At 40.2% G+C, this 60948-nt stretch overlaps 3 protein-coding genes across 4 annotated transcripts; all 3 read left to right on the top strand.

The window, feature by feature from the left end:
• Positions 1 to 3201: 3201 nt before the first annotated feature.
• LOC103714616 (katanin p80 WD40 repeat-containing subunit B1 homolog KTN80.3-like) lies at positions 3202 to 15786 on the top strand. 2 transcript variants are annotated; one of them, XM_008801924.6, is made up of 17 exons: positions 3202 to 3548; positions 5134 to 5264; positions 5680 to 5797; positions 6147 to 6373; positions 6467 to 6569; positions 7955 to 8025; positions 10443 to 10517; positions 10605 to 10748; positions 10825 to 11695; positions 11884 to 11940; positions 12031 to 12167; positions 12957 to 13082; positions 13615 to 13689; positions 13813 to 13925; positions 14675 to 14791; positions 14873 to 14941; positions 15317 to 15786. In XM_008801924.6, exons 1-17 carry the CDS (start codon positions 3524 to 3526, stop codon positions 15375 to 15377), a joined length of 2520 nt encoding a protein of 839 aa, XP_008800146.4. In that variant the 5' UTR covers positions 3202 to 3523; the 3' UTR covers positions 15378 to 15786. The 2 variants fall into 2 exon arrangements, 1 of the variants encoding a protein (XP_008800146.4); XR_605253.6 differs by having other exon boundaries at positions 3206 to 3548; positions 13615 to 13693.
• A 4062-nt stretch (positions 15787 to 19848) lies between these two features.
• LOC103714618 (uncharacterized) lies at positions 19849 to 26239 on the top strand. The gene is made up of 4 exons (XM_088704492.2): positions 19849 to 20117; positions 21361 to 21410; positions 23827 to 23904; positions 24543 to 26239. The coding sequence occupies exons 1-4, from the start codon at positions 19977 to 19979 to the stop codon at positions 24925 to 24927; spliced, it is 654 nt and encodes a 217-aa protein (XP_088560618.2). The 5' UTR covers positions 19849 to 19976; the 3' UTR covers positions 24928 to 26239.
• A 2287-nt stretch (positions 26240 to 28526) lies between these two features.
• Positions 28527 to 40300, top strand: LOC103714619 (secretory carrier-associated membrane protein 1-like). The gene is made up of 13 exons (XM_008801930.5): positions 28527 to 28942; positions 31452 to 31517; positions 31614 to 31730; positions 31978 to 32040; positions 34001 to 34034; positions 34215 to 34337; positions 36385 to 36447; positions 36562 to 36655; positions 36778 to 36823; positions 37132 to 37199; positions 38879 to 38927; positions 39485 to 39550; positions 39857 to 40300. The coding sequence occupies exons 1-13, from the start codon at positions 28886 to 28888 to the stop codon at positions 39941 to 39943; spliced, it is 933 nt and encodes a 310-aa protein (XP_008800152.1). The 5' UTR covers positions 28527 to 28885; the 3' UTR covers positions 39944 to 40300.
• The last annotated feature ends 20648 nt before the right edge of the window (positions 40301 to 60948 follow it).

Raw genomic sequence — 60948 nt, 5'->3', positions numbered from 1 at the left:
ATTTACCAAGCATGAAAATAGACTCTATCAGAATCTCATCTCCAAATTACCTAGAGTGGGAAGCTAGGCGAGACTTTTTTTTTAAGGTATCTCAAAATTGACATGGAAACCATTTTAAGCCAAATTCTGGTTTTGATGCGATGCATTCATAGGCATTCCTTTTCTTTGGTTACCCTGTCAACTATCAAGGCCACATCATAATAATGGAGGAGTAATATATATCCTAAAGCACCACATGGTGCTGGATGGAATGATGTGGATAGGTTAGATTTATACGTGCAACCTAACAAGCTTTTACATGATATGGACTTAATGCAGAACCAATTAAAGCCTAACTTGCGTTAGGCTTCCTGCATACTAGCCTAGCAAGGTTTGAGCATAACTTATAGTTCTAGAATTAATGAATGCTCCTTGGTGGAATTGCAAACCCTTGCAAAGCCTTAGCCAAGACAATTCCATGCATTAGAAAGTGCAATTACAGCCGGGCAATGAAGTGAAGAGTATTACTCAACTACTTAGTCAGCTTTTTTTTTTTTTTGGCTGTACTCATCTTGGTTTAGTGTGAGATGCCAATATACCACCCCAAAAAAAAAGAAAAAAAAGTAAGAACTATTTGAACCTCCCCTATGAAGTTAATTCAATTACTATTCATGCAATGGTATAAGTAATTTTGACTGAATACTTGTTGAGTTGGTCCTCATTAAGGTCATACATAGGCATCAGAGTCCAACGAGAAGAGCCCTATCAAGTCGTTGCCGTTGGAGCTGTCCTCGCATGGTTAACCTTATTAGATCTCCGCAATATGCCATTTGGTAACCCGTCGCCACGTTCGTGAGGCTGGAAGACGTGCCACGTCGGATAGAAGGACTGGCCGCATGCCTTAGATTCTCGGGTGTGAGAAATGGGTGGGACTTGGTCGGCGTGGGGTCCCCGCGAGCCGGCCTTCCGGGCGGCGCACGGCCACCAAACGCTTGTATCGGCTGGCGTCCACACGTGTGGGGCCCAGCTCAGCTCGATGAATCTACCGGTCGTTCATGCTGGACCCGTGCAGGAGAGACGGGAACGAAGGGAACACGTGGAAGATGAGAGTTCAAGTTTGAACGGGTCCCGGGTCCCGGGGACCGAGGGTTATGCCCGGTCGTGCCCTTCCCCATATATATGAACAGGAGATTTTGGGTTCAAGTTTTGGATAATGTATTTTTAAAGATTTTAGGCGTAAATAATTGTAATATATGTGGAGTTTCCTTTCCTTTGTTTGAACTAATCTCGGTATTCCAATTGCAGGATGGAGCTAATTCAAAATTGAATGAGAGACTTAGGAAAGTTTTATACTCTTGTGGAGCACAATCAAGAGTTCAGTGTTCAAGAATAATTTGCTGGAGATAAAGATATGGATTTTGAAAAACCAAAGAATTTTCTGAAATAGTTTATTATAATTGAGTTTACGAGAGGCAATAATAACAAACAATAACAGAAAATATTCTTGCCATCAACAATATATGATATCATTAGTTTTTAATGCATAAATTTTCTCAAACTAGTCAAAAATTACTTGTGAATAAATTATTAAATTATGTATGATTTAGAAATTGTGAAGTTGGGTTTGTATGGGGTTTGACCCAAATCAACCCAACCTGCGAGCTGGATGCATGCTTCGCGCATGCTTGATGATAGTCGAACTCTTGATGATTCCATGTGGGGGTCGGAATTCTGAAGCTATCGAAGTATATGGAAATCCTAATTTTCCATCTTTTTAAAGGCATTCCCTTCCCCTTGATTCACCACCATCGCCGATCACAACGTCTCTCTCTCCCCCCCTTCTCTCTCTCTCTTTTTTTTTCCTCTCTTAGAGATTTCTTTACCGTGCGATAGCCTAAACCTCAACGAAGCTAAGGTATCAACCTTCCACCTCCTTAACTTCCTCTCTCGTTACTCATCTTTATATACAGTCATCGTTGTTGACTTGGTTTGTAGCTAAAACTATCAAGTTTCACTACTCAAAAACCTCCTTTATTCCCTGAGTATCTCCACTTATTTTAGTTTGTTAACCATGTTTCAAAGTTGAGGACCTTGTCGGACCTCTAGCTGAACCCTCTCGATGCCTCTATGACCTGTCATTAGAGCCTTAATTGCTGGCATCTAAGTCAAGGCTCGAAAGGGCACCATGCCTCTTCAATCCTATGTTTTGTTGGTGCTCTGTTTCCTCTTCTAATTTCTTTTTCATCAACTGCTCACTGCTGACCATCACCACCACTAACTGCCATTCTTCGTCCCTCGCTCACCATCATTGCCAATAGTCGCAACTCACCCCTCCACTATTGGCCATAACTATCCCATGCTTACATTCTCTATTCTCACTCCTCTCTATTCTCTTTGTTTTCTCTCTCTCTCTCTCTCTCTCTCTCTATATATATATATATATATGAGTGAACCCTAGCAGAGGGTCCCTCCTCTTTTATTCTTCTTTGTGCACTCTTGTTGAGGAAACTAAATTAGTGATTGTCCATTGTATCAATATCCGCCCCAACCTTCACCAAACATCACTAAATTCTACTATTGAGAACTCTTATCATACCATTTTTGCCCTAATCAATTTTTTGCTTTATGATCCGACTAATTAAGTCACTTACATTAGACTAATTCAGGTCATTGAATGCAGCACCCAACAACCCTTCTCTCTCTCTCTCTCTCTCTCTCTCTCTCTCTTATATTGCAACTACTTACCATATTCACTTTACAATTTTCTTTGACTATTAGTTTCATTTTTGTAGGGGTGCATTTATCTGAATGAGAAAAAATTCAAATTTTACATTCTAATCCTCAAATCGAGATAAAATCTTGGGTTAGAAATAGTTTGAGCATCAAAATTTAGAATTAGAAGATTAGTAAATAGCTAATTAAATTAATATTTCATATGGTTCTTTATAGGCAATTTGATTTTTTTGATTATGTCAATTGTTGATTTTCAAATTAATTGAATATGTTAGGTGTACTCCTGGGGAGTTATCTGTAAAAAGCCTTACATCACTTAGTCCCGGCAGGCGCCCTGCCGGAACTAGTTCAAATTGGATATGAGGGTGGCACGAGCGGTGCAATTAGACCTCACTGCTTACGTGTTCGTCAGCGAGTGGAATTGCACGAGTTTCTTGGAATCGACGGTCACACCGATAACCACAAGGAACCACCCTCTCGGGTCTGTGGCTGGGCAGAGGTTCTAGACTCCTCACCGACCTCTTTCTTCTGGTCAAAGGAGACGTCGAAGCAACCTCAGCCGCTGCACGCATACCCTCCATCTCCACCCATCGCTCTCTCCTCCTCCTCCTCCTCCTCCTCCTCCTCTTTCTTCTCCACTCCCTCCCCCCACCTCCCATGGCCGAGCTCTGAGAGAGAAAGAGAGCTCCAACGACTTAAATCAAACAGGGAAGCTTCCGATTGCTCGCTGCGGGTCGCATCACGCCGATCTGCCTTCTCTCGGAAAATTGATGCGAAGATCAGGAGGCGAATTGCGTTGATTCCGCTGATAATGGCGAAGCGCGGTTACAAGCTCCGTATCCTTTACTTAAAGAGGCTCGAACTTTTCCTCCTTTTGGCCCGATCTCGTCTTCTCGATTTCTCCTGGATTCTTTTTTAGCTTCAATGTTGCTCTGGATCTTGTTCTGCGTGCGATGATTCGATTTTTCTTGGATTGGGAGCGTGTAGAGGTCTTTTTGTTGAAAACGAGCTGTGGATTTGGTTAAGGAGCTTGACTTGGATTGGATTTAAATGTCTCCATTGGATTCAAAGAGCTATTAAATATGATTGAAGGGCTGGCCTTTTACTTAAATCTGGATGTCAAAGCTCATTTGGATTGAGGGCTGAAGCTAGATTTTTTGAGTGATATATATGGCAAGAATGTGGTTGGCGTCTAGAAGTCTATAAGATGTGAACCAGCTGGGACTTTGGTCCTTAGTGACACTGATCGCTGGCAATCGATCATGTTGAAAAGATATTATTCTAATATCCAGTTGGACGATGCTATTACTTGAGGGCTTGCGATCACTTTATTCTGGAGCTATATTTGGTTGGAGACTTGGAGTAGATTTAGAAAGATAAGTACCCGAAGCCTTTCTGGGAGGGAGTTATCTGATCTTGCCAGTAATGTGTTCGTGTGGTTTCTTTAACTTTGTGTTCAAGTTCTACATAAATTTCAATTGCTCTCTTCTTATTCCGTTGTGTGATTGATTCACCAGGCTGAGTTGTTTAAATGATTTTTTTATTTAAGTGCATGTCTCTAAGTGCGTAGCTCTTTTCTGAATGTTGAGGTTTTCCTCGATAAAATTGATCCTAATAAATTTAGATGCACGATAGCTCAAGTCCTGTTGACAAATCATTTGGAAGGTATCTAACTAAGTTCATAAATCCTATAAATTTTCTAGAATTGGTTGAGTTGAGGGTTGAGAATTGTAGCTTCATTGCTTGGAAATAGAGGATATATAGATTGCTGGATGAGAATGTATGGAAAATTAAAGAAAACTACCAGACATTCTAAGGATGGTGCTTTCTGTGGATTAAAATGTTGAGGGAAAATGGGTTCTCAAAAGGATCAAAGTGCTGAAAAAGGATATGGAAAAGCTAGCATTTCCATGGCATGTATTCCTTGACAAGGATAACCCGTGAAGGACTCAAAAGGGAAATCAAGAAGAAATGGACTGCAAGTCATTGTTATAATTTCTAGCTAATATATCATTATATGACATTCTTGCTTTGCTCTTTGCTGCTGACTCCAGCAATTTCAGCAATTGAGCAAATGTGACTCATGGGGTGTTCAGATTTTAAAGCAAAATCAGATGTGCTCTTTTGCATGCTTCATGCTTATCTATAGCTTACATCAGGACCACTCCTTGTGAAAGTTTCCCAAATAAGATGGGTGCACAAACTTTTGAACCAGAGATGCTTTCTGTTTCAATAAGTTTTTGTGTTCCCTTCCCTTTAATAATTAACATATTCTCTTTACTGATCTGGAGAAAATGATTGTCTTACTTCATCATTTACCCTGCAAGAACTTTTTTAAATGCAAGTCTAGTTTTGCTCTTTGTATCCAATATTGCTGTTATTTTCCCTTGTTTCTTGTTTTTTCTTGACGTGGATGTTTAGAGGAATTCATAGCGCATACATCTGATGTCAAATGTTTAAATATTGGAAAGAAATCTAGCAGAGTTTTTGTTACTGGTGGTGAAGATCGCAAGGTGAATCTATGGGCAATTGGCAAACCAACTCCATTACTGGTTAGTCCTAAGCCCTAACTTATATTCTCCTTATTCCTTGTGTGGTTTGGTTCTTGCTGTTACTCTATCTTTGAAAGCCAACCTCCGCTACTTAGTTGCTATGGAAATTTGAAACTGTTAGCTCAAGGAGTGTGCTATCAGGATAAAAATAACATGTATATCTGCGTTGACATATAGGCAAATACATATGTATATATGTGTCATATTCCTTTTAAATCCCCTTTGTTTGCACATGAATCCTCACAGGATGTTGTATTTTGTTGGAAACACCATGGTTGTAGATGTAACAGTTTATGGTATACAATTGCTTCATCATTTTGTTTTCTGTATAATTGCTTAAAGCTATGATACGCTGTTATGATTCAGAAATCATAAGTACGTGTCTCATTGTCAATTGTCTTTTGTAAAATTGCAGAGCCTATGTGGTCACACAAGTGCAGTTGAATCTGTAGCGTTTGATTCAGCGGAGGTCTTGGTTCTTGCAGGATCTTCTAGTGGTACGATTAAGCTTTGGGATTTGGAAGAGGCAAAGAGTAAGTTATATACACCTAAATTACTGGAAACAATTAACTATAGTTCTAAGACTTATGCTTTGCTGGTTCAGAACTTCATAACTTGCCTTTTTTGACTTCTTGCAATGTGTGGTATTAAACTACCAAAACTCACAACTCCTCCAATATGGCATATTAAGCCATTTGGTATGAGTTATTTTGCTGAACTTCTGTACTTTTTTTGGACCCATTTGTTCATGTTGTCTAGTAGACTCCAGTTTCAAAACTTCATCTTTAAACATTATATTAGCTCATTTAGTTGTCACACTAATGTCGGTAGGTAAGAAGGCGTATATCTGCTGATGTGTCTGTTCTTGATGTTGAAGTGTAGTTGTACGCACTCTTAGCGGGCACAGATTCAATTGTACCTCTGTTGAATTCCATCCATTTGGTGAGTTCTTTGCATCTGGTTCTTCGGACACCGATCTCAAGATCTGGGATATTAGGAAAAAGGGATGCATCCACACCTACAAGGGCCACACGCGTGGAATTCGAACAATCAAATTTACTCCAGATGGGCGGTGGGTTGTTACTGGTGGAGAAGATAATGTAGTGAAGGTGATTCTTGATGTTAATGCTGCTTGAACTAATGCTACTTGTCTTCTTCCACTGGGAAGAACAACTAAAACCCTTTTTGAACTGCCTGTACAGCTATGGGATTTGACTGCAGGGAAACTTCTACATGACTTTAAGTTCCATAAAGGACAAATCCGATGCATAGATTTTCATCCTCATGAGTTTTTACTTGCAACAGGTATGCTTTTTCTTTTTCAAATTTCTAAAATTGGTTCGCAGTATCATCTGCTTTTTTATTTTGTGCTTTGTAGCTTGCATATTATGTTTCTGTAACCTCATGCTAGTGCTTATGTATCAATGCCATGTATTATTATATATTGGCCATAATGTTATCAACAAGGCTTTAATGTGTCTACTTTGAGGACCAAGTATTATGCATTTAAATTCAAGGTCATTTTGTGACTGGCTTTTGGCCTTGCATCAATGGACAAGAATGGTGCTCGGGTATGGAATCTGCATACTTGTTAGCAGGTAGGACACCTGCCATCTAAGCTATATAGTTTTGGCTCATACAATTAGGGAATGAACTTCTAAAATTTCCTTGCCTTGGAATGAGTTTTGACAATGAGGAAAAAGGCAAGATTTTTTTTTTAGGGAACTGCATCTATCTTCAAGATACATTATAAGCCAAAGAGCCCAATTTAGTTGAAGTCTCAAAATGCCACCTATTGCTGTCCAGGTTAATAGGTATTGCTGAACTAAACCAAACAAGGTTTGCCGAACTGGTATGAGTCATACTGGCCGGAGACTAGTATAGTATGGTACTTGTATGTACCATACCGAACCATGACATAACAGAACTGGGGGGAGGGAAAGGGAGAGGGGGAAGAGGAAGGAGGCAACAGAGAGAGGCCGAGGCCTTCGGACTCACCTGAGAGAGACCGGATGTGGAGAGAGAGGGGTGTTCGATGACGGCTTTGCGAGGGGATAGAGGTTGGAGAGGCGGAAGAGGGAAAAGAGAGGTGAAGCAAGGGCTTCGAGAGCTTTGAGCCATCCGACGACTCCAGATATGGTTACGAGGACCGAGAGAGAGGACCATTTTGCCAGGATGACATCATCATCATCAAGGACTGAGGGCTTCGAAAAACGCGCCAAGAGAGCTGGAGGACTTCGAACTTTTGATTTTCAAGGGCTAATAATTCTTATTTCGATTTTCTGAATTGTGCATGTAACCTACTGGTCCGATTTGGTATGATTGGAACCGACCAGTTCGGTATAGTTCAGCTTACCTTGAAACCAAACTCTCCTTGTCCCACCCACAGTTTTGAGAGTCATGTTAAGCTTAAGAAGATGTGCATAGCTTGTATTCCATCTGAATAAAAAACAAGATGCTCGTAATTTGCACGTCCACTTGAATTTAAATCCCATCACTTTAAGTATATATCATGCAGTTACATAATAATTGTAGATTCTCGTAGTGGTCTACTGGGCCTGCTATATTATGTTTCATATTGCATTATTTAATGTAATACTCTTCATTGAAGATCTTAAAATTTGTTGATGTGCACTTCCTGCATCTTGTGCAAAAACAATTAATGAGGCTAGCATGTGAACAATTTCCAGGTTCAGCTGATCGAACTGTAAAGTTTTGGGACCTAGAAACATTTGAACTAATAGGGTCTGCAGGGCCAGAGGTATGTAACCTGTCTCTCCTGTTGGAAGAAGAAACATGGACTTTGTTACACTTGTTCCGATGCTTCAAATCTTGCAACTTTGGTGATTTACTTTTCTTTTATATGAGCATTCAATACTTAAATTACGATGGTTGGAGAAGGTTCTCTCTGTCTTTCATTCACTTTAAGGGCTTCAGCTTAATATTATAGCTTGCTTTCAATTTTCCTTTTTGGGAGTGCAGCTCATGCAGCATTACCTCTTTTGCAAGTCCCAAGTGCATGGATTTGAATAATTGCTTAGATATTCTCTTCATCTTCTGCCACAAGTCTAACAGTTCAAGGAAAATTTAGTACAGTCATATGTTATGGTCTCCTATCTCATTTTGAGCTCACAGGATGCGAAATATCTAATGTGAGTTATTGATGCTTGGCATATTTCCTTGAAGATATTTAGATACCTTCAATTGCATAAATATTTAATGAGGTTGTGTTGACTTCAATTTTAATGAGCTTCATTGTATTTTGAAAGCAAGTAGAGATGCAAACATTAATCCAAAGCATTGAGAAACATACTATACTTACAAGCACATCATTGTTATCAGGACTCTCTGAGTTTAGTTTCTTTATGTGGCTCTAGTGAGATGGACAATGACACTTCATAGGACCTCATGATATCAGAGCAATATGGCATTAACTATTCCTGTTAGCATTTTGTACCTCTAGATCTTTTTGGTATTGTTGAGCCGTGGCCATCTAGCCCAATGCTTATATATTATATTCAACATATATCAAGACAAGCATGAAAACTGTGTGGACATGGTTCAGTGTTAGGGTTTCTGAAGTTTTTTATGTCAGATATTTTGACTTCATGCTTGTATCGTGCACCTACATATGCTAAAGTGTATTAGCAAAATAAAGGTTCCTTCTTGCACTTTACTAACCCCTCACTCAACTTACAGCTCATAACATATATTACATTGTTACGCTTAAATTTTCTCTAAGTCAAAACTTTATCTATAGCATGAACTGTCTTACTACAGTGAATACCTGAGCAGCGGCCATCGCAACAAACAATTAATAATGTTGCGGACTTGCATGACTAACCCTATATATTTGATGTTCTTCTGTTAATTCAAATAACATCCTGCGGCCCAGTTTTCATTAAAGAAAATGGAATTTTGATGATTTTTGTAAGGTCTAACATGCTTATTTACAAACTTGTAGCTTTTATTGAAATCTATTTGAAGATTCCTTGTCTAAGCCATAAATAGCATGCTAAAGAATTATTTAAAACTTTTTTTGTGTGCATCTTCTTCATTACTCTTCTCCTGTTGGGCATGCACCTTATGCTTATCATCACCTTTGTACCTGTCTTATTTCTTTATTTTAAATTTTCATATTTCTTAAACATTTATGGAGAAGAAAATTAGGCAAAATTAGGCATAAATACGGTAAAATTATATTCAGATTATGGTGGATTTGGTGAAACAAACAGTAAAGGTCAGCACCAAGAAGTTTCTGAACATCCTGCATAAAAATCAAGAACCAACACTTGAACTAACACATGGTATGCAAGACAAAGATGCATTTAAGGAACAAATGATTTTTTGGATATCAATAATCCGAACCCTGCAACCCAATTCACATCACTTTCATTCTGTAAGGAAACTGGATGGTTTTTCAACCTGCTGTATTGCCTTGCTGACTACCTAGGCTGTCCCTGATCCTCCCTGCATGCCTTGTTGTTGAAACAGAAGTGGTTGAGTAGATAAATAATGGTTTTCTCCTTCCTCACCTTCAGTTAAAATGCCAGCCCCACTTTACAAGGTTTTGCACAGATAAGGAGCTTCCCAAAGATAATTAACTGGGCAGAGGTGTTTCCTTTGCGATCCAAATCAAACACATATTGGCCTTGCATCACTGCCATTACAGTATTCAACATTACCAGTAGGTCAGCAAGCGTCATAAATTTATTTTTTCCTAATTTGATTTTTTTTTTTGATACACCTATATCTCTCTATGAGATATTAGAACTAGAGGCATACACCTATATCTCTCTATGAGATATTAGAACTAGAGGCATACACCTATATCTCTCTATGAGATATTAGAACTAGAGGCCCCGATTTTCCTAATATCTTTCAGTCATAATTCAAATGATAAGTCTATATACTCTATACTCATATATCGTCTTTGGTGTTTTTTTGTTGCATTTGCTCTGAAAGAGAAAATTCATCAATGCTTTCATAGTTGTCATATGCTTGTAGCTGTATCTTCTTCTTAAGGGCTTCTATTTTCTGCTCATGTTTCCATAGTTTCATGATAAATTAGTTGCTAGAATGAAATTTATAATAAGAAAATCTAAAATTAGACAATGGAAAACACCCATATACAATTTTCTTTCAAATCTGCAAAATGCTGAATCTGTACCACCTCAGGTTACTGGGGTACGCTCCATGATCTTTCATCCCGATGGACGAACTCTATTTTGTGGGTTGGATGTAACCTTAAAGGTATATATATATATTTTTGTATTTTAATTGTGGGTGATATTTATGTGTAGAAACTGTTGTTGCTTGATTTATTGGTTTACTTGCTAGGTTTTCTCCTGGGAGCCTATAAGATGTCATGATGTTGTTGACATGGGGTGGTCTACTTTGGGTGATCTCAGTGTTTATGAAGGAAAACTTTTGGGATGCTCCTATCATGAAAGTCGTGTTGGAGTTTGGGTTGCTGATATATCAGTAAATACTTCACTTTATTTTGAATTATTCCTTTTCTTGTCTCTCTGTATTGATGTAAATAGCTTCCCGATTTCAGCTAATTGGACCATATGCTGTTGGTGCGGTGTCAAAAACATATGATCTTATGGAGCCTGTATATAGTAATGGGGAAGATCATTCTACCAAGCTAATGGAAAGCAACATAAAATCTAGTACTACACTGATTACAGGACATCATGACTGGGGAGGTAAACCAAAAGAAAATGTCCTACAAGGGATCAAGTCTACTTATGCTTCAAACATGGCTCCAATGAATTCAACTGACATCAAAAGGAATAAAAGCACCATAAGCCATAGTACTCCACAAGGATTTGATTCGAAGTCTTCTTCCAAAGCATCTGCTGTGAATTCTACCACATTCAGGGTTGTTAAAGCTACAGAGAGCCCTTCTAATACTCCGAACAGAATGGAATCAGGTTTTGCATCAAGGGCGATCTCGTCATGTTCAACTATAATCGGTACGAATAATTCACTAACCTCGAGGAAAGGCTCCATGATGGAGGCAAACGCAGTGATGGATGCCCAGACAATTGCTAATCCTGTTTCCATGCCTGTCATTGTACCTAGAGACGGTTTAAACCAGGACACTCCTGGTAGCTCTAGAAAAGTAACTGCAGACACTGAAGCAACAACTCAGGGTTCGATACTCTGCAAACCAACTCAGATGCGGAAGCCATCTTTTCTTGGTGGTTGTAGTGAGAGCGAATTGATTGCATCTGGATCTGGGCCTTTGAGTGGCATGAGTAGTAATTTAGGTCATTTGGACCCAAAGTTACTTTCCAGGACAGCGGTGAGCCATGAAGCTGCAGAAGCTGGCGAAGGAAACCATACAAGGACCAAAAGTATTGCAGAAAATTTTGAAAAAATAATGTCATTGGAGCAGCCATTACAAGTATACAGTGACAAACGTAAAAATTTGCCCTGTACTTTGTGGAAGTTGAAGCTTCATTTGAAAATTTCCAATCATTTATTGTCTACTGAGAGGCTGATTTATATGTTCTTATTGCTTTTGCGCTAATGACAAAATTATGAGGAAACAATATTTCTGCTATATTAGGACATGATTATCTGAAACACAATTTATTTTTCCCTGCAGATGCTGAAGCACCATGCTCGAACAGTGAAACAAATTCAGTCAAATATGTCAGAGGAGGTGTGTGGAAGAGGGGTTTTCTGGAGATATCTGATTTAGTCTTTTGAGAATGTCATACATATTTGATAATGTTTGTGTTTCTATTGGTAGTGGCTGTTCCACTTGGAAAGACACGATCTCTAGTTGAAAGATGGGAAAAAAGAGAGAGATTTAACAGCGGTTGCTCAGCAACAATTAGTTCTTCCTCTGACCCATCCCACAGAGACGACAATTCGGCATCTTTGCTTGTATGTTTTTTAAATCTGAACTTGTTTTATTTAATTTCTATATTTCCCTCAATCCACATGTAGGATGGTTTGACACTCGAGCTATGTCTGTAAATGGTATTTTTCAGTTTCTATGTCAGAGTGAAAGCTGACAAGGTTAATCTATATATTTAGTTAATAACTTTTCGACTCTCATAAGCTGATCATAAATAGATGATAAGCTTCATTAAATATTACAGAGGCAGTATAATCATGTAAATCTCTGTACTCAATTATAACCTGTTATTCATGAACCCATTCTTCAAGAAGCATTTGTGGACACTGCTTATACACATTCAAGTAACTTTACTTTTGGCATCCAAAAATGTATGAGAGAAGTCCATTTTGGCACATTCACACAATTTCCCATCTCCCAACAGCCCTTTGGCACTTATAAAATATACACGAACTGTCAGCTAAGTAGGATTTTATGGGCAATCGAACGTTATTAAGAAATAGTCAGGTACCATTACGGAAGCTTAGTGTGCACATACTGCTAAATGTTTCGAATGTTTCTTGAAATCAAACGGCCATTGGTATTCCTTGTTCTCAACTTAATCAATGCTTGCTAGTTCCAACAGTCACTTTTAGGTCTTGTTCTGTGTCAAAAGTGATTTGTGAATTTTAGCAGAGACAGGAATAGGTTGTATAAGGATTTTTACGAATGTTAGCCATTACTCAACTAGTATGAACTTTTCACATGATTTTAGTACGATGCTTCTTGTCAAGTTAGAAGTAATCGCTATGTTCATGGTGCTTTATGATGCACAGAAATCACCAGGGAAAACCTCTGAAAGGGATGCGATGTCAGTGGATGATGATTTCGTTCCAGATATACTATTGCAAAACCATGATGTGTTCATTAATGCTGTAAAATCTCGGCTAACAAAGTTACAGGTAACTTCTAATTACTAAACTTGATATCTTGATGCTTAAGTGATTTGCATAATGATATGCATCAGATGAAAGCATTAATTCTATGCACTCAAATTCAAGCATTATGTTATCACAGAGCATGTTTGTGCTAGTCAAAGGCTGGCATGATACAATACTATACCATGCCAAGCCAGTCATGTGCTTGGTCATATGCCTGGGCACATGCCAAAATAAATGGGTCTGTGCAAGTATCTGCTGGTGTGCCTAGACCGTAATGCACAAGCCTGGACAAATACAGACTAGCATTCACTATATAGAGGTACATGCCTTTGTGTACCCTTATCTGCCTGGCATGGTATATACCATATTTTGCAGATCTGCATGGGTGGGATATACGGCCCAATTTTTCCCCTTTGTTGCTGTTCATTCTTTAAGAAGTAGAAATTCTTCATGTAGAGCTCAATCAAGAATGTGTGCAGATACATATATTATCTTAGCCACAAGCATTTAGCATTTATAATAGAAGAAAAGGGGTACTGACTTAGATTTGCAGGCGGTGAGGCACTTTTGGGAACAAAATGGTATCAAAGGTGCAATCAATGCAGTGGCAAAGTTGCCTGACCATTCTGTAGGTATTCCTTTCAGGCCATTCATTTGCAACTTGTGTTTAGCTTTCTTAGTTTTTGGACGAATCAGCTGTCCATTTCATTCTATATTTTCATCAATTTATTTTTTAATATGCAAATTGCAGGTTCAGGTTGATCTTATCAGCATTCTCAAGGAGAAAATTGACCGTTTTACTCTTGAACTTTTCTCGTGCTTGCTTCCACTTCTTGTGGGTTTATCGAACAGCAGGACTGAAAGGTAGAATAGAGGAAGTTGGCCTCTTTGATCGATCTTATTGGATGACCACTAGATACAAATACGAAATCATCTGCTAGGATCTAGGTCACCCCTTGAATTTCATATTCATGCCTGCTTTAGATCATTGGGTAATCTTAGCTTTCAGTTGCCTACTTTGCTGTATGTTGCTTCTTATGTATGTAATTTCAAATTTGGACAGCAAAATTAGTTTCTTTATTTTCAACAATATAATGGCCTAGCAGCTTTTATTTTTGAGTCAGGCCCTTACTAGCATTCTTATTTCAAAATTCAACAGCATATTTACAAGTCATTTTTTGAGGAAAAAAAATGGTCACTCATATATCCCGAGATTCATGTAATAAGGTTGATAGGCAAACAAGTATAAATATTTTCTATACAGAATATTTGCGGAATTGTTGTAGTAGTGGAATTTGCCTTTTAACTGGCTCTTCTCTCTTTCCTTCAAAAAACTTACCCTTCATTCCTTAACAGCAAGCATGTATGGAAACATAGATGTTTAAGAATATTTCTAAACAGTGTTCTCATATATTGCAAAAAGAATACTCTCTTGTCCTCCCCTCTCCCTTCCACCACTCCTTTTTCCCCTTCTGTAGCTGTTATTTTGCCTGTTCTATCACTAGATTCATTTGTGATATTCACTGTGGTTTGCATTCTTCTTTTATCGATTAATTGTGTTTATACACATAAATGGTAACTTGCTGCAATTTACTCATGCTATAATTGTACAGGCACCTTATTATCTCTCTAGAAATGCTATTGGAGCTTGTGAAGATCTTTGGACCAGTTATCCATTTAACAATGTCAGCATCTTCACTAGTAGGGGTTGATCTTCAGGCTGAGCAGAGGTCCATATATTGATTTTTTTCCCTGTTGGTTTTAAAATATCAAATTTTCAGTCTATTGATATTTTGAACGGTGAACACCAGGTTGGAGCGTTGCAGTCACTGCTTCAACCACTTGGAAATGATAAAACAATTGCTCCCTTCGCTGATTAGGTAATGAAGCTCTTTTAGTTGCACTACTGGACAGAAACTGTCATGACACGTCAAGTTGGTTCGGTTAAGCTTTGTTCTACTGCAACCTTAAACTGTACCATGAGCCGTGCTCAAGTTTCAAACATAATTTAAAACTAAGAAATATGTTTTTTTTACCTTTTTATTTCGTAACTTTTGCTACCAAATGACACAGGTTGGTGTTTCTATGTTTTCTGCCCATACTCTTGCTCATGTTATGATTTATATTAAAATTACATCAGTTTTCTTTGTAGTATAATAAATCATAAATATATAAGAGGATTAGAAACTTTGGTCTTCACCATTAAATTTGAATTTGGTTGATGTCTTGCTTATGTTTCTGTGGTCCTGTTGCAGAAGAGGGGGGCTGATAGCAAGACATGCCCAGGAATTGAATCTCTTCTTGCTTGACTTATGACCGGCTAAAGCAGCCAAAGTTTCTTCTGACTACAGTTTTATGTCTCTCTAGATACGCAAAGAAAAAAACTCCTGCTTTTATGTCCTGTGCAGCATCTAAGCAAGCAACCCCAGCATTCCTTGCCAACTGCTCCTGATGACAATCCCCTAGTCCTAACCAAGCTGCCAGATTCATTATTCTCCAGAGCCTGCTGCATGATCCGGTGTGGAGCTACTTTATCAATTTTGCCAGCTTCTGGTATATGTTGTATGTATAATAACGTTCAGTTAGACAATATTCTTTAGAACATCATGTTAATTGCTGCTACAGTGTTACTTGTAGACCTCCGTATATTGAACAAGGGTGGATTTAGGGGCATGCTTAATTCATAAATATTTCTAGCATATAATACATGCGTTTATTTTTTTGATCCGCTGAGTTGATCCTCTTGAAGACTTCTATACCTAGCATAGTTCTTTTTCTTCAGTTTGTCTGCCAGCATTTGCTACAGGTATGATTGTCATCTCCATAGTTTTTAAACCTCTGAGGTGTGTGATCATTATATGCGATAAATGGCATGAACAAAGCAAAAGCTATAGGATCAATGGTAGTTCACTGCTATATTGTACTGGCTCTGAAGTTGTTATTGGACTGTGAATCTCTGGCTGCTCTTGCAAATTCTAGTGCGAGTTTGTGGCAGGATTCATCATCCTAGTTATCATCCTTGCTTTGGCATTGACAAGCTATGCTAAACCTGCATCCTTGTGTGCAGACATGAAATCTTCTCCACTTTTCCAATTAGAAACCTACAATGTAGAGTGCAGCTCAATGGTTTGAATCCATCTATCAGTCTGTTTGAATAGGAAAGAGGATAAGGTATGACGCCGGTATCTCAGAAATGCGATGCTGGAGAATGGAAATGATGCTCAATCTTCTCCTAGAGTGACTCGTCTTCATCAGTACAAATAGATTGAAGGCAGCACCTGTTTACACGCACCAAACAGAAATTTATGCTGTTATAGTTGAAGAAATGAGTGTTATTCAGACTTAACAGTACAAGCTGGTTGCAGAAAATGTAACACTACACAAATTCAAAGTATAGCAATTATTTATCCATTTATATTTCTCTACCTCTACTACTTTCATGATAGACCAAGAATGGAACATCTTGTAGAAAGTAGTGCAAGTAGCTCCGACGAATTATATGCCTTGAAGAAATTGTGTTTCCAAGGAAGATCAAAGTCGATCACTGAATTAACCTTTTAAAAGACAAAAAAAAAATGTTAGAAATATAAAACCATATTATTGTAGGATCAAGAAAGCCATCTCTACTGAGCTACCTAAAATAAATACCTGTGATTGATCAAAACCTCAAGCAACAAGAACGGTGGTTATATGAATTTGGGTTAACCCATCTTTAAATTTCTGTATAATTTTTTCTCTGTCTTCTTGCTTTAAAGCGCCCAGAATTGATGTGCACTCATAACCATCATTGCTCGGTGACTGGTGTAGGATGCTGGTACTACTTGTATGGACAAAGATAATAGTCTATCCAACCTTTTGCCCAAATTCAAAAATCTTGTCCGTTATTACTTCCATTTTGTCCTACTTTTTCCAATGCAAGCTCTTCATTCTTTACAAATAGTTTTATTTCATCCTTAACTACCCTTGATACAAATGCCTTGACTGTTTCATTAGAGGAAGCAGAAAACAGAAGTTTCAGATGCCAAATATTGGCAAGAAAAGAACGAGTTAGCCTCATCAAATATATGAAGGATACTAGAAACTGTTGTGATACCATTACATTTAATCATAATAGAGCTGGTGATAACTTGGAAAGAAAGCGGGTGAGAAATTTATCCAAAGAACTCTATCCCTCAGTACTCAAAACCTGAAAGTAAAGAAATACGCCCAGAAATGAAAAAAGAAAAAAATGACATCTCATTTCAAGATCAATAAGAAGGAATTTTAGTGATCACATATGCACTTCTGACAAAAGAACAACGGTAAATAGCCTTATTTTCTAAATGATAACTAGGACGACTGGAAAACCTACCGCTACCACCAATGGATTCAGCAACTGTGTATAAATAGCGTATTCAATTCAAATGAATCAATAAAATTTTGTTGTGTTTAGAAAGCATTTCTTTTTTGGTGAGCATCTAGAAATCTCTTTTCAAGTTCAGTGCCTGTCGCCAAACTTCATTAAGTACTTGAACTAAACAGGATCAGGCACTCCCATTACATAGCTCGCAGATCCAGGTCACCAACACTTGGCTCCGTTTCCTTTGGGAAACTATATCCTATCCATGCCCTGGTGCTTTTGTTTACAGAATATGCTAAGTGTGAGTAGATCAGTTGTAAGCACATGCTTAGAGCCTATTTAGCATCACTTGTATTTTTTGTTTTCTAATTTTGAAAATATAACTTCAGAAACTAAATTAAAAAAAAAAAACACATATAGTACAATTATTTTTATTTTTTATTTTAAAAAATATTTTCATTATTTTTAGAAAATTTAAAAGTAAGAAAATCTTACTTTTTAGCTTTTCAAAAATAAAAAATTTCATAATTTTTTACTACCATTATTTCCATTACCACCGCATTATCTTTGACGCCTTCGTGCCATCGCAACCATCACTATCATCCTAACAAATGCTGACATCTTCATCATTTTAGCATCTTTTTTTATTATCATCCTCGTCGTCAATTCTACTCAAAGTAAGCAAATGAAGTAAGGCTTGAAGCCGAAGCCGAGAATCTTCTCCAAAGGTCCATCATTATGGAGTGTTTTAGTTTCTTTGAAATATTGAAATTTTACTTATAAAATTGTATTTTTATGCAGATTTTTTTTTGGTTCTAGTGCTCCTTTTTCATATTGGAACATCTAACACAATTCCATTTATTTTTTGAGAAGCTTATGATGTTTTATCTTTATCTTTTTTTTTTGTACATATCGAAGACCAATTCGTGTACATTATACGTGATGCTCAGCTCCTATGTGGATAGATGGATCACTCTCAAGAAAAAGAAGGTTCCCTCTATTCCGCGTGCATGTGGCGACGAATTAATAATTCGCCGGTTAATAATTTTACCAAACCCTCCGTACATGGCAACGAATACGTGAGTTACATCAAACTTTGCTTTTGTGCCACGTGTTAACTGCTTTCGTGTCCATAATTGGAGCCTCGTGGCATTACTCGCAACAAACAAAAACCAACCGTCGTTGACATCCGAAACTACGTTTCGCGCAATTGTCGCCGCCATTCGCGCCGCAAATATTCCTCCTTTCTGAATTTATCTGAAAGGGTTTGACCATCCAGAGCTGACCGCCGTACCTGCATACAAAATATTTTTTTAAAAAAATTATTTTTATATTTAGTCAGTCATAAAAAAAAAATAGCATACTGCATAACGTTCTACATTTAGTTGGGCATATACTTTTTAAAAAATATATAAAATATCTGATATATTTTTATAAAAAAATCCTACTCTATTTTATGAATATTTTTGAAACAAAAATTATTCTAAATTCCAGCCAATCAAAGTTAAATTTTTCTCATCTCATGTAGATTACTTACAGTAAAAAGGTCCAATTGAGACTCAAATAATATTAGTTAAACAAATATTTTAACTTTAGTCATCTAAACTAGTCTAACATCTTAGCCCAATTTTATCACGTCAAATGAGTTATGCCCAGATCCACATCATGGATCTAAAATTTATTATTTTTTTAGAAATTCTAAAATTAATCAAGATCAAATTTACATTCAATTAACTTCAACGCATGTAACTAATTGGTGAAAATAAAGCTTCAAATAAAAAAATTCTAATTTTTGAAAATTTTAGTTTCATCTCTTGATTTGACTAATATTTAACACTTAGATCTTTTAAACCTGAAATTTTATGTGCAATTGTTTGTCTTAATGGCTCTTTTATTCATAATTTTTCCTAGAAATATATATACATAGTACCATAAAAAATATGCACAATTGTAATACATGCGTTCAAAAATTAATCATTATTTCAAAATAAAGCTGATCAAGAATTTAACATATATTATCATTATTTTAAAATAAAAGTATATTATACAATTGTTTTAAAAAAATATCAAATTTTAAGCAGATCCAACCCAAAGTCTTATGATCAGCTCTATTTCAAAATAATAGGATCAAAATGATACTGTGAAGTGAAAGTTAAATTAATGTGACCCACTTCTAATTAAGAAAGATCCATTATTTTCCGCTCAACCGTTAGGAGGTTGCCCAGAATGGCTTTAGAATCCCAACCGAAATTACTCCATGGCGGTGACGGGATCTCAATATTCTATTATTATCTGCTCAACTTTTACCTTTAGATAAAAGGCTTTAAAATTTTAAAGAAAAGCCGTCACTATCCATCTAATCTGGAAATAAAAAAAGAAGGATAAAGACGAAAGAAAACCAACCCCACCACGAGACTGCCCTTCTTAGCCCCCCAAAAACCCACCGTCACCTCATTCTCCCCTCTTCCGAGTATAGCGAATGCCCCTTTTTATCCCTCTCGTGCCTGACCTTGATCAAAGAGACGGGTAGTTCATCAGATTGGGTCGCGGGCGGGCGGGCGGGCGGAGGGTTGGTGATGGCGGAGACGTTGAGATGGGGGACGTGGGAGGAGCTGGTCCTGGGCGGCGCCGTGTTCCGCCATGGGGCCGCAGCTTGGGACGCCGTCGCCGCCGAGCTCCAGGCCCGCTCCCCCTTCCCCGACCTCTTCACCCCTCAGGTGATTGATTCCTCTGCCCCCATCCCCCCCTCCTCGCCTTTTTCTCCCCAATTTTTATGGGTAAAGATTTTGTTAGAAGAAATTATCACCTCCTTTCCATATGTCTAATTTCTTGCTTTCTTCCTCTTTTGATTTCCTTTTTTTTTTCCTCCCCGAAAACAGTTGTTGAGCTTAATTTTCTTTTATCATTAATCGAATTATCTCCGCTTATTTTTCCTTTTTTATTTGAAATAAAAGTTTTTAAATGGATGTTTGATTATCTTTTTTTTTCCACTTAACTGTAAATTCAGATATTATCATGTAAGTTGTTGCCGCCCTGGAAATCACGAGTCCCCTCTGAAGTTTCCTCCCATTGATCTTTTCTACATTCATTTTTTTAAACTAATTGTCGCGAGGGCGTTCTTGGGTGGCAATTTACTCCGTCCACTTAATAGCGCGGGTTTTGCCCAATCCGAGTAGATGCGTAAAATCCACTCCCAACCAGACTCGGATATATATCTCTAATTTTTGCAGTTTTGCGAGACCCGATCCTTCCAGTCTATCTTATCTAACTCTATGCATCCCTCATATAGACCTATTTCTATCCCTAGCATTTTTGGGCTTAAAAAAATATCAAGGATTTTTTTTTGAAAATTGAAATTATGAAAATTTTGATATGTACAATTCGATGTACTCAAACTCAACCTGAACCGATCAGTTCAGTTTATATCCATTGTTCGTTTTGGTTTGGTTGAGGTTTTGAACCAAAAAAAAATCGGTTCAGTTCAGTTTGAGTTTTCAGAAAATCGATTCAAACCAATCCGACCCAATCCATATATATCTATATATATAATTTTTAATTTTTAATTTTTTTATATTTTTTATATATAAAATAAAATTTTTATATTTAAACTTAGCACAGCTCATTTAGTCTAGCCTATTGAAACTCAACAATATATAAAATAAAATTTTTTATATTTAGATTTAACCCAACCCATTGAATATCAACCTAATAAGCTAGATCGAACCAAACTGTACCGAATTTTTTAGGTTGGTTTCAAGCGGTTTTTGTAGATGATCGGTTTAGTTTCGGTTTCAGTTTTAGAAAACCAATTTAAATCGTTTCGGTTTCGCATTTGGCTCCAAACCGACCCAACCTATGCACACCCTTAATATATATGTATTGTGTTTTATGTAAGATTGTTTGATCTTGCACAGATGGTTCTGATTAACCTAAAATATCCACAATGATCTCTTATTGCAGGAATGTGAGGCCAAGTACAAGGAATTACGAGAGCGTTACTCCGGATGCAAGTAAGTGTTCAATTATCTGTTATCTATTCCCTTTCCTTTTAAATGAAAGAGAATCTCTTTGCCTTATATTCTTTGCTGTAAATGCTGTTACGGATTTTTAAATATGTAATGAAAGAGTTCGGAATAAGAAAAGTCTGGTGCCAGTTGTAATGTGTGCATCCACTTGTCTCGGGGTTGTCATTTTTGTACCAAATACAACAAATTTGTTCTTCCAAAGAAGAATCCTAAGCTGGACTCACATTTTTCTATTTCTATATTTATTTAAATTATTTGAAAATTTTGAATATTTATATAGAAAATTAAGTGCTTTCTTGAAATCTTATATTGGAAATGCTGCTTGACATGGAAGCCTGAAACCTTATGTATATACCTCACCAACAGACTGTAAACCTTTAAATGGAAAACTTTCTCGAAGAAGGAATGCTAATTTGCATGGTGCAAACCCAAACTATGGAAAAGGTATTGTTTAATTTGTAACCCCTTAAAGATGTGGATTATTCCACCAATTTTTCGATATGTATGTTTGACCCTAATGAACATTTTTCCTTTCTTGGTGTTTCACTGGGCTTGCTATAACCAATAATTACTGCAACCGTACAACATTTCTCCTATCATACTTTAATTGGTTAGGAACAAGTCAACATTTGGAAAATTCCATAGAGGGATTGAGCTGATTCTAGTAATCAGCTTCTATATGATGTCAGCCGTCTCATGAAATTGTGCTAAAATTCCTAGTTTACGTCGTAGTGGGAATTAATGTGCAAGAATTAAAAAGGATGAACTTAGTTACATTATTAATATAAGGATGAAACACATAACTATCTTTTGTTAAATAAATGAAACAAACACTCGATGCCTATGCTGGCATCGATCTGATTGGCCACATCAATCTCTTTCTGAGAATTGCTTTTTTAACCAGTGCAATACAGAAGGCCCATGATGAAATTGCTGTGCTTCTGCAAGAGCATTGCTACCTATCATCTCTTATAAATCAAGAAAGTCAATGAGCAACACAAATGCTAGTAACGTTTGGTGTTAAGTTTTAATAGTGCCAAGCATAGATCGTACTAAATAAAGCCCCAGTTTACAGTAAGTGTTTTGTTTCCTTGTAATATCATTATCTTCTATTTGAAGAGAGCTTTCTCATATTGGTGGCCATTAGTTATAAGACACTGATGTTCAGACATATGACTACACTGTCGTGTCATATATTTCAAAAGTGGTTATGTTATCCTTTTTGTTGTCTTCTTGGAAGTTCTGTTTCAGTCTATCCTGTCCCATGTAGGTTTAAACTTTTTTTTTCAAGAAATAGTTCATACATTTAACCCATTCAATTCCATCAAACCTTTAGATCAATCATCAATGAGTATCTTATTTTGATGCACAAGGAATTTAACTTTCCAAAAAGATGAATCAATGGTGTATGTTAATTTGGTTTTAATTCATTTGTATGTAGTTAAGAGGGTGAGTCTTGGTACAACAGTAAGGTTGCTCTACTGTGACTTGGAGGTCATGGGCTCGAATGTTAGTTTTCTAAACCACAATAATCAGATAAATGCAAATAGGGCAAGTGAGTAATAATAAAAGAATATAAAAGTGAACAGGAAGGCTCATCTTATTGTAGTTGTTTTTGGTAGCTTGAAACTAAAACCTGGAAAGTTCTCGAAGTTCAACAGAAGTACATTCTAAGTCGATATAGTGAAGGCTATAAATAGGTTAAATTCTTATTAAAGAAAAAACTCTTATTTTATATTTATCTATAATTATAATAGCTCTCTTTTTTCAACACATACATAACACATGAAAATAAGGTACCCAGTTTTGGTATGGGTACCGTGCTAGTGGTAGGGGTACCGTACGGTATGGTACGCACCCCATGCTGGGATAGCTCTCAAAATCGTTATCTTACTTTTTATCATACTATCATTCGAAATTGGATGGTACGAGTTGGCACGGTATAGCATGCACTCCAATACATGGCGATATTGCTTGGTTCTGACTGGTACAAGTTAGTTCAAGTTGAATTGGGGCTTGTACTGAACCGAAACCCAATCTCATTTCGGTTTTGACCCATTATAGGTTGGTACACCCTGAACCTAACAGCTTGAAATGGGACGGCAATGATTGCATGAAAATGCCCGGAAAATGTCTATTGTTGAACTTAAGATGTGAGCAAGTGGATGATAGGGAATACTATAATCATTGCAATATTGCTTAATTGTCACTTTACATGATATAGATTGTTTATCCAAATGGATCATTTGAGAGAGTTCAGCTTGATAACTTAGAATATTCATATTTTTCCCCAAAAAATGGATAATGATCACAAGTTCTTGCTTCTTATCAAAACTTTTGCTGCCAAAGTTTTTTACTTCTCCTATTTTAATTTATTCATTTTTCCTGTTTCATTTTTCAGTGCTTGGTTTGAAGAACTACGGAAGCGGAGAGTTGCTGAACTAAAAAGAGAGTTGGAAAAATCAGACTCCTCCATCTGGTTGGTATTGAACTCTTGTTCATGCAAACAAATGCAGATGCCTGCCGTCAGATGTTTGCAGGCCTTAATATATGTCTTTCTAGCTATGTATTGCCTATTCATATGTCTAAATCTAGCAATTGCTATGCCTCATCCCTGTAATGAAGGAGCTGATACATTATTGATTCTTCTTAATGATGTTATGAAATCTAATTGCCTGTGTTGAAAATACTTAGTTGGGATGAACGTGTGTGAAATAAATAACATGTATTATCTGATATCTGTATTTTAAGTGCCCTCTGGCTGTCAAACTCGTGCACTTTTATCATTATATTTCAGTTTAGTTAAATGATTTGGTTCTTGAAATGTTCTATGCGATAAGATACAAGATTCTTAGAGATAGAAAAAGTAAAACAGAAGAAAACTATGTTCCAATAATTAAATGATATCATTTAATGGCAGATACTTCTGTAGATCTTTTGCTTCTTCTCTTTCAAACCTTTCCATTCTTCTAGTTACTCTTTTAAATCTTTAATGCAGTTGCAATACCTTATTGGATTTGATAGCATTACCTATGTACTATGGGTGTTTTTGTTCTTTCATAGTACATGAAAATTATTCTCACTTATAGCTATTATTTGTAAAACCATTTGAAATAGGTCTTTGCAATCCAAACTTGAGAGCCTTAGTGCTGAGAGACGAAGTGACTGCAATTTCAAGTATGATACCAGCTGGACAGAGCCACACTCACCCACTGAAAATGCAGGTGATATTGATTCTTCCATCAAGGATATATCCAAAGATAAATCATCTGCTGGTAGCTTTACTCCGGAGACAGGCAGAGATTGGTCATCAGGATTCCAGATCTTAACATCAGTTTCATGTCGAGAGAATGATTTGAAGATGGAATTCTCTGCAGATTCCAGGAAGGACAAAGCTCAGATTAGAAACTTGGAGACCAGGCTTGGAACCTTCAAAGGGAAAAGGGGAAAGAGGAAGAGAAGGGTCTTTACTATAGTCAAAGGAGGTAGTGGGAGACAGTGAGACAGTGACTTTGGCTGCATACATGGATAGAGAAGAGTCATCTGAAGGTCTTAAGCGGGATGTTCTACCCTTACATGAGGAATCTGGTTTGTCTGCAAGAGGTGAAGATACTAATATTGATCTCACAGGATTTGTGATTTCAATTATGGAGCACAAGGATGTTTCAATTTTTTGTCGCTGACTTGAAAACCTGGTAAGGTGGCAAGGGTTATTATATAATGCTTGTTTTAATACTTCAACACCAGAAATCATCAGGTTTATCATGCTTATTGTGTAATGGACAAAGCTATTTTCTTTGTTAGGAATTTTTTTGAACAGAAAAAAAAAACACCATGCTCAGATTATCTTTGGATCAGGATCAGTGAAATGCTCAGAATTCTTGAATAATAGATGGTTAAAATGATAACCATGGCTAGTTTTTAAAAATAGATTTTGATATTAAACCTTTCATTTCATGGGAGCTCTATTTTCTGCCATCTTAGTTGCAATATCCATTTTTAGTCCTATGACCACTCCAAAAACCTTCGTGTCTTGTTACAAATAGTCTTCCTTTAATTTCAACTTTTACAGAAGAGAGCCAGATACAAGAAGATGATCCGCCAACATGTTGACTTCCAACCCTAAGCTCAAGGATCAGCAATGGCTCAGTCTCTTCAGCCAAGGAGCTCTGTAGGGACTTGATACTACTCTCCAATAATGCTGTTGTCTTCAATCCAAAGAACTCACCAGAGCCCCAAATCTGCACTAACCCTTCGAGATCTTGTGTGCAAAGCACTGCAGCAGAGTGCTAAAAATCCTGCTCGGAGCTCGGGTGATCATGGTGTTACATGTTCTCTTCTGATCCGGCAAATCAAAAGATTTCAAAGCATGCATTCATGCAATCTCAACACCAAGGGGAATTCAGCGGTTTCCGGTGGAGGAGCTGGAACCCCATTAATGGAGAATGGCAAGTAAGATTCTCATGCGGACATACCAGAAGGGACTGGGGCTAGGAAGAGAAGTATTGGCCGACCGGTGAAGGGTGGCCAAAGAAGTGGCAGGAGATGAGAGGAGAGCCCTAACAAAGGAAGGGAAAGAGCTCAAAGAAGGTGATATTGTTAGGAGCAGGATGTTTTTGGTTTTTTTTGTTCCCTCGAAGGGATTTTCTGAGGTATACCTTTTGACTTCTGTCAAAGAATTTGCGAGTTTCTTTTGTTGTTTTGGATCTAGCTGGCAAATTGTATAGTCTAACCATATGGTGAAGAAGAAACTGATGTTTCTCTTGTTTACAAGGTAATCTAATTAAAATATATATGGTAATTTATCCTCCCAAGATGTTATACATGCTTTGCCTTGCATGCAAAATTTTCTGGGATTCGCACTTGCAAAAAAGAAAGAAGACTCGCGATCCTTTCGACGAGCACGTGTGAAGAAAGAAGACTCCTGATCCTTTTGACCTCATCGGAAGGAATCCGACCGAGGGGCGGATTTCATCCTTCTCCAACCCTATTTAAAGCCCTTTTGGTTTTCTCTTTGATCTCACTAGAGAGTCCATGTCCCCTGATTGAAGGTGTTACCAGAAATCTTCGGCTTTTTCTCTTTGAATACTTGCTGCCATTTGCACTGTTGCCGTAGCCAATTGTCGCCAAAAGCTAGGTAAGAATCCAGCAACTTTTGATTGGTCTCTCTCTCTCCTTTCGGAGTCTTTGGAAGGTTTGATTTTGGCCAATGATTGCCAGACTTTTGCCAAGAACTGAATGCTGGTCAGGAACTGTTGCATTGATTGGCCAGGGTTTTTAAGGCGTTATCTTGTATATTTGCCGGGGAAGTCTATTGCATGGACTCCTGCATGGTGTAAATTGAAAAGCTGGATGCTGGTCAGGGACCGTTCAGGAGAACCCAGTATGAATGCAAGAAATAGTCCATGCACTTCGAAGAATTTCCCCCGGCCAAATGTTTTCTTGGTCTGTGCTTCCTTGGCGTTTATAATTTCTTATTGGTTTTTTGTTTATTATTCATTTAAGTTGTCAGGGAGAGGATGCTATCAAAGTGGGCAATTAACCAGGCATAGAGGGGAACAATCACCTTCATTGGAGAGTCTTGAGTTAAAAAATGAAAATATGGGAGTGTCTCAGCTACCTGCTGAGGTCAGTGCACTCTTGTAATGTGACTAATGTCATTGTCTGCTCAACTTTCTTGATCGCATGATTTGCGCTCAGATTATCGGAGCAAATTGTAGATCATGCCCACAGCTATCTATCCATGTATTCATCGATGCATATAGTGAATTTTTTTAATCGTAATTCACCGTAGTTACATGATGGTAATTGATAAGCTGAAGCTCCAGTGTTTATATCTGATAGAGTTGCATTTTCTTCTATCGGTGTCATCATGTTATTCTATTATACAGTGTGTGGAGGAAGGTTGTCACTTTTGGTGGTTATTTAGGACATACACAGACCTCAAGCTTAAAGACCTCGGAGGACCGCTGGGTTTTTGGCCTATCCTTGTCAGTAGTAACTACAACTTTTTGTTTAATCCTAGAATGCTTCTCAATCCCATCCTGGAAGTTGGCGCAAAACTAGCCTATATCTGAACTAAAAAAGAAAAAAAAATAGAGAAGATATTAGCAGATATCATCTCAACTCAGAGTGTGCTTTTCCTGACTCGAACGAGGGGCTGGTATCCATCTGAAAGGAGATATCATCCTAGTTCCTGCTCTATGCTTTTCTACTATCTACCATGTACTTATTTCCTTGACTGTGACTTACAGGCAGGATTCCAACATGCATGCTTTTGGTGTTATACGTGGAGAGAAAATTGATCTTCTGCAGCCAACGTTTTCTTTTGCCTGGGAAGATAGGCAACTTCGTCCGTTTGAAGGCGTAGTTTGCTATTCGCCAAATTTTTCAGAAGAGAGGATAACTTCTACTCCACGCTATTCAATATTCATGTTCCCAACTTTATTATAAGTTGAAGTCGAGATCTTCGGCCAGGAGAACTTAGAATAGTCCTTGGTAGGACCTTTGGAAAAGAACTAAAAAGAAGCTTCTAAATAAACCACCTGGAGGTCAACTTACGGAACTGTTTAGATCATGTTCGTAGAATTGGATTTTGACACCAAATTCCTATTACGGTAGAGATTTTTTATAAGGCGTGTTTACGAAGTTCTAAAAAAAATACTGAAAGAAAATTAAGAGTGTCAGCTTATTAGCGTCTTTCCAATCTAATACTTTTGGGGTTCATATATGTGCTTCACAGTAAGAAACGCTTCATGAGTGTGTTAAAGCTATTATTTTTTCAATCTGAATTTGTCTCCTTTGGAAGAATAAAAGCTAAATACATGGTTTTTGTGTCCATTCAAGTTCTAGTAAATGAAAAGTTCTTTACACAAGATTTGAATTCCAGATGGACTCTTAATAAATCATAAATAGATTTGCTATGTCACATTAGAAGTTGCAAGATTTTTAATATCATGGGAGTTTATTATGGATTTGATGTTCTAAAGCTTGACCATGCTGCACGATACGTAATATTTTTCTACTTACATTACTCATTTCTTTGATCGTTACCGCTTCACGCGTTTCTTCCCTATCTGACTCCCCCGGCTTCAGAGCGCCGTAACTGGGCGGCTCGTGAAAGTCCAAGATCGTATTATTGTAGACGGTTAGCCACCCCCAAAGGTAAAGAAAGGAATAAAGGGTCTTCACATTGGAACCAAGAGAGAGAGGGCGAGCGAGCGCGCGCACTTAACTTATTTACCAAGCCGAAGCAAATTAGGAAAAATCGCCTTGCAAAGCTCATCCTCACCGCTCCCGTTCCCTTCGTTATTTTCCTTTGCAAAGCTCCCACCTAAACCTCGTCCCTCACTATTCCCGGTCCCTTCTTCGTTATTTTCCGCGGGATCTCGAGATCTTCGTATTTCTTCCTTCCTCCGGAGAGATCGATCCCTTTCGCGTGGTAGGAGGGGGACGATCCCATGGCGGGCCGTTACGACAGCAACCCTTTCGACGAGGAGGAGGTCAATCCCTTTGCGGTGAGTCCCTTCCCTGTTCGCGATTCCATTTCTCTTGCCTGATCTGTCTCTCTGGTGTCTTTTACGTGCTCTTCTTGCTTTTGCCCAATTGGTTTCGGTTTTAAGTTGTAGATCTGAGAAGGATCGATCGAGTTAGGGCTTTGCCGACCGGATCTGGGGAAGAAATTACTGCAGAGATTGGGGGGCTGTGGAAGATCCGGAATCTAGGGTTTTGGCCTGTGATTTTGGGTTTTTATGGAACCTTAGGTGTAATTTATGCGCGGATTGGGCTGGATCTGATTCTATGGAGTTGCTTGTCCGCAGCATGAAGTGTGCTTGTCCTTGGACTAGGATGGATATTTTTCTTCCTTCCTTTCATGTATTTTCGTTTCGTAAATGTTCCCGTGGTTAATTTTGAACTTGTGTGACTTGGGGTTTTCGACGGGATGGTTTGTTCTACTGAGCAGAAAGCATAGCAGCTGCGGTGCTTTGATCGATAAATATTGGTTGCCGGGGGCAAAACGTCAAGAAGGAAGATTATCAATATCAAGGAGAGTGCAATCGGGATGACCGTTAGGCTATTCTATTTGGTTTTAAATCTGGATCCATGGATACAAGAGCATTTGAGCATGCCATGCAGTGGCAATTTCTATCTGTAGGTGCGGTTTCAAACTCATATGAACAAAAATAACGGCGCCTGATATGCAGACCGCACTATAAGCGTCTTTTAAATGTGATCGGTCTATGTAATTTTATCAGGTCAAAGAACTATTTAGTATCAACTATTACATTTGGACATAGATATTCTGATCTTCATTTACCCCTAAACAAATTCTTCTTGACTTTGGGGTCCTCAGTATATGTTGGAAAATCGATGATATTAGCAGTTCAATTGCTCTTTCTTAGATTTGTTTAAGTGTGAATTTTTTTCCCATTGCAAGACATGGTTTTGAATAAAAGCAATGGAATAGATAGTCTTTTACTGACTCAAAGAAATATAGTCGTGCCAATTGCTCACACTAAGTGCCACTTAATGTTTGTTATGTTCTATAATCATCATACTTCATAAGTTCAGCATTCAAGTAGTTGGATTTTTTTTCCTCCTCCTTCCGTATGGCCAGTGGATGACCAAATTGGTGAAAGTTGGAAGCTGAGAAGGGAGAGTACCCAAAGAAAGCTGATAGGACATGTGCAATACTGTTCTTCTGAACATCTCCCACAATGTGCATTTGGACATCCTGATTCATACGTTTAGAGGAAACTTGTATTAGCTCATGATACCCGAAATTCTGCAACTGTGACTTATCAGTGCTGGACACTTGATGCAAGGATGCTAACAATGTTAATAGAGCTGATAATTGGTGGCCTATTTTAGCCTTCTTGGATTTTATTATGTTCATGTTCCCTAGAGAATATTTATGATGTATGTTCAGCATAGATTGAGTGGATATGTGCTGTTGGTGCCTTATGCCTCCAGGACTGACGAGTGGTTATTCTGTGTACTGTAAGATACTAATCTGCACTATAAAGCGAAACTGCAATTTGCAGCAGTCAAGTTATACTGTAGTACCTAGGCACATCTAGCTTGTTTTTAAATATTTAAAATAGAAATAACTTAGTAAAGGAAACTAGAAAATAAGAAAAAAACTAAAACATGGTGGCAGAGGAGGAGACGAGGAGGCGCAGGGTTCCATATCCAGGGCTTAGGCTTATTCATGCCACTTGGGAACCCATATTGCGTCTCATCCACGCACAACAGAGTGCAGTAAACCTTAAGTGAGGCAGTCAGGGTCTGGATATACATATACACTGCTTTTTTAAAACAGTGCTCATTGGTAAGAACTTCCATTGGCTGGTTGTCCTCATAATCATCTTTAATTGCAACAAAAGCACTAGAGATATGTGTAAGTAAACATGTGTAGCACTGTGGTATGTACTGGTGAGAAAAATGAAGACAGACACCATGCAAGTTGCCTATGTAGTGTAGAAGGATCACCTGGGCACAAAAAAAGGTTGGTGAAAGTTTTAGGGTTCTTCAGATGAGACAACATAGTATGAAATTCTGTATTGGGACATCTTGCCATTGGATAATGACAAACTAGAATTTGAGTTTTATGAGCTTTTAGAGTATGGTAGTTGCTTTAGAGGGAAGTAGCTGTCATATTCCTGAAAGGAAATGCAACAAGATTAATAACTAACTGACTACCCTACTTCACTTATCTAGTGAAGGCTTTATGAGTAATGTTGTGTAATATCTTTTCTTTTGTGGTTATATTTTTCCTTTCTAGCTTCATCAAGCAAGATAGTAACTAATGGTAATTATTTATAAGAATTAATTTGTTCTTCGAAGTAAGGAATCATTTAAGGTTATATGGGCATTAGGTATGACTTGAAGGGAAAACAACTGGAAGAGTTCTGTCTACTTGCATTTGTCTCATGACGAGTTCTGGTCTGTGCTAATATAGTATGATTATTTAATTTGTTGAAATATATTTGACAGCATTTGGACCTTTGTTGTTATCTGTGTCAGGACCCAAGAGTTCGTGGTAAGGTAGCTGGACAATCAAATTATGGTGGGGGTCCATTCTACACAACAGTAAGTTTTTAATAGCTATTTGTTCTGAATTACCATTTTGATGGAATGAGGAAACGCAGAACTTGACTCGTAGCATGCATGAACTTGTCAACCCAGCACCCAGGAAGTGTTCCTCCTGCTTCAAATTCCAGGCTTTCACCGCTTCCTCCAGAACCTGCTGATTTCTACGATGATCGCAGTGCAACAGTTGACATTCCTCTTGATACATCAAAGGTAAGTGGAAATTTTAGGTCAAGACTAAAGAATGGTCTATTTACAGATATGTGTTAGATCCATCATGCTGGGAATGGTACCTTAACAATTGAGAAGGTTGGCTAGGCACTTGATTAACCATGCTTGTGTACAGCATTTGGTTCTATAATCCTGGCATCAATAACTCCTATTTATGTGTGTATATATTTTATGTGCTAGTGGGCTTTTGGAGTTTGTGATATGTTTCCTTACATCTATTTTCATGTAGGATCTAAAGAAAAGGGAAAAGGAACTTCAAGCCAAGGAGGCCGAATTAAATAAGAGGGAAAAGGTAAATTCCTACTTAAATTCTGATAAACTAAAGTGTTGCAGATGACATTGAAACTACATTTGAGTTCTCTGCTGTATGAGGTTCTGTTGTGCCTCTTAATTGTTTCTTTTGTGTTGCAAACAAAAGACAAGGCATTTGCATGAAATCTATAAACAATTGCACCATGTCTAATTTGTTGCTCTTAATGAATTATATACAGTTAATGCAGCTCTAGAAGAAGTAAAAAGGGCATATTCCTCTATGAATCTTATGTTGAAGCTTCTATTCTATCAGTAGTTTTAGGGGTGATAAGGTGATATGAGCCTCGTTGGCTTTGAGTTGAACAACTGATTGACAATACATGTTTGAAGATGAAAAAATAAGGATTTTCATTAACAGAAAATATTTGAAATATAGTTGTGTTTGTTGATATGTTCTACTTGCTTATTAAGTTTCTTGAAAGACAAAGTCTAAGCAAATATTTATGACATTAGCCTCAGCTTCTGCCAAAGGCAGCCTTGATTTTAATCATTGTCTCTTTGTACAATCTACGAGAATGTCTGAACCTTCTTTTGATGTATACCTGTGAGGGTTAAAATGTTTTTGTGAGAGAAACATCTCAAACTTTCAAGTTCTTCAACCTCAAAACTTTGATATATGGAAAGCAGTAAATCAACTGATTTGGATTGTTGATAAATATTACATTGGCAGAACTATAGAACTTGGCTGATTTCTTTTTAATTCTTGCACTGCTGTGTAAAGTTGGTCTCTGAAAAGTAGAAAACTATATTATGTCAAGCCAAACATAGTTGTTGCTGAATTTTTGTGAAGGTTGTTGTAGGAATGTAGACAACTGAATTATGTCATTCTAAAACATTGTTATTATTGAATTTCTGGCGAAATGATAAGTGATTGTCTATTGAAATTATTTTCACATGTTTATATATGTATTTCAATAAGATGAACCTTCAACATATACAACCATGATATTGTTCAATTCTTTCCTTGTATGATTTCTTCTGAGGATAAACAGGTAATTGAAGTAAACGTTTTTTTTATTTGCATGATAGGAGCAGGTATCTCTTACTGTTATTCTCTTTTATGTGGTTATAGAGGTTTGCATAGATACTCTAGGACTCGTGCATTTTGTTTCCCTTGTTATGCATAGGGCTGAAAATGGGCTTGGGCCGGGCCAAGGCCTATTGGGCTAGGCCGACTTTGGGCTTGGCCCGAAAGAGTTCCGGTCGGGTTTGGGCTTAAATGTAGAGCCTATTTGTTTTTCGGGCCGGGCTCGGATATGTCATTGGCCCGGTTCGGGCCCGGATATGTTATTAGACCGGTCCGGGCCCGGATATGTCATTGGCCCGGCCCGATCCCGAGCCCAAACAAGGTCCAAAATGGAGCCTGAATCAAGTTATTTTTGTATGTTGTTATGTAAAGAGAATAATGAGGAAGTGAAGGATAAATTAAAATGGGTTTAGCTGAGAATAATGTATCATGTATCATTTATTTGTGTTATAGGAGAGAGCCCAATTTTTAGCTACCTTATTTACTTGTAAAGCAATATTATGAAATATTAAACTTCAATCAGGTTCGGGCCAGACCTATTTTTGGCCCAAACGGGTATTTTGGACTGACCTAATTAGGTTCGGATTGGGCCTGGGCCTGGGCTCATGTCGGGCTCGGGCCCGGATTATCCAAAAATTTTGGGGCCTAAGCCCAGCCCGAAGCCCAAAAATAATTCGGGCTGGGTTCAGGTAGGGGCATGGCTTGACCCAAACCAGCCCACTTCCAGCCCTAGTTATGCTGAATAATCTGTAGACTTAGCATAGTTATGGAAGAATAATCGAAAGAAGATTTTTTCTTTGTTTTATTATTTGTAACTTATGGATTAAATTGCGGGACTGCCTATTGTCTAGAATGTTTCTGTCAATGGGCGAGAATCATTATGCTCACTGTTTTATCAATTTGTACCATGCAGGAACTAAAACGGCGGGAAGAGGCTGCAGCACGGGGTAATATTTCATTGTTTTCTTAACTAATGTGCTAGACTGATTTATGGTTCATTTTTGTGTATTCTTATTCAGCAATTCTCCCATTTTTATTTGATCAGTAAAATTCTTTTGGTTATCGAGAGGCTAAAGTAGTTTAATTGTCATGGTAGCCCAAGTGACTTATTTCTTCTGTTCTTGCAGCTGGTGTTGTTATCGAGGAGAAAAACTGGCCACCTTTCTTTCCCATTATTCATCATGATATTGCAAATGAGATACCCATCCACCTGCAGAGATTGCAATATTTTGCATTTGCATCGTTGTTAGGTAATATTTCGTTCATGGATTATATGCTTTCTTAAGTTTCCTTTTTTTCCTTTTTTGGAGGGGGGAGGGGAATGTTGAGACTACCTGCTTGCTTTGCTTAATAAAAAAGTTGAACTTCATTTTTTTTTCTGGACATTTTCATATGCATCTGAAACTTAGGTCTGGAAGGGAGGAAACTTCTAGTTAATTATCCTGGCGTGAAATTAATTTTTATGTCATTCTGTTCTTGTATGAAAGAAATTCTGAAGCCCATATGTGTGTTTTGTAAGTTGCATATTGAACTTGTCACATTGCTAGAACTGCCATAGAAAATCTTTTAAGGCATGTTCGGTGTTGCTTTAAAAAAATAGTAGTTTTGTAACTTTTAAAGTGAAAATATGCTTTCTAGATAATTGTTTTTGGTAACAATATCTGTAAATTGCTTCTACAAGAAGAAAAAGTGAAAAAAATCGTTTTTAGGAGAAGCTAGAAAACCAAGCTTCTAGCTTCTCCTTTTGTGAGAACTTTTTAAAAAAATGATAAGCAACACCAAACATGTCCTTCGTGTAGCATTTGATGACCCAAATGGGATCGCTCAAGTGATCTTAGATCATTAGTGATCCTTATCTCGGGTTAATATGATCTCCGTGATTTAAGATTACCATATTTGGTATGCAATGTTTTAATAATTAAAGATTCTCAAATATCCACGAGTAACCTCTTTGTTATTCCATAAAAATCTAAGATCACTCATTATATAATACAAAAATTAGCCCTATTATATTCCATAAAAATATATATGTTAATCATATATTTATATATTAATTACTAATATATTCTATAAAATATATTTATTAGTCCTATAAATTATTAATCCTATAAGATATATTAATTATTATAGAAATAATATTTGATTTATACTTATAATATATTTTGTAGTACTAATAATTATTTTGATTAGGAAAATAAGGCGAATAGAAGTAAGATATTAAATACTTTCATTATATAAATATAAAGTACAATAATATAGTTCTACTATAATTTAAAATTATCATTGAATAATAATATGACAATAATATTATTAAGAATATATTATAATATAATTATATCATAAATATAATATATAATTATCAATATAATATAATAACAGATATATATATATATAATATTGATATAATATATCAATGATACATTGATATACCCTTTTTTTTTTGCTATACTGAGGGGCATTTTTGTTCTCAATTTTTAGCCCGAGATCACTACCTTGGTGGATGATCTTGGATTTCCGGCCTCAAGGCGGACATTCCATCACTAGGTTGGGCGGTGATTTGAGGATGGGGGTGATTTGAGATCATTACCACGTAAGATCACTATAGGGCAGCCAAAAGCGGTGATTTCATCACCTCCATCCACATCTTTCTTGATCTTGAGATGATCACCCGATACCAAATGCCCCCTAAAAGCACCAATCATCACCTCTTATGTTCTTCTTGGCCATAGTTCTTGTTGTTCAATAATTGAATTTGTTGGTAATATGAGCATCAAGGGTTCAATCAAAAAAAAGAGCATCAAAGATGTCTATTTTTTTATTTATACCCATGCTTCAGATTGAGGGATTGGACAGGTTTGGATCTTCAGTTATTCACAGATGAAGCAAGGTGGCCTGTAAGGAATGTGGTTGGGTCTATAGTATACCGTACTATACTGTACTGATTCATTACCGGTATCAGTATGGGTGGCATATCAACCCTCGGTATGCCAAAAAAATTTCGTACCATACTGTACGATGCTATACTAGTGTGGCACTGGTACGGGGTCCAGTACCGGTACAACGAACCTTGATTGGGTCAAAAATGAAGAAGATAGAGAGAAAAGTAGATAATGAGGAAGAGACAATTGGTGTTATGGTTTTATATGGAAATTCAGTTTAAGGCAAATAAAAGAATTTTTAGGATACTTTTATGAATGAATATTTTAAATAATTCTAAATGATACATGATGTGCATAAGCTGGATATAATGATATCCAACTTTGGAATGAGAATATTTGCTACTTGTTTGTTGTGCAGGATTGACTGCATGCCTTTTTTGGAATATTATAGCAGTTACAACAGCTTGGATTAAGGGTGAAGGTACGTTTGAAGAGTTTGGCCGTGGTCATTATGTGCCTGATGAGTTACCTGCTGCAACGTGGAGAGGATGTCATCATTATTAAAAGAAGCTAATTTTGCTTATGTAATTTCTAGGTGTAAAGATCTGGTTGCTTGCCATCATCTACTTTATCTCTGGCGTCCCAGGAGCGTACGTTTTATGGTATCGGCCTCTTTATCGTGCCATGAGGTATTATCCTTTTATGATGCCAGTTTCAGAAGATTTTAACCTTTCATGTGATGCATCAAGACTTCTTAGATATTATAGAGTCATGAACATCTATGCTCACATGGCATTTGCCCATCGTATAGGACTGATAGTGCTATGAGGTTTGGATTGTTTTTCCTGCTTTACCTGGTGAGTTTTTCTATGCTTTATTGTATTGTAAAGTTGGTTTCCTGATTTCTCAGGTGCTCATTATTACAAGCATGGTATGTTGTACCGATCGGTACAGGTCGGTACCGGGCGTACCGTATCCGTACTGATGGATACCGGTATCGGTACGCCAGTGTCGGTACGCCTGACGTACCGCGTACCGTACCGTACCGACATTCGGTACGCTTATACTAGTGCGGCACCGGTACGGGGTTCGGTACCGGTACGGCGAACCTTGATTACAAGCTTATTGTAGATGCCTTACTTATCGTTCCTTTAATTTGCAACAGCTTCACATAGGTTTCTGCATCTTTTCGGCTGTGGCTCCTCCAATTATATTCAAGGGGAAATCTTTGACGTAAGTTCCTCTAATGCCTAATGCTTGGAGAAAAAAATGAAAGTATTTTCTGAATTGAAACTATAATCAAATTTTTGTTGCTACAATTCTTCTCCTTTAATATATTGTAGTTATGACATGTTCAGATAATTGGGCAAATCATGACAGGTCACTCAAAACACTGTTGAATGCATACTTTACAGTCTCACTTCAGATTACGCCCCTTGTGTTCTGTAAGTTTTAGTTATCTTAGGCAAATACTTGTGGAAATTGAGAGAATAAATGGCTTGACAACAATCAATATGACATGAAATATGATTGTCCAATTTGTGCTTGAAGTGAGAGTTCTATTAATCTAATAGGTGTAAAGGAAACTCTTGTGACCAACCATCGGATCTTCAATGCACTTTTACATGGTCTTGAATGAGAAGGAAAACCCGAACTCTCCTGATACTATAGATTTTGATCTCATGTGCATGCCAATAGGAACTTTTCATGAGAGCATAAATTGATCTTGCATGAAATGATAAAGAGTTATCGTAGTGCGGTTATTAGCTAACTGGGAAGTTTGGCTCTTTGGCTTCCAATAAAGTTAATGTAGATTCCAACCAAAACAGAGAGATGGGTTGACTCCATCAGTAGCTTTGCAATAATAGCCATTTATGGAATGTTTGCATGCATTGAAGCTGCTCGGTGCTCATAAATTAATAAATGAAATGACTTGGTTGCTGAGTTGCTGACATTGCTTGGCACAACGAGGATTGCCTGAGTGGTGCTGGCTAATTTTAATGGAAGAGATAAAGCTGTCAGTGGACGTTAGAAATGAAGTTTGATAAGCAAACAATGAAGGTATATGAGTGTTGAAGTGTGAAGAAATCTAGGTTCTTATAATAGCAATATGTGAAGGGTTGGACTAACACAGTAGTAGAGGTTATTGAATTATTCACTGAATTGAAAGGTTTTTAGGCAAGTCCAAGCATATGCTATATTGAAAGATCAAACCGTACATGCCAGATGACTTACAGAGATCTGCTGATGAAATCCTAATGGTCTTTAGAGAAGAATAATAACATATTTGTGTCGGTTGACATTGAAAGTTTGATTTGGTAGTTGAGTTCTGGTCTCTATTTTCACTGTTTTGTAAGAGATTTGGTTGGAAGAGAACTCATGATGTTTTCTTCATTAAGAGGAATCATGGGATTTTCAAGGAACAAAACTTTGCACTATTCTCAACATGGGTTTGAGTGGTCAGGAATGATCAGAATCACTGTTACCATCATACCAAGGGGATTTTGATGCTTGGGCTGGGAAAGCTTGATTTCTGGCAACCTTGGACTTTCATATGTTGGTCATCCAAGTACTAAAGCATATGGGTTCCCAGCCTTTGCTTCGCCAGAAATTGGAAGAAACAATACTCTGCAGAAAATGAAAGTGATTTCTACAAAGGATTGGCTTGCTTTGACATCTTGTGGTTCTGTACAATAAAAAAATAGGTGACAAATTTTGAACAAGTCAAAATTACATTAGTTTTCATTAAATGCTTAAGATTTATGACTATTTTGTAATTTACAACCTCCGAAAGAGAAATATGACTGTCACCAACACTTGTATATAGACTCATTGAAGAAGTGCATTGTCAATTTCCATGGGTTGCTAATTCCTTCTTCTTTTTGTTATGTTTTTTTTTTTTCCTGTTACAGAGGTATTTTACCGGCAATAGATCTTATCAGCGGAAAGGCCTTGGTTGGGGTAAGTGAAGGTTATCTATGAAACATGCATGGAATCAACTACGTTAGATGTGCTAAAAGAACATCTTCACCTAGACTCTAGATAATTTGCAGTGCTACTAAAATAATACTCTGTAACATTGCTGATTATCTTAGCTTTACAAGCTATGGTTCTTGCCAGATTTCTGCTCTGCTAATGTAAATTGTAGGGGTTACCACTCCCAGCTACATAGGCAGAGAGAATTTGCTGGTCCCACCTAGCACAAACAGTTACTTTCTGACCTTTGGTCTGATGCCACAGAATGCTAGTCCGTAGTGCATGCTGGGCTTCTAACATCCTTGTGTAGTTGGCAACTTGGTGTTGCAAGTCGATAAATTCAACTGTAAAATTTTTCACACGCGCACATGTAAATGTGGACATGCACATGCAACAGAGATTAGCCAAGGAAAACTTATAAAATTCTTAGGACTTATGTAAAAATGATTCCTGTTTCATTTCTTTCAGTCCTCTTGAATACTTATATCTTGTCTAACATCATACTTCTTGTCGTATCTAACTTCATACTGTTCTACTTGTAGATCTTCTACTTCATTGGATTCGGGTTGTTCTGTCTTGAATCGCTGCTCAGCATCTGGGTCATCCAGGTCTTTTTTCATGCACATATATGCAAAATTGATCACTGGTCGAACTATTTATTTTTTTCTCTTTGAGTCTATTATTTACTAGTTTTGCCGGTCACAAAAATTCATAATTAAAACATCGCTTAAAATTTGGTCTAAAGAAAATTGTGTTGATTTCACACTTGTTTATGATTTAGACTATGATAAGCATTTATTATGGGGAGATAGAGCTATTATTAATTAGGCTAACATATTTGTACTAGAAAAGGGATTTTATGTCAGTTTTTCGATATATCCTCTTTATAATTTTCGTTCTCATTCTTCTTGCAGCAAGTATACATGTACTTCCGAGGGAGTGGAAAAGCAGCAGAAATGAAGCGTGAGGCAGCCCGTGGAGCTATGAGGGCAGCAATGTGATGCACATACTTCACATCCTAGGTTCCAAGGTTACTCTTAAAGTGGAAGATCAGTTATACCATCAAAAAGGCAGATAGCAAACCCATCTGTATGTTGTTTGCATGATTTCTTCGCAGCCATTTATGTATTTGAGAATTTTATTGGTTGTCCGACCCCCCGTATAAACTAGAATACACTGGTTGCATTTTCGTAGTTTACTGAGGAGAGTGTACAGCTTCTTGGAAGCATTACTTCGTGCTTGTGTTTTGCTCGCCTCTATGTTTGTGTAGTCGTGCTAGAGAAAACAGCGTTAGTAGTAACGGTCTATAATACGGTAACTGAATCCCCCATTCATACCATATAGTTTTTGCTGATAAATTGTCTTCAACATGACAGTGCCTGCTTCTTTCAACAAAAATGGTCTCTGGCACCCACATTTGTTTATACTAATTCATTATGCTTTAGTCAATATGAAGTCACAAATGATGGAATGTTCATGATATTCTTGTTGCTGCATCATGCCATTTGCTGCATTGATTGTTGCGTACTTGGTTGGTTTCAATTGCCACGTGTACTTAGCATGGTTGAGAGACCGAAGAAAGTTTTGTTTCCCTTTGTATATTTGAGGGCATTATGGTTTTGTATGATGATATTGATCTGATAGCTCACTAGTTTCGGAACACACCATTAGTTCATTTTCTGCCCCTCAAATGAACGTCATCAGGTAGCATACAACTTTTAGAACAACCTCGCATTGTTTACGGCCTCTACAATCCGTACAATCCGTAATTTGAACGAACGGTAGCGGAAGGTCATAAAACTAATTTTCCTTGTTGCTCGGCGATCAGCCTCTGTGGTATGATCCAAGGGAGAGTTATCCATCAGATGTAGGCGCGTTCACGCTGTTTTATTATTTTTTTGAGTCTGAGAATTTCATTGGGTTTTTCATCTGCGTTTTCGTGCGCGCGCGTTCACGGAATCACGATACTAGAGGAAAATGGCTTGCACGTTAGATGCGTCGTGTGGTGTGTGAAACTTCTGCGTGCATCGACGAAGAAAAGAATAATGAAGCTTCCATGTGAACTTAGTAACGCACGACACACGTCCCTTCAGCTATCCTTTGTCCGTCATGACCGTTAAAAGAACCATTTTGTTCCACTGGTCGAAATGCCCTCAAGCAGTCTCTATCTACCTACACTCTTCTTCTTCTCCTCCTCCTCCTCTTTTTTTATTTTATTTTATTTTATTTTTTTTTATTTTTAAGTACATCGGCACCTCACACATAACAGATGTGAGTACAATCCATAAAGTCAGAAAAGAAGAAATACATAGAAGACAGTAGCGAAGTGTGAGTATCCTAAACAAATTTTCAGAGTGGTGAGCTGTGAAGGATATCACCCAGTCCGTCACACTGTTTGCCTTTTTGAAGATATGGATAGTCCGATAGAGGCACAATCTTCCAAAAGCCTACAGATATCATGAATCAGCCACCACCTGCCAGTCGCATGGTCGGACTTCTAGATCCACTCGATCGTCGTGGCTGAGTCCCCCTCCAGAATAATGCAATCAGCACCGAGTACTCTCCTCGCGTAGGAAAAATCCTCCCACGCAGCTCTGACCTCTGCTCTGACCATAGATTGATCGAAGATTCGTCGCCCCCCCGCCACCACAAATCCGGCCTTCAAGTCTTTGATAACAAACCCGGCTCCACCCTATCCATCCTCTCTGACACTGCCATCGAGGTTCACCTCAAGAAAACTAGGGGGTAGGAGCTTCCAGAAAATGAGCTTAGTTCTGGACGCTACAAAAGCAGAATGAGAGCCCCAAATTCTTCTAAACCCAAGGGAGGACGATGCGGTAATGCCAAGGACCTCTGCCGCATGAAGCAATGCCATGTCCACTACCTGTCTCGGATGCCCACCTCTACCCTTGAATACCCGGGCATTCCTATCTAGCTAGCAATGGCAAGCTAGATAGGCGGCCCTGATTCTCTGCTCCATACGGTCTGGCCTCCTTGACGAGTTCCTTACGAGGAACAAGAACTCCTCTATCAACCCCCACCGCTGAACCAGGTCGAAGAAGCTCGAGGCACACTTCTAGATCTGGACAGCTCACTGGCAGTCAAAAGCACATGGAAGATGAACTTCTCTGCCTCCAGACACGCCCAATAGCCCGAGGAAATGCTGACTCCTTTAGAAGCGCGATGATGAATATCTTACGATAAAAACGGGGCAGATCGAATCAGCGCCTCTGTCTGCATTGAGATTCCCATAAGCAAGGCTCCCTCCATGTAATTGTACTCGTACTCCTTGCAGTCGCACCGCATGGTTTCCACTATCCTGTAGAATCTTGTCTTGATATCCATGTCATGCGGGACACTGCCAGCGGCCGTGCGTCCCCCAAGCCTGGCATCCAAAACCGCTGCAAATGTGTTGGGTTCATCGGTAATTCGATCCGATCCGATCCGATCCGACCGAATCTATTTTAAAAAATCTATAGTATTGGATTGGGTTCTAAAATTAGATCCATTCTATTTGTCGGATCAGGTCTGTGTTTGTTGACTTCCGATCCAACCCGACCCGTTATTTTTTAGATTAATTTTTTATTTGGTTGAGTTAGGGTCAAACATTAGAACCTGAATAAAGAACTAGATTGAGTCGGGGCCACTCATGGCCCGATCTGATCCGATCCATTTGCATTTCTACTAATACACTACCTTATATTTCCTGAACTAGGATCCGATCAACCTCTGTAAGTTGGAAAGAGGAAGTTGCTTAGAATACTGCGAGATTTGTTGTATTTTAGCTTTTTTGAATGTATTCACACTAGACACATATTAGACATCCGTTGTAGCAAAAAAAAAAAAAAAATCAACGATTTATTTTCTTTTCAAGCTTTGAGATTTTGTTCAATTAATTAGTCACTCTTAGATGCAGGAAAAAAAAAGAGAAGAAGATATATATGCATTAAGAGATCGAGCCTCCCCTTTCTAATTTCCTTATCCTTTATCTTCTCATCCAAAATTTTTCATCTTTCTACTACGTTGCATGGGACGTAAAAATAAAATACAAACGCATTGGATCTAGGACGAGCCTTTGGTGTGATGATGTTCTGTTATCCCATGGATTCGAGACATGAAAATAATCTCTCCATAGAGTAAAGAGCCTGCAATAATGGAAGCCTCGAAGCTGCTCTTTGGATGTCATTAGTACTCCGAAACTTGATCAAGAGTGCTCCTGTGATAGTAACTGTTGCTGGAAATTGGACCCGGGGGCCGCCGCGAAGCCGAGGAAGGAGGAGCTCCGCCGCGGGGAGGGCGGACGGCGGTGCGCCGGCCGGCTGCGTCCTCCTGTGCCCTCCTGGGGGGTGTGAGAGAGCGGAGAGGAGAGTGCGTCCTGTCCTGTCCCGTCCTGCAAAAAAGCCGGTGGCCGGGCTCCCCGGCGCCGGCCCTCCGATCTTAAGTCAGAGGGTGAAGAAGATGAAGAGGATAGTGTGCTTAATTGTGTCTGTGCTGTTTACTTGTGTTCCCTCCCCCTCCCTTCTTTCCTCCCAGGCTCCCTTTTATAGAGGGATTTTATGTTGCCCGGGAGGTGACAGGGAGTTTGTCCTCTTTTGTAATAATTGGGCACGATTTGGCCCATTAATGGCGTAGTGGAATATGAGGCCGGATCAGACCGGAACCAGGGAGTTGTCACGGTCGATCGGACCTGTTGGAGTGGTTGAACCGCCGGCCGTGGTAGGCCCGGGGTCCATGGATGGTAAGTGCATTTATTACCGAGTGAACCGGCGGTCAGGGAGAGCCATACGCTTTGATGGTTCCGTGATCCGGAGATCGTCTTGAGCCGTGTTCATTAAATGACTGAGCGCATCGGAGACTTGAGGGGGTCTCATGCATTAATGGCAGGTCATGCCAAATACCTGCGGAGATCTTATGCCTTGACGGCTTGGAGATAGCGGCAGGTTGTAGTGGAGTTGTCAAGTCCCTCAGGGGGTTAGGTAGGGGTTGAGCATTTGGTCAAGGCAATCGGCTCGGCAGGGGTGCCGAGCCGAGCTGGTCGCCCAATGGGGCGCCCTGTGGCGGGGTCGCTTCTAATGCTCCTGGTCGGCGCCCTTTGGTCGAGCGCCTCCTAGCCGAGCGCCTTTATTTCGCGCTCTTTCCTCTCTGGTCAGTGCCTTCTAATCGAGCGCTTTTCTGGTCGGCGTCCTTTGGTCGGCTCTTTCTAGCCGAGCATCCCTACTTGGTCGTTGGTTGGTCCGAGCGCCTCTTGGCGCTCCGGTCGGCACTTTCGGGCCGAGCATCTTTTCGGATCGGCGCTCTCTAGCCGGGCACCCCTCTGGTTGGTGCTCTCTGGTCGGCACTCTTTGGCTGAGCGCCTTTCCGGTCGGCGCTTTTTGGCCGAGCGCCTCCGTGGCGGTATGACTTGGGGTTTTTCCCCCAACACTACCTCCCGACTTTCGAGTTCCAGTTGGCTACCAGCTGGAGCGCGGGAAGTAGCTTTAGTTGGGCCGTTACGGATTCCGAAAATTTTAATTTATTGCGCATTTTGAATTATCGGACGCTTCGAGATGCCTTTAATAGGCGGCGTCTCTTCTTTCCCGAAAATCCTCATTATTGGGACACCTTTTGCGAGGCGTCCTTGCGCCGTGGGCTCATGATGGGGCCACACGATCCGATGGGGCGCTTCGGCGTTCGAAGCGTTAACCCTAATTAAATGCGTCGTTCTGTCTTTTGGACCGACACGTGTGGTCATCTCAACGGGGTGCGGCTTTTCTTTTGCCGATCGGGGCCGTTGGGGAGGTTTATATAAACTCTCCCCTGGCCCTCCGTCCCCTTCCTATTGCCTTCTGCTTCTAGCTTTTCTTCCCCCAGCTTTTCACGGTCCGAAGTTCTTTTCTCCGGCGTCTTCCCCAGGTCGTCCTTTTTTCTTTCTTAATCCCTTTCTCTCAATGGGTTCTCTTCCCAGTGAGGTTGTATCCACCATGAGTGTCCTGGAGGTCGAAATGACCGAAGAGTGGTTTTTCCCTCTTCACGGGTTCCGCTTGGAGCCCGCCAGGCGAAGGGATCGGATAGTCGATCCTCCGGTAGGCCGAGTCGGAGAGCATCTGGAATCGCTCTGGGCCGGCCTCCGATTTCCTCTCCACGGCTTCGTGAATGAGTTGCTGACGGTGTGCCAGTTGGTTCCGGCACAACTCACTCCGAACGCCTGGAGGACAGTGGTCGGTTTCCTATCGCTGTGCTTACTGCACGGAATTCCGACCTCTGTCAACATTTTCCGGCGGCTTTTTATTTTTAAGTCGAATCCGGGAGACGGTGAGTGGCTGTATATCGCCCTTCGGGCGGGTCGGCCACTTTTTCATGGTGCCCCCTCATCCATTCATGGCTGGAAGGAGAAATTCTTCTTCCTTGGTTCTGCACAGTCCTGGGGGTTTGACCCCAGGTGGGGACCGGCTCAGCTCAAGTCCATCAACAAATCCCCCAGACTTTCTCCACGTGAGCAGGGGATCCTCGACGCCATCCGCAGCCTCGGGGACGGCATCTTACTGAACGGCCTCATATGTGAGGACGCTTTGGTGAACGTGGGCTTGAGCTCGGCACGTCCCCACGGTAAGGATAGTTAGTCTCTTTTTATTTTCTTACTGTTCTAATGTTCTAACCCTGTTCGCCTTTGTAGATATCGCAAAGATGGTGACTAAAAGCGAAGTCCTCTATGCTCGCTTCCAGAAGAGGGCAGCCGAGCTCTCGGGCGAGCCCGCCGAGCCGAGGAAGAAGCAGAAGGTCACGGAGACCTCAGCGACCCCGGCGACAGCAGTGGCCGAGGCGGGTCCTTCTCGCCCCGCGCATTCCGATGCTGGTCAGAGGGAGGGCGCGGATTCCAGGGGCTCGGGCTCCCGGGGAGCTTCGGTGGTGCTCCCATGCCCGGTGCCCTTGGCACAAATCCCTGGTCGGCAGGATGCTTCAGTTGCCGACCAGGGGAGGAGTTCCGCGGGTCCCGCGCTTGCGCGCCCCGCCTCGGTCGTGCGGCAGTCAGATCGGCCGCTTGTCCGACCCCAGCCCCCTAGCTCCGAGCCGGGGAGCAGTCACGGAGCCTCGGGGTCGGCTCCGCTTAGGCCAGCCGATGCTGGCCTTCCGGGCCCATCCGGCTCGGGGGAGCGAGTGCCTCTTGCACTCACCTGGTCGGTATTCGAGGGCGATTCAGCCCTCGAAAACCCTCGAGTGGCGCGCGAAATATTCCGGGTCGCGCTGCTCCTGGCCGACCGGGCCACGATACAGTCCATGAGCTACAATGCCTTCATGGACGCTACCCGCTGCAACGCCGTCCGGGTAAGTAAAATTTTCGTCTATGTAATTTGTAAAAAAAATTTTACTCGCAGCGCCTTATGTCTTTCTTTTCGTCTCTTTTACAGCACTTGCATGAGACGGAAATGCTGATGCACATAGTCCAAGACTACCGGGAGCGGGCCCGGAGGTGCCAGCGCGGTTACGAGGAGGCCCAGGCGAGGTACCTGGCCGCCGAGGCGAGGTACCAGGCCTCCGAGGCCGAACGTCAGGTGCTCCAAGAGAGAATTGGAGCATCCGAGGAAAGAATTCGAGCTCTGACCGCCGAGCTCGATGAAGAGAAGGGCGCGCACACACTAACAAGGTCCGAAGTGCGCGCCGCCGAGGCTCGTTTGGCCACAGCCGAGCTGGCGTTGGCCTCCCGCGAGCAGGAGGTGGGGAATGCCCGCCTCCGACACTCGGAGATTGAGCGGGAAATAAAAACCCTCGAGCGGAAGGCCGCATACCACGAGGCTCGGGAGCAAGCCCAGAACGCGGTAAGGCTCTTCCGCGAGTCGGAGGAGTTTCACGACCTCCTAGCAGAGGAGGGCGTGAACGGGCTAATTCAGGGCTTCCGGGACTTCCGCAACCAACTGCGGCGGCTTCTCCCGGATTTCGATGTAAACCTGCTCCAACCGGGAGCAGGGGCCGAGAGGTCGGAGGCGGAGGCAGAAACTCCGGGGGCTGACCAGGGAGGTCCACCCGAGGCGACCGAAGCCACCCCCGAAGCCGCCCCTGAGGCTACTCCCATTGCTGCCGAGGCTACTGAAGCCCCGACTGCTGAGCCTACCGCTCCCGATACTGCCGAAGCCGAAGTGGTCGAGCTCGAGCCTTAGTGTGATTTTTGTTATTTTGTAAAGTCGGGATGGCCCCCCATACTTGTAAGGGTCGAACCCGAATTTTTGTACTCAGCCTACGGGCTTTTTGAAATGAATATACTTTCTTGGAAACTCGTCTGCTAAGTTTCTCTGCTCGGATCCATTTTAGGTTCCGAGGGTATGGGCTCTAGGGCCTCAGCTTTACCCGCCACAGGGTTTGGTTTTAGGTTCGGCTTGCCGAGCTCCATTACTCGGCCCTTCGACCAGTGGTATAGCAACGCTTGTGCTTAAGGGATTTGGGCTCGGAGAGTCTTTCCGAGCCTAGCCCAGATTTCGACCAAGCCCTAAAGCGGTCACTGGGACGACAACTTAGCAAAGTTAGTAAACTTTGGGTCCGAGCTGTTGGAATTTGTATCCTAAATGTCAATCGTCAGCATATTGATGATTGAATTTTGTAAATGAATTGATAAATTAATAAAGTGTTATTTGGCATTATTCATCATTTCATCTTCAAATGAACTCTTATATGATGAAGTCCTTAGGACTTATGTTATGATAAAGGAGGATTTATCTTTGAGTCCTTAAACTTGTTTGCGACGAAATAATATGTTGTTACTAGGACGACAACATTATCGAGATTAGGTCGTCGTGTGACATATACATTGGTTGTCCTCTTAACCAAGGAGTGTGGAGACACTGGTATGCCACACAAGTGAAGTGTAGAAGTACATTTCACTAAACGTGACCAATTCCGGAACGCTCTACTGTCGAGAGATGTTCCGAGTGGATATGGGTATAAGTTTGGCCCTCTGACCTGAGACCGCAACCTGTGACTAGCAAGCGACTCACTGTACTTTGGTACCGGACTACCTGAATTTCTAATTCAGTGACGGAAGGTCACTGGGTGCAGTCAAGTACTTGCGTAGTCAGTTGTGAGTCAAGATGGAATTGACCCCTCCTGAAAACAGGAGATAATGTCTTGTGATTAATTTAGCAAAACCTTGGCCAGGGTAATCCCAGTGAGGAGTCACGGGATATCTAAAGTTAATCACATAATGGATGTACTAATTATAGGGTTGACAGTGAGCTCTAAGTCATCCTGGCATTAGGAGTCAAAGGGATTGAATTATACAGTAACCATAGTTCAGGGTTCCAGAATATTTGCTTCGCATATATTCGACCTATCCGGACGTCGGGTACCATTGCTAGATGGTCACATCGATTAGTGTTGAAAATTGTTCCTATACTACCGGCTTAGGTTAGAACCTATGAGGTCACACGCATAGAAGATTCTTGATTGATCAAGAAAGCTGATGAATGATTAAGAATCATTCAGGAATAATTTGGTCAATTTGATTGGCAAATTATCTTATAAAATAATTAAAGTAATTATTCAAGGATTAATTAGTAATTAAATTACTAATAAACTCAATTTGATTGAGTAATTGTGCTAAGGATGAGCCAAATTGAATTGGATTCAAGTTTGGGCTCAATCAGGGTTTTGACCTGATTGGATTAGGTCAGAACCAAAAAGGACTTAAGCTGATCAAATTAATTTTAAATTAATTTGTTCTTAATTGGGGATTGACCTAATTGAATTAGGTCCAACACAAAGTAATAATTCAATTTGATTGAGTTTACATGAGCCAAAATTGAATTGGATTCAATTTGAGCTCAATCAGGGTCTGACCTGATTAGATTGGGTTCAACCAAATTGCTTTGTTTTAATTCGGGTTTGACCAAATTTGATTAGGTGCAACCCAAGGGGATTAGGCTCAGATGATGTGGCAATTATTGGTGACATGGAATTGGATTTCATGAATTTTAAATAAACCAAAATTATTGCATGGCACATGGACCCATTGCTTGACACATGGCGACATTGTTTGTTATTTGAATTTAAATTCAAACATTAAGCAATGTGTTAAATGATTTTAATCACTCAAACCATCAGCCAAGGTGGCGTCTGAGTTTTTGAATGGATTAAATTTGAATTTCAAGAGGTGATTTCGAAATTATGAAGTGTTTTACCTTGCCGCATGGATTTCAAATTCCTTCCCTCTTGCACATGTGTTTAAAATTTGAATTTAAATCAGATTTGGTTGAGATCTGATTTGGGTTGTTCCTATTCCTTTGCATGTGCCAACTAAAAGAGGTTTTCTGAAAATAAATTTCGAATTTTGAATGAAAATTCGGAGGCCATTAAAAGGGGTCAAACATGGGCACCAAAAACACATCCATTGCAGCCTTCTTCCTCACCCGCCTCCTCCTCCTCTTCTTCTCCATTTTAGATAGGGTTTTCAGGGTGAATATCTAGAAGATTCAAGATCAGATCTGAGTCCTCTACTTCCCTTACAAACCTCATCTCTATCTGCTTCAAGGCGATTGATCAAAAGTTGATTGAATCCCGGCGGGCAGATTTCAGCTTTCAAGTGTTCTGCAGCTGCTAGCACTGTTGCGGAAGAAGATCCTTCAGGACTTCGCGTGTACTTCTCGTAGAGGCCATTCGTGTGCGTGGCTGCGAAGTCAAGAATCTGATTCACAACTTTCATCCATCATAAAAGGTATTAATCTAGCATTAATCATTTATTATGGTGTCAAGGTCTAGGTCCAATTCCCCGAGGTTTTACCCTCTTTTGGGGCTCCTCACGGAGATATCTCCAGAATCCATTCGATGGATATTCGGAGATTAATTGGAATAGAGTTCTTAAGTTTCAGATCTGATAGTTAATCATGCATAAAAGTTTTAGCATAATTGTTTAAACGATTCCGGCATAATCCTATGTGTTCTTAAGGTGCTGATTTCTAGATTTGATCTTGTAAGCATGCATGAATTAAATTATTTGATTCGGTTTTTCCGCTGCGTTTTAAAACTTAAAAAGAACTACGTATGGCTTGATCCCCCTTATGAAGGGGTACGTAGGCAACCCGATCAGGTTCAGCCATGGTTTTCAAAAAAAAAAAAAAAAAATTCAGCATGCTAAACACCGAAGAACCTAGGATTCACTTTCAGTGGTATCAGAGCTAGGTTTATGTTTAAACTTTTATGTTTTAATTCTTGCAATTAAATCTGAAATCATTAACATATTTAGATTAGATCTAAAGTGCTTTTTATGATTGATTTAATTGCTGATTATGCATGATTAAGTAGATCTGAAATTTTGGATGCATATGATGCATGTTTGTGTTAGGATTAGTAACATGAATAAATCTGAAATCATAATATTGTTTAGATTAGATCTAAATAAAGTTTATGATTCATATGATCTCTGATTTTAATGAACAAATCAGATCTGAAAATAAAAGTGAAAAAATAAATACATAAGATGTATGTTGTTTGTATTAATTCATGTTGTTATGTATATGTGATGCATGAACATAAAACATAATGACTTAAACATGAATTAAATCTGATTACATGTGATTAATTACAAAAACTCAGATCTGAAAATGTATTTTAAGAACTGAAAGATTGTAATTAATATGTAATTAAAAAGAAATATGCAATGATCAAAACTTTCATAAGTCTAAACTTAATTGAGAATTAAGTGTTATGAAATAGAATTGTAACTCAATTAATTGACATTGCATAATTCTTTGGGCATATGGGTTAGCTTGAATCAAGTTCTTAGGATTGGGTTAGACCTAAGGTTAGAATCAAACATGGTTTAATTAGAGTTAATTGATCAAATCTAATTAAGTAGTAACTAGATTAGGTCAAGGAAACTCTAGGTTAAATACAATAGTTGTAGATTGATCAATTCCATGTCTTTGATTAGACCAAGATGGAACTTGATTTAGGCTCAGAGGTGTAGCCCGAGTCATTTAAGTAATCAAATCGAAATTGATTAACCAGTCGGTGTCTAAGGTAAGTTTGGCAGTTTTGACCAGTGGTTTTTAATTGGGAGCTACTCGCACTGATTCGTCTTTGTCGAGTTAATGGCATATCCCTTCCACCGATCTCACTTACCTGGCCGACATGGTCAATCACATTTTGATTGGATCACTTAATGATTCGAGTTAGCCCATGCCTTAAGGAAAATCGGTATGACTGATTTAGGTGTCTCCTTAACCGGTTTGAGTCTAATCTGATTTGGTGAAGTCAGTGGGAGAAATTAGACTAACCGGATCTTCTCATCTATCCTAATTATGAAATCCTCTAAAATTATTTGGTCCTTAAAATGAAATGGTTATGGAGATAACTAGGTCATAGCCTCCCATTAAGTTGGGTGATAATGGGTCCAATGTTTTGATAATTATTGGAGGCGCCACACGCCTGGTACTTATCAAGCATTGGAATTGTCATTCAATATATGATGAGTTAAGTGTACCTTCAATAGGCGGTCAGGTGAGCCGAGCCACACTCGGGCTTGGTCGTCTATTAGTTGATTAGACTTAACCCTATCATTTAATGGTTGGACTGACTAGGGTATTCGGTGGAGGCGCCACACGCCTGCCGGAAAACCTAGGGCAAAATCATCACTAGAAGTTGCTTGGTGAAGCAATTGGTTAAGAACCTACCAATAGGTGCATATGGGTTGGCCGAGCCACACTCGGGCCTATATGGGATCTATTGGGTTCTAGTGCCCACTAAAGAATTAGGAGTAATTTTTCAAATTAGAGGTAGAGGCTACCAATTTGTATAAAATAGTGGGAATATCTTTAGACTAAAGTCCAAGTCTACTGTGTTTAGTCAATTCATATACTAATAGCCAAATTTTCTTTTTATGCAGAAATGGCCACTAATTTATCACTTCGCTCATTGTTGGACAATGACAAGTTGACTGGTCCAAATTTCAATAATTGGCATAGGAAACTAAAAATAGTGCTAGAGCATGAGAGGATCCTTTATGTGATAACGGATCAAGCACCTGAGCAGCCCGCTGCTAATGCATCAAGATCGGCTAGAGACACTTATCAGAAGTGGCTCAGTGACCGGATCACTGTTCGATGCATCATGTTGGCAGCAATGAGTGATGAGTTTAGTAGGCGTTTTGAAAATACGCAGCCGGAAGATATCATTCAAGTGTTGAATGAATCATTCGGCGTTCCTGACGACGTTGAGAGGCACAAAACTAGTTGTGCCATCTTCAGCGCTCGAATGAAAGATGGGACCTCAATAACTGATCATGTACTGTACATGATTGAGTTGATCGAGCGTCTAAGCTCTCTTGGCTTTCCCCTTCATGATCAATTGGGGAAGGATGCCATACTAAACTCATTGCCTGGATCATACCGTCCTTTTCTCACTCATTTTCGTATGACGAAACCTGTAGTGAATTATCACCAATTGTTGGGGTTACTACAGACGTTTGAGAATGATCACCAACTTCTTAAGAAGACGGTGAATTTAGTGGGAGGTTCATCCAAGGGTCGCTCTTTTAAGAAAGGGAAAAAGAAAAATAAAATCCAAAAGAAACAGGTGCACCATGCTCAGCCTAATCAGAAAAAGAATAAAAAGGCTGATCAGAGCAAGGCGGAGTGCTTCTTCTGCAAGAAGCAAGGACATTGGAAGAGGAACTGTCCTCTTTACATTGCATCCCTCGATCCGAACCGGCCTAAGAAAAGTGGGCAATCAGTTGCCAATCAAGGTACTTATATGATAACACCTTGCAATTTTTCTATTTGTGATAATTCGACCTGGGTATTGGATACCGGTAGTCCTTTTAATATTTGCAACTCGTTGCAGGGGCTACAAGTCAGTAAGAGGTTTGAAGAAGGAGAAAGGTTCCTGAATGTTGGAGATGGAAGACCAGTTCCAGTTCTAGCTTTAGGAATTCTTAAACTTGAATTCAGCTCTCATGTAAATGTCCTTAGTGATTGTCACTATTGTCCAAGTTTTCTATTGAATATCATTTCTGTAGGCCTTTTGGCCAAAAATGGTTATGAAATATCAATAAAAAAGGATTATTGCAATGTCATTTGGAATGATGTTGTTGTAATAAATGGAATTTTGAGTAATGGCATTTACATTTTGTCACAGACTATTCATGTAATGTATAAATCCAATAAGCGCCCTAGAATAGATAATGTCATGGATGTCTACCTTTGGCATCATAGGCTAGGTCATATTAACAAGAATAGGATGAACAGGTTAAGTAAAGAGGGAATCCTTGATGTTAATGATTGTGAATCATTGACAACCTGTGAATCATGTCTTCTTGGTAAAATGACCAAATCACCTTTTACCGGAAAAGGTGAACGAGCCAGTGATTTATTGACCCTTGTACATTCTGATGTATGTGGGCCAATGAGCACAGATGCTAGAGATGGGTATTCATATTTCATTACGTTTACAGACGACCTTTCTAGGTATGGTTATGTCTATTTAATGAGACATAAATCTGAATCATTTGAAATGTTCAAATTATATCGTAATGAAGTAGAAAAACAAACTGGAAAGACTATTAAAACTCTTCGATCAGATCGAGGAGGTGAATACCTCTCCAGTGAATTTTTGACATATCTAGGAGAAAATGAGATTCTCTCCCAATGGACTCCTCCTGGTACACCACAATATAATGGTGTGTCAGAAAGGAGAAATCGAACTCTGTTAGACATGGTTCGATCCATGATGGGGTTTGCTAATCTGCCCATATCCTTTTGGGGATATGCTCTTGAGTCAGCCTGCTATATTCTAAATAAGCTTCCAAGTAAGTCTGTAAATAAAACACCACATGAGATGTGGACTGGACGTAAGCCGATGCTCTCTCACCTTAGGATTTGGAGGTGTCCGGTGTACGTCAAACGTTTGAAGACAGACAAACTTGAACCCAAGTCTGACAAATGTTTCTTTGTTGGTTACCCTAAAGAAACTAAAGGATATTACTTCTACTTTGCTGAAGAACAAAAGTTGTTCGTAAGCAATAGAGCAATTTTCTTAGAAAAGGAATTCCTTGGTGAAGGAACAAATAGCTCTAATGTTGAGCTTAGAGAAGTTCAACATGTAGAAGATCCGACACCATCTACTGAACCAGTTGAGTCGGATTTGATTAGATCAGATCCAGAATCCATATTAGATGCACCATTAAGGCGATCGGGTAGAGTACCACGTCAGCCGGACAGATACTACGGTTTCTTGGTCCGGGATGGGGATCCTATCGAACTTGATGAAAACGATGAGGATCCGATCACATATATGGATGCAATGCAGAGGTATGACTCTGATAAATGGCTTGGAGCCATGCAATCCGAAATGGAATCCATGAAGGTCAATGATGTTTGGACATTAGTTGACCCACCCGAAGGAATTAAATCCATAGGGTGTAAGTGGATATTCAAAAGGAAACGGGGCGCAGACGGAAAGGTAGAGACCTATAAAGCCCGTTTGGTTGCCAAGGGTTATCGTCAACGTTATGGTATTGACTATGACGAGACGTTTTCTCCTGTGGCAATGCTCAAGTCCATTCGGATTGTGCTTGCGATATCAGCACATTTAGACTATGAAATCTGGCAAATGGATGTAAAGACCGCATTTCTAAATGGAGATTTAGAAGAGGAAGTGTATATGATACAACCTGAAGGTTTTACATCTGCAGATGAGTCTAAAGTGTGCAAGCTTCAAAAATCCATTTATGGATTAAAGCAAGCTTCACGGAGTTGGAATATACGTTTTGATAAGGTAATCAAAACATATGGCTTCATTAAGAATGAAGAGGAACCTTGCATTTATAAATGGGCAAATGGTTCAGTTATTATATTCCTTATTTTGTATGTGGATGACATTCTTTTAATCGGGAATGACATTCCTGCATTACAAGGAATAAAGGTTTGGCTATCATCTCAATTTGCCATGAAGGATTTGGGAGAAGCATCTTACATCCTAGGGATGAAGATCTATAGAGATAGATCTAGAAGATTGCTTGGTTTATCCCAATTCACATACATTGATACTATACTGAAGAGGTTCAGTATGATTAATTCCAAAAAAGGCTATCTTCCGATGGGCCATGGAATTAACCTCTCTAAAAGGGATTGTCCGACAACCCCTCAAGAAAGAGAGAGTATGGATAGAATTCCATATGCTTCGGCAGTGGGATCTATAATGTATGCCATGACATGTACTAGACCAGACGTGGCATACTCACTAGGAGTAGTGAGCAGATACCAGTCTGATCCAGGTAGCAACCACTAGAAGGTTGTAAAAACCATCCTTAAGTATTTGAGAAATACTAAAGATCAGTGGCTTGTCTATGGTGATTCTGACTTAAAACTTGAGGGATATACTGATTCAAGTTTTCAGTCAGATCAAGATGATAGCAAGAGCGTGTCAGGATATATCTTCACTCTTAAGGGTGGGGCCATCTGCTGGAAGAGTTCCAAGCAGCATACAGTGGCAGATTCTACATGTGAACCAGAATATATCGCAGCATCTGATGCCGCCAAGGAAGCTGTATGGTTGCGGAAGTTCATCACCGAGCTTGGAGTGACACCCTCCATTGATGGTCCAGTGCCTGTATTTTGTGACAATACTGGGGCCATAGCTCAAGCAAGAGAACCCAAAGCACATCAGCGGACCAAGCATATTCTACGTCGCTACCACCTGGTTCGAGAGATCATCGATCGAGGTGATATTGATCTTCAGAAGATTGACACAAAAGAAAATCTGGCTGACCCATTTACCAAAGTCCTCGGCATCAAAGAGTTCGACGAACACAAGTCGAAGATGGGTATTAGATACTGTGCCGATTGGCATTAGGCTAAGTGGGAGTTGTTGGAATTTGTATCCTAAATGTCAATCGTCAGCATATTGATGATTGAATTTTGTAAATGAATTGATAAATTAATAAAGTGTTATTTGGCATTATTCATCATTTCATCTTCAAATGAACTCTTATATGATGAAGTCCTTAGGACTTATGTTATGATAAAGGAGGATTTATCTTTGAGTCCTTAAACTTGTTTGCGACGAAATAATATGTTGTTACTAGGACGACAACATTATCGAGATTAGGTCGTCGTGTGACATATACATTGGTTGTCCTCTTAACCAAGGAGTGTGGAGACACTGGTATGCCACACAAGTGAAGTGTAGAAGTACATTTCACTAAACGTGACCAATTCCGGAACGCTCTACTGTCGAGAGATGTTCCGAGTGGATATGGGTATAAGTTTGGCCCTCTGACCTGAGACCGCAACCTGTGACTAGCAAGCGACTCACTGTACTTTGGTACCGGACTACCTGAATTTCTAATTCAGTGACGGAAGGTCACTGGGTGCAGTCAAGTACTTGCGTAGTCAGTTGTGAGTCAAGATGGAATTGACCCCTCCTGAAAACAGGAGATAATGTCTTGTGATTAATTTAGCAAAACCTTGGCCAGGGTAATCCCAGTGAGGAGTCACGGGATATCTAAAGTTAATCACATAATGGATGTACTAATTATAGGGTTGACAGTGAGCTCTAAGTCATCCTGGCATTAGGAGTCAAAGGGATTGAATTATACAGTAACCATAGTTCAGGGTTCCAGAATATTTGCTTCGCATATATTCGACCTATCCGGACGTCGGGTACCATTGCTAGATGGTCACATCGATTAGTGTTGAAAATTGTTCCTATACTACCGGCTTAGGTTAGAACCTATGAGGTCACACGCATAGAAGATTCTTGATTGATCAAGAAAGCTGATGAATGATTAAGAATCATTCAGAAATAATTTGGTCAATTTGATTGGCAAATTATCTTATAAAATAATTAAAGTAATTATTGAAGGATTAATTAGTAATTAAATTACTAATAAACTCAATTTGATTGAGTAATTGTGCTAAGGATGAGCCAAATTGAATTGGATTCAAGTTTGGGCTCAATCAGGGTTTTGACCTGATTGGATTAGGTCAGAACCAAAAAGGACTTAAGCTGATCAAATTAATTTTAAATTAATTTGTTCTTAATTGGGGATTGACCTAATTGAATTAGGTCCAACACAAAGTAATAATTCAATTTGATTGAGTTTACATGAGCCAAAATTGAATTGGATTCAATTTGAGCTCAATCAGGGTCTGACCTGATTAGATTGGGTTCAACCAAATTGCTTTGTTTTAATTCGGGTTTGACCAAATTTGATTAGGTGCAACCCAAGGGGATTAGGCTCAGATGATGTGGCAATTATTGGTGACATGGAATTGGATTTCATGAATTTTAAATAAACCAAAATTATTGCATGGCACATGGACCCATTGCTTGACACATGGCGACATTGTTTGTTATTTGAATTTAAATTCAAACATTAAGCAATGTGTTAAATGATTTTAATCACTCAAACCATCAGCCAAGGTGGCGTCTGAGTTTTTGAATGGATTAAATTTGAATTTCAAGAGGTGATTTCGAAATTATGAAGTGTTTTACCTTGCCGCATGGATTTCAAATTCCTTCCCTCTTGCACATGTGTTTAAAATTTGAATTTAAATCAGATTTGGTTGAGATCTGATTTGGGTTGTTCCTATTCCTTTGCATGTGCCAACTAAAAGAGGTTTTCTGAAAATAAATTTCGAATTTTGAATGAAAATTCGGAGGCCATTAAAAGGGGTCAAACATGGGCACCAAAAACACATCCATTGCAGCCTTCTTCCTCACCCGCCTCCTCCTCCTCTTCTTCTCCATTTTAGATAGGGTTTTCAGGGTGAATATCTAGAAGATTCAAGATCAGATCTGAGTCCTCTACTTCCCTTACAAACCTCATCTCTATCTGCTTCAAGGCGATTGATCAAAAGTTGATTGAATCCCGGCGGGCAGATTTCAGCTTTCAAGTGTTCTGCAGCTGCTAGCACTGTTGCGGAAGAAGATCCTTCAGGACTTCGCGTGTACTTCTCGTAGAGGCCATTCGTGTGCGTGGCTGCGAAGTCAAGAATCTGATTCACAACTTTCATCCATCATAAAAGGTATTAATCTAGCATTAATCATTTATTATGGTGTCAAGGTCTAGGTCCAATTCCCCGAGGTTTTACCCTCTTTTGGGGCTCCTCACGGAGATATCTCCAGAATCCATTCGATGGATATTCGGAGATTAATTGGAATAGAGTTCTTAAGTTTCAGATCTGATAGTTAATCATGCATAAAAGTTTTAGCATAATTGTTTAAACGATTCCGGCATAATCCTATGTGTTCTTAAGGTGCTGATTTCTAGATTTGATCTTGTAAGCATGCATGAATTAAATTGTTTGATTCGGTTTTTCCGCTGCGTTTTAAAACTTAAAAAGAACTATGTATGGCTTGATCCCCCTTATGAAGGGGTACGTAGGCAACCCGATCAGGTTCAGCCATGGTTTTCAAAAAAAAAAAAAAATTCAGCATGCTAAACACCGAAGAACCTAGGATTCACTTTCACGAGCCCCACATTGCCGGGGCGGGTCGGATTTTTTTTTTTTTTTTTCAACGAATGGGTTGAATGCTCGTCAGCTCGTGACGGGGATTCAACAGACTGTTTATACCAAGTTTGTTGGTATCGTGAGTGTTTCACGCCGAGGTGACTAAAACATTCTGCTCGGAGTCCACTCTTTGAGGACGTCGGCAGAGGAATCCAAAATAGATAAGATAATGTAGAAACATTAAATAAATGGGTACCTTGTACCGTGTGCGTCCTTGCGCCGAGGCGACTGAAGACGCTCCTCTGCTCGGGGTCCGTTCTTTGAGGACGTCGGCAGGGATCCAAGAATAGATAAGATAATGTAAAAACATTAAATAAATGGGTACCTTGTACCGTGTGCGTCCTTGCGCCGAGGCGACTGAAGATGCTCCTCTGCTCGGGGTCCGTTCTTTGAGGACGTCGGCAGAGAAATCCAAGAATAGAATAGACAATAGAGAGACATTAATGTGGAAACATTAATTAAATGGGTACCTTGTACCGTGTGTGTCCTGGCGCCGAGGCGACTGAAGACGCTTCTCTGCTCGGACTCTTGTACCGTGTGCGTCCTGGCGCCGAGGCGACTGAAGACGCTTCTCTGCTCGGACTCCGTTTTTTGGGGACGTCAGCAGAGAAATCCAAGAATAGAAAGCGAGCCGAGCTCGTTGGCTGAAGCCGGCGGACAACGAGCTGAGCTCGTCTTGGTCAATGAAGACCGCATCCCAACGCATTGGGGCATCCCGATAAATCGGGGCATCTCGACGTCTCGAGGCATCCCGACCGAGGTCGGGGTAGGAGAACGAGCCGAGCTCGTTGGCTGATGGAGCACGAGCCGAGCTCGTCGGTGGAAGTCGATGGAGAACGAGCCGAGCTCGTCTGGTCAGAGAGGACTGCAACTCATATCTCGACGTCTCGAGCTTCCCTATAGCCGGGGCATCCCGACGTCTCGGGGCATCCTGACCGTGGCCAGGGTAGGAGAACGAGCCGAGCTCGTTGGCTGATGGAGCACGAGCCGAGCTCGTCGGTGGAAGTCGATGGAGAACGAGCCGAGCTCGTCTGGTCAGAGAGGACCGCAACTCATATCTCGACGTCTCGAGCTTCCCTATAGCCGGGGCATCCCGACGTCTCGGGGCATCCTGACCGTGGCCAGGGTAGGAGAACGAGCCAAGCTCGTTGGCTGATGGAGCACGAGCCGAGCTCGTCGGTGGAAGTCGATGGAGAACGAGCCGAGCTCGTCTGGTCAGAGAGGACCGCAACTCATATCTCGACGTCTCGAGCTTCCCTATAGCCGGGGCATCCCGACGTCTCGGGGCATCCTGACCGTGGCCAGGGTAGGAGAACGAGCCGAGCTCGTCGGTGGAAGTCGATGGGGAACGAGCCGAGCTCGTCTGGTCAGAGAGGACCGCAACTCATATCTCGACGTCTCGAGCTTCCCTATAGCCGGGGCATCCCGACGTCTCGGGGCATCCTGACCGTGGCCAGGGTAGGAGAACGAGCCGAGCTCGTTGGCTGATGGAGCACGAGCCGAGCTCGTCGGTGGAAGTCGATGGAGAACGAGCCGAGCTCGTCTGGTCAGAGAGGACCGCAACTCATATCTCGACGTCTCGAGCTTCCCTATAGCCGGGGCATCCCGACGTCTCGGGGCATCCTGACCGTGGCCAGGGTAGGAGAACGAGCCGAGCTCGTTGGCTGATGGAGCACGAGCCGAGCTCGTCGGTGGAAGTCGATGGAGAACAAGCCGAGCTCGTCTGGTCAGAGAGGACCGCAACTCATATCTCGACGTCTCGAGCTTCCCTATAGCCGGGGCATCCCGACGTCTCGGGGCATCCCGACGGATCGGGGCATCCCGACGTCTCGGGGCATCCTGACCGTGGTCAGGATAGGAGAACGAGCCGAGCTCGTTGGCTGATGGAGCACGAGCCGAGCTCGTCGGTGGAAGTCGATGGAGAACGAGCCGAGCTCGTCTGGTCAGAGAGGACCGCAACTCATATCTCGACGTCTCGAGTTTCCCTATAGCCGGGGCATCCCGACGTCTCGGGGCATCCTGACCGTGGCCAGGGTAGGAGAACGAGCCGAGCTCGTTGGCTGATGGAGCACGAGCCGAGCTCGTCGGTGGAAGTCGATGGAGAACGAGCCGAGCTCGTCTGGTCAGAGAGGACCGCAACTCATATCTCGACGTCTCGAGCTTCCCTATAGCCGGGGCATCCCGACGTCTCGGGGCATCCTGACCGTGGCCAGGGTAGGAGAACGAGCCGAGCTCGTTGGCTGATGGAGCACGAGCCGAGCTCGTCGGTGGAAGTCGATGGAGAACGAGCCGAGCTCGTCTGGTCAGAGAGGACCGCAACTCATATCTCGACGTCTCGAGCTTCCCTATAGCCGGGGCATCCCGACGTCTCGGGGCATCCTGACCGTGGCCAGGGTAGGAGAACGAGCCGAGCTCGTTGGCTGATGGAGCACGAGCCGAGCTCGTCAGTGGAAGTCGATGGAGAACGAGCCGAGCTCGTCTGGTCAGAGAGGACCGCAACTCATATCTCGACGTCTCGAGCTTCCCTATAG

The sequence above is a fragment of the Phoenix dactylifera genome, chromosome 9 (assembly GCF_051530095.1).
Source record: "Phoenix dactylifera cultivar Ajwa chromosome 9, Ajwa_hap1_PhDact_Kaust_v1.1, whole genome shotgun sequence".
NCBI lineage: Eukaryota > Viridiplantae > Streptophyta > Magnoliopsida > Arecales > Arecaceae > Phoenix > Phoenix dactylifera.
This window is presented reverse-complemented; position numbering and strand designations above follow the sequence as displayed.

Excerpts from the sequence above, each read along its gene's own strand:
- LOC103714616 (XM_008801924.6), top strand. The coding sequence starts at position 3,524 with ATGGCGAAGCGCGGTTACAAGCTCC. Across the intron at positions 6,570-7,954 it reads TGAGTTTTTACTTGCAACAG|GTTCAGCTGATCGAACTGTA; the intron begins GTATGCTTTTTC and ends AACAATTTCCAG. Across the intron at positions 11,696-11,883 it reads ACAAGTATACAGTGACAAAC|ATGCTGAAGCACCATGCTCG; the intron begins GTAAAAATTTGC and ends TTTTCCCTGCAG.
- LOC103714618 (XM_088704492.2), top strand. The coding sequence starts at position 19,977 with ATGGCGGAGACGTTGAGATGGGGGACGTGGGAGGAGCTGGTCCTGGGC. Across the intron at positions 20,118-21,360 it reads CCGACCTCTTCACCCCTCAG|GAATGTGAGGCCAAGTACAA; the intron begins GTGATTGATTCC and ends CTCTTATTGCAG. Across the intron at positions 21,411-23,826 it reads GAGCGTTACTCCGGATGCAA|TGCTTGGTTTGAAGAACTAC; the intron begins GTAAGTGTTCAA and ends TTCATTTTTCAG.
- LOC103714619 (XM_008801930.5), top strand. The coding sequence starts at position 28,886 with ATGGCGGGCCGTTACGACAGCAACCCTTTCGACGAGGAGGAGGTCAAT. Across the intron at positions 36,656-36,777 it reads CCTCTTTATCGTGCCATGAG|GACTGATAGTGCTATGAGGT; the intron begins GTATTATCCTTT and ends CCCATCGTATAG. Across the intron at positions 38,928-39,484 it reads GCGGAAAGGCCTTGGTTGGG|ATCTTCTACTTCATTGGATT; the intron begins GTAAGTGAAGGT and ends TTCTACTTGTAG.